The following is a 70,658-nucleotide window of genomic DNA, read 5'->3' on the forward strand; positions in this document are numbered from 1 at the left end:
TGAAAGGCAGAAAAACATGCCGCTTATTAAATCATCCTCCCCCCCCCCCCCCTTCATGCTTTTCATGGGTGGTCAACAGTAATCAGTTTACCGTCTGGCTCTTTCAGGGTGTTAAGACATCCACTTTTCATTTGCACAAACAGTATGATAGTTTCAAGCACCCATTTAAATTAATCCCCCTTAAAGTTTTGTACAGTCCCTCTAGAAAAAAACAAACCACCCACTTTTAATCTGAAACCTATGGTGAGTTTTTTTGTGAAAAAGGATTTACCCATAATTCTTATTGCCTGCATCCCTTCCCCCCACTTGCAGAAAACACATCAACCTTTTTGCGCACATGCATGCAGACACACACGCACACACACACACACACACACACACATGCTGAAGCACACACAAACACACACTGTATAATTTATAAAGCCTAAGCTCTTTCAATACTCCAAAATGCCAGATAAACTTTTCTCATTTGCTCCTAATTTGGTCACGCAAGATAATGCCAACATCTGAAGGCTTTTTAAACTGCTTTTTAAAATGCATTCCTGAAAGGAGCTGGCACTGGCACCTCTGCACCTTGTCAGCTCCAATAATTATTTCCAATCCGGAGCTAGCCCTTAATGTGCTGATTAATCCAGCCCTCTCCTTGCTGTGAGATGCATTCAGCTCTATTAATTTTTCAAAAAGGCCTCACTCTCTTTTGCTGGGAGCCCTGCAGATGTCAGGGCTGTGGCAGAGAAAGCCATTAGAAGTTAACACCTCCCACTCCCCAGAGACTGGCATGGACGTTCCCCTCCCTCATTCTAATGCCAAGCAGCCGTATTAAGGATGTCAGCTGCCAAGCCTGGCATTCCCTGAACTTGGACATCACCATTGAAGCACCATCCCCCCAAAAAGAAAACAGCCTTAATAAGAGTGGTTTCAAGAAACCAACATAATGAGAAACAAGGCTATACGGCGCGCTCAGTCTCTCACAAGCCGTGTCAACATCTTCACTTTTGTTTCTTTGGAATATTTAGGATTGGTGGAGATTCTCATGTCGTGTGTCACTGTTCTTGTTCAAACTCTCAGCTCAGAGATTCTCAGCCAGGTTGCAGATCAGCCTCTGTGAAAATGTCCTTTAGAACAACTCGCTCACCAGTGTGTTCGAATTCAAAGCAATTTGAAATCTGTGCTCCAGCCTCCTCTCACTCCAGAGCTTTGTATGACTCCCCCCTTATGCAGACTGGTTACAAGCTGTCTCAATTGAGGAAATCCCCCCCTTCAAGCAGCTTTTATCTGCCGATAGGTAGGTGAATGGTGGAAATTAGGATTCCTGGAGAGACTTGGGATGGAGAGAATAGAAACAAAGACTTCCCCATGTCGGGAACCGATGTCTCTTTTTCCACTGCTTTTCCCTTTCATCCCAAGGGCTCCTGTCAGACAGAGGGAAGGAGAACGAGAGCACATATAATACCTTTTAAGAGGCTGCCAGTTCTCTCCCATGCGATAAGCTCTGCTCGAATCACAATGGAGTTTCAGGACCCTGCAGTCACCCCACTGTAGGCCTGAGAACACACTCTAGCATACACATCAACACCGATACTGTATTCAAGCCGCACTGAAATATAGCACTGTAGCTAATTAGACATACAATGTTGGATCCACCTTACACTAAAAGCTCAGTTTTCTAGTGATCTTTTCTTCCAAAACATATTTAGAGTCTGACTGTAGCCTTTTAAGTCATGATAGCAGCAAAGAAACATTTTAAAGTGTTTAAAGTATTAGTGGGACAATCATCTATTTACACCACAATGCTTAGGTTGCCAATATGGAAGTGTATAACTCCACTCAACGGTGAAGATACTATGTATACAGTATTTTGTATACAATCCCCACTGCAAAGTATTCAAAAATCTGTATAAACAGAGGCAGTGTCAAAATCCCAGCCCTTTTGAATGTTAATGAAACGGAGGTGTTAGGATGTCAGAAATCTGTCCAATAATGATAACAGTACAACTCCTGTTTACACTGAGCACGCTTCAGCTCCCAAAACCCAAAGTGCAGCCTCATTTACGTGCTAATGTGGGGAGGCAGATAAAGGACGGAGGAGCGATCACATGCCCTGTCAGAGAGTCACCCTTTGAACCATCCCTCATGCCTGTGAAGAGGGGGGAAATTAAAGAGCCTCAGCAGGTTTACCACCTTTCAAACACAACTCACACTCCACTCAAGTCCTCACATTTGTGACAGAGGGAAAAATAACCGTGGGTTACTGCCGTAATACACACACACACGCACACACACACACATACACAAGCTTTCAGGGCAGGAGTTCACAGTCGTGTTTCTGTACGGGAGATTTTCTTTGACAATTAATCCAAATGATTGTTTGGATGGAACAGAATTAGGTTGAGTTTGATGTAATGTATATGACAGAGCCAAACACAGCTATACTTTGTACGAGGAATATACCACTATACTAAATGCTTTTTCGTGACAAAAAGGCAGAGTGCTCCCAGATTGTTGGACAGTTTGATTTGCTATTAGGCTAATTTAACTTTCTGCTTACCTAAAAGTGACTGAAATGACTGGTTAGACAGATAAGGAAACCTGCATCCAGTCACATTTCCTTAAAGCGGCTCAAATAAACATTTTTACATTAACAATAGGTCAAATGACTACACCTAATGTGACAGGTCAACAGTCAACCCACAGACGATTATGTTATTAGCTCACTGTTTTGGTTTTACGGTTTGCAACTTTTTGACTGAGTCTCACCATCATCATCCCGCCCAACACCAAACACCAGACAAAGTTAGCCGCTAGCTGGTGAACATAGTGGAGCATTCAGCTGCTGAGTTAGTAGAGAGTAAAACAGAACGATGAGGAGATTAAATATTAGACAAAACACAACTCCACATAAATGCTAATGTTGCTCTGTATCTACTAGATGTGTAAATATGCAACTGCTAACACGGTCGCCAAAAAAATCAGTTATTACAGGTTTAAAACTCAACGTGGACATACCGATGCCTAAGCTCCAAATCTGTTTATTTGGTATTTTCCAAACAAATGAAGCAAAGTGGTGTGAAATTTTACATAGCCTACTGTTTTTTAGAAGTGAAAAACGTAGTTTAATCAAGAGCGGATTCTGTAAAAGGTCTCCAAAATTATTCACCACAGAGAACAATACAATTACTGAAGAGGGGGAAACAACACGCACACTCCCAAGACTTTCTTAGTTGTGGTGCAAGAAGTAATGTAGCCTCTAAAATTAAAAATTTACTGCTGCACACATATAATTGTAGACTATTCTAGTGTCAATGTTTCATCTTCTGACCTTTATGATGACATTTCTCTTTTGAGGTCAGAGAGATGGAACATTAACAATATAATACCAAAATGTTTGGACTATTACATGAAAGCACTGTGAATTAAACACTTTGTGACACTGTCTGGATTGTTCCAGTTGAGTAAACCCCACCCATCTGGTGCTCCAAGATGGTTAAAACAAATGAACCACTTGCCAACACTTTATGACCTTTGTCTGTGGAGGGTTAAAATGAGGTAACAGAGGACTGATGGAGCATGTGCGTGATGCCAGCTGCGCTGCCTTTTGTAGGAGTGGCTCCCTCAGAGCAGGAAGTGAATTCACAAAATCCTCATGTAGCGTTTAGGTGTGCTGAAGTCTTGAACAAATAGGTCTGAATGTTCTTCATCACCCTGTGCTCCAGCCCCCCTGCCTCAGCCATCTTGCTAATGAGAGCAGCCAGCTAGGCCACATTAGTGGTGCTGCATTAACTGTTCCCACATGCTGCTGAAATCCAAAGTAATGCACCTGTAATTTTTCCTCTGTTGGTTAATATTTTACACGGGGGTTTAAGGTCGGTGTTACTGAGTCTAAAAGGTTTGGGTGGGCCCGCGGTCACAGTTTGATACTTCTGTTCAGTTTTCATTTGCACCTGCTTACAGTTTTACAGACACTGACTGCTCTACTTATAGGTGGTTGTGTAATATGTTCACATGATTCATAATAACACCCACATAAAAGCACACAGTCAAACCCAGAGGTCATTTCATGGTGTAATCATTTTCAATCTATCCGACTGTATTCATGTAAAAAAAATACTTAAAATACACGACTAATTGAACATGTCTGTTACAGTCACGGCATTTTTATTTCCATCCAACTATGCATGTTTGCTGTGATTGCCGTAACATGAAACAATGTGGTTTTGGTAACATGGTGACTTTCTTGTCTCAAAAAGAAACTGCCCACATGGTAAGATGGATGTAATGTAAGATATTAGTTCCTTTTCCTATAATTCCTGGAAAAGGATCAGTCTCAAAGAGGCATACATGTTGAATAAAATTTCAGTGTAATTATTCAGGGGAGATTTGGAACAGTGGAACATTTAGGCCTTTATCCAAAGTATTATGCAGGGAATTAACAGCTAGAGAGCTATCTGCATTTGGCAAGAGGAACTAAGTAAACACCCCAAATGGATGAACCAGGCAACCTAGAATCACAGTTAATGCAATCATTAAACTTCCCTGCATTTTCAATAACTTTTGGGAGTTCTGCTCAGGTTCAGTGCTGTTCCTCTGGGTTCTAATAAATGGTCATGTGAATCCAGTACACATTGTACTGATGTTATGATGCAACAAACAATAACTATACTGTGAGAAAAAAGCAAAGGTACCATGACTTAGCTTTTCCTTTTTCTTTCTTTTATTTGGAGATATTTTGGCAGCGACAACAAAAAAATGAACCCCCAATGGCTGGAGTTCAGAGAGGGGGCAGGACAGATTGCGAAAGAATTGCTTTGAGTGGTGGATCGGCATTGCAGGAATTTTTTAATTTCCTGTTACTCAATAATTCTGCTCTAGTTAGGTCCTTGGACAACATCCTGCACTGTACCTTGTCTGATCAGCTCAATCCATTGGACAGATGCAGGGGAAACATGCTTTAATCCTTTATCATTGGTCCACGACATGGTGGCCCTGTGTGACTGGCCTGGCAGGTAGGAGACTGGGTGTTGATACATTGGAGGCAGTCGGACAGTGTGGTCAGGCTCAGTGATGTCACACACTGGGGACATACCTCAACACCCCCTCACCCGCCGTACAAGTGATTATTTTATCCTTCGGGCTTTTTATGAGCTCATGGTGATAAACGGGAAAGATTCTGCTGTCTTTTACTGGGGAAATAAAGAAAACAGTTAGATGAGAAGCAGAACCAAGTGAGCAGTAAATGCTTTACAGTGGGGGCGTCGACTTCCAGGCCTCCGGGGCTGTGGAGCTGGTTTTCTGCTGAGGATCCTTCCCTCCTTAACCTCCACCCTGCCGCCCTCCCCACTGCAGGCTCGTCATGCCTGTTCAGGGTCAAATAAATCACCTGCCATCGCAGGTGCTGACCTGTTGTTTATTAGTAATTGTCTAAAGGACCAGCTTTGAGAAGGGGAGGAGTTGGAGAGAGGTAGTGAAGGGGCTAAAGCACTAGTCTTAGGTCTTAAGGTTGATTTAGCAGCCCCTCTGGGAGGCTGCTGTACTACCCTGAAGAAATGAATACCAATAAAGCCTGCTGTGACTGATGTTTCAGATTGCCTTAATTGTCTTGTTAAAAAGAAACACCACGGTATGAGGAAGAACATGTGCTTTTAGTGCTGTGAGTTTTCATAGCAAAAACAAACTGTTATCACAGCTGAAAAATAGCAGAATAAAACCAATGTTGTTGTACGGTATTTAAATTTTAATTGAATATATGGATAGCACTCTAAAGGTTGAGAAATCTCTCCTTCTAGGGTTTATGATCACTTATAAAACCCAGCAGATAAACTCAAACCTCTGTCTTTTAAGAAAAACTAAAAACGATCCGTTGGTTTTCTACCAGCAGCAATATTTTGTGTAAGAAACTATTCTACACCATTTATTCACATGTCATGTGTTTAGATGGTGGAGGATTTTAAAGGCATTATTAGATGAGAACGCTGACTGTCAGAAATGACAGACACAAATGAGAATGTGCAAAATTACTTCCTTCATTGCTTCACAACTGAAACAATAAAGGAGTATATACTATAACCTTTGAGAAAAGCCAGGACTGACAGCAAAGCCCGATCTTCAGCTATCTAATAAATGACACTATTGTCTCTTCATTCTTGACTTAGCCTCCTGAAGCATGTGAGCTTGAAAGAGACCAAAGCACTGGAGGCCTTAGCATAACACTCGCGCAGCCACAATCCAACAATGACTGGCACCTTGCACCAAAGGTAAGTCAACCTTAAAATTTTTAAATTAAAATAATGATTGTCTAAACATTTATACATTCGATTTCTGTGTACATACGCCTTTGTCTAGACAGTGCGTTGCCATAAAGCTGGCAAAACAACATTAGCCTGCGAGAGCGGCGCAAAATATTGGTATCAAATGATGTCATCTGCCCATGTAATGTAAAGCTAAGATTGAGCTCGATCAATTAGGATTGGCAGTGGAGCAGAAAATAGCTTATGACAGAGCTAAGGTGGAGGAATGTATGAGGAAAAATAAACTTTTCCTCTGACACACTCACTACCTACCTTTGCAGATTTACAATGTGGCCAGACTTTACGCATTCATGTACTTATTATGGAAACTGTATACAGTTTCTTGCAAATAATAATTTCAAAGGATTGACAGCACATGTACATTTTGCAGTGATGACTGCAGATCTGACTGAATCAATTGACAACCTCCCTGTGGCATGTGAAGCACCTTTGGAAAAGGTTTGAGCCTCACATGCAGAAGCAATTTGATTTGATGTCTTCCATAACAGTGTAACACAATACAAGCTCCCTTAGACTGTCTGTCTTCTGGATTTTAATTTAGGATAATTGTTCTACTAAGGTGTTACAGCACTCCTGGTCACATCATATCTGCTCGAGGTGCTATAAGTCCTTGCTCATCATCACGATGTTGGTCTTCCATTCCTCTCAACACCGGTCAAGCTTGCAACTCTGCAGAATATGCATTTGCAAAACCCATTTACCTACAAACCTGTAGACACTGGCTTTCTGACTTCAAACAGGATGCATTCATAACAAAAGCACAACTAGAAACTACAAAAGCACGTACAGTTAAAGTGCAAATGTAAATGGCCAGCTATTTTTGGCAACCTCGTAATTGCTGTGATTACTAAGTTATTCAGTTTACCCCAAACACACCACAACTGCTACTGCAGGAAATATATTATTTTTTGTGAAATAAACTGTGTATAGCCTACTGTAAGCTGAACTGTAGATGTGTGCTCTATCAACTGAGAGTGTGAAAAAATAAATACATTTATTTGAAAAGCAGTCCCATATGTAGAATTTATTTGGGTGGCCCCTCATGTATATTTAACCTGTTTCTTCCATGCTGTGCACAAATGCAGTTGAAAGTGTGGATTGGTTCATTGGCTAGTCAGAAGTTACCCTGCTATTCTTAGTTGGATACCTGAGTCTGAAATATAATATTAAGTCCCCATCTTACAACATAGAAAAGGTGAAAAACAAGTGTGTTACAGAGTCACTCTTTGTCTTGTGTCAGACCTAAGCTCACAATGACACAGCGGGGAGTACATAAGTTTACTACTTATAGAAAGGGAACACTGGCTGAAAAATATGTAAATTATGACCTCCTGTGAGCTGAGGTTGAGGCAGAGGCACAGTTGAGGCCTCATAATCTACAGGCAAAATCTTTAACTGTCACATCAGTGAGCCTGTAAAGTTGATCTTTGCATAGCCTATAATTTGTAGCAGATATTATCAGTATGGTTATCAGTACGTCAGAATGAGTTAAATGATGATTCAGTTAAAATAACTTATTACCTGCTCAATCTGCTTTATCACCTTAATCTGCTTTCAAAAGCGCCATCTTTAACAGAAAACTTCCTCTCTATGAGCAAGTCTATACAGCAGGTCATTCCCAGTGACAGCTCAAATCATGTTTCTTATTGAGCAAGAGGTTGAGTTTGACGGGCAGGTGTAATAAGCCAGGGAGTTGAGATGTCACCCATGGGTGCAGCCTAGGGCAAATAAGGCCTAGTGAGCGTCTAAGGATTCCTGGGCTATAATGTAACTCTTTGTTCAAAATGTACAGCAGAAATGGGGAATATGTTCATGCTTGATGTGTTCTTGTAATATTGGGGTAATGAGTGTCAAAAAGCAGTGGCCATTCCAAATGCCTTTTGGCATCATGCATCACTTTGGTGTCAAAACCACAATCCAAACGCAGGTGTAGCTGCAGTTATTTCACTTAATATGTGTGATTTATGTCAGCTGTGAGCTTTGAAGTGCAGGAAACATAAATATTACTTATTAGTCATTTCCACTTTCATTTTTTTTAAATCACTGGTTGTTATATGTAGAGCTGTCTGTCAGGAGAACTGGATAAACTTTGGTTGAAATTGACTGTACTGTGTCTACAATTTATTGCATGTATAGTACAGAACTACTACACACAGCAGTTAATGGCAGCCTGCTTCTCTCAATGTCACAAACAACGCAGTATGAGTGAACGATCACTTAATGACTGACTAATTTTTAAACAATTACATAAACATGTCAAACAGCATTTTTTGTCTGTGTATATGTTACCAGGGCACAAACTCATCTTTCCATGTTTTTTATCTACCCTATTTAAGGGGGGCGGGGCACACTCTACAATGCTAAATGCTGTTAATCCTGGCCTGAGGCCTCAGACAACAGAAATACAAATTTGCAGCTCCCTTAATTACCAGATTTCAAAAACAAACAATAAATCTGCCTTAGATAGAGATGCTGGTGGAAAACAAACAACCTCTGGGCTTACAGACGGTTATCACCATATTCTGATGTCTTAGAGAGATTAGCATAAAAACCCCATATATGGTGGAAAAGGACATATGCAGGGGTTGTGACACTTAAAAAATGTGAGAATCGTAATTTCTTAAAGTGAATAAATTCTCGCTTTTGGGAGCAGAAACACAAAAACGTTTTTTCCGTGTGGATTGAGAGATACATCTCAGCCATTGGAACAAGGTGTGTCTGTTTCACGCATGAGCAATACCTCAGGACAAAGATGTGCTCTGTTCTGTCCTGACCACCCGAGTACTGCAGCCCAGCTTTTGAGGTTTTGATTATAGTTTATGAGTCCTAATTGTGACTGACCTGGCCTGCTGGTGGCTTCATTTCATCTGAGGGAAGAAGGGTCCGCTCCTTCCTGGTGACTGGGGCATCTCGGCCGATCAGCGTGGCTGTCTGCTGACCTCCACCTTCACAGGACGGTGAGGGACACGTCTCAAGTTCATCCTCCCCTTGGGTGGTATGGCTCTCAGCTTACCTCCACCTGTCCGCTGGGGCCAGCTTCTCCCTTCACCCCTCGCCCTCTAACTTCTCTGTGAGACTACTTAACATACCCCGCTCAGCTCCTTTTACAGCTCTTAAACAAAACTCTGCCTTTGTTTACCAACACTAGTTGGGGGAAAACACTGCTTTCAAGTCTAAACCACATATGCCGTGACATATGTGGTTTAGTTTTAATAACAGGATGTGAATGAAGCTACGAATTAGCTTCAACCTCATATGATAATAAAATATTTGTTCAAAAACGAGGCAACACTGAGGATTTTTTTCACTCTGCAGTCCAGTGGCTGGTGCTCTCTTTAGGTAGTAACATAAGAATGTGAGTCTAACCCTTTATTAAACTGCAGATTCCACATTGTTTGTATAACCCCAAAGTGACTCCACAGTCACATTTGTTCTCTAGGCCCCGGTACAGCAGAAAATGGCCGCTGCATGACCAGATCCTCTTTGATGCAATAATGAAAACAAATGAGTGTAACATGATAATATATTGAGGAGTGCCGCAGTTTCAAAGCTGACATCGCGGGGAATTGAGGTGCAACCAGGGAAGCACTAAGCTATGTTTGTCATCACTCTCGACATTGTCTCTTCGCACAAATTATTTCCTCCAGTTCACTTCAGAGTATTAGTCTTCTTAGGGGTTCAATTAATCAAAGGAAGCACAGTTCCATATGCCTCTGCAGGGCGACTTTGACCGACCCCGGCATCGCTGCAGACTCAAAGCCATACTTCATTATACTCTTCCTGGATGTTTTCAATGCTACAACTCCCTTCTTTATACTCTAAGTAAATAAGAAAACTGCAAATCATGTTGGAAAAATACCATTTGAAAAATAAAACATTTTAGCAATCCCAATTGCTGCTTAAATACGACGCCCTAGAAATTATGTCTAGTATGGTGCTCTAAATATGGTATTAGGACATGACCCAATTCATCATGTGTGAATTGAGTAATTGAGCCTTATCCTCTTTATTTACATAAACATAATTTTATCTTTATAGACATGCTATTACCTGCTATTTAGGCAGACTCTGAGTTATTTTCTACAAGCTCACCTGTTGTTCTCGTAAGGAAATCAATGCCTCTCTCTGGCGGTATAATAACATTCCCGCTGGAGAGTAACAGCTTAATTCACTCTTATCACTTTTGGTTGTCTGGCTTCCAGTCAAGCTGGGGTCCAAGAGGTGAAATGAGTTTGGCAACCTCAACTCCAGGCGCGACAAGAGAACACACATCATGGTACAGTTAGTGGAAAAAGAGAGGGAAAATTGCCTGCATAAGCAGGAAAGATAGAGTTTCATCGTCATCCCACTAAAAACGCACACTCGTCTTTGGCAGACTTCAAACACTTAATCGGCAATCATTTTTCAATGAGCCCCAGAGGAGCACATTTTAGTGCTCCACCAAACAGTCTGCTGCTTTGTGCTCTCTAATCCCTCACGGTTATGCATCATGGGGAGCTAGTGGTCGTTCTTTAGGCAGAGGTTAACCCCCACCTCCAGACACACAACAAGCAGACAGACAGACCCGCAGTAGTGCTCCAGTCCTCTCCTCTACTGCCTCTGCTTTGCCTTACCCGCAACATCTGTATCCATCAGGAAACACTCACTTTCTATTGGTGCAGCCCTCAAATTAAGATTGTCTTTTGATCTGGAGGCTGGACAAAATGCAAATGAAACGTGATCCCATAAATGGTCTTCTCATCTCCCTTGTTAGGCTCTGTGAAAAGGTTTCACCAGTGCCTCAGATTGAGCCCTGCCTCTTCTGGACTTGTATCACACATGTGACTGCCTCACTTCAGAGACACCCCCCCTCCCCGAGCAATCACACACACACACACACACACACACACACACACACACACACACACACACAAACACAACTGTCTTCCCTTAACCCCTGATTCACTAACATCTCATCTTTAGCTTGTGTTCACAATTGGAGACATAGTGCTCGGGAAAAATCATATGCAAGGAAGCCACTTAACCTGGCCGGTGGAGGGGAGTATTTGTGTGATGAGAAAATCTCCAGGCCCTGGCTCCGTCTCATTAATGAGAAAAGATGAGCGTTCCCCACTGCAATTAAGAGTCAATCTCCTGCATTAACTCACCGCCCCGCGGCCACACACACGGCACAAAGACAACAGGCCATTCTCTGTCACTCATTTTCCTGGGGTGAGCAGTGCAGAGAGCACTCCCAAAATAGATTAAATTAGATGCTCTGTCCTTCTGAGCTCACCTGCTGAAACCTAAACTTGGAGAATGTAAGTAAGGCTCTAAGGAAATGCAATGAATGCAGCTCCAGCTCTGTCACACTAAAATTATCAGTGACATTTGATCATGTCACCAATGATAATGTTAGTGTAGCATCCCAAAGGATTAGATGCATTACAATCCTACACTAAACAAAATGTATTACTTCCACATGTTGAGTGCATTCCCTTAAAACAACAGTCATGTTTACTTGCAAGCAGTCTTCTTCTCCCTTGCCTTAAATTTCTGCGTTACTGCTACCTGTAGATCAATGGTATAGTGCGAAACTGTGGGTAGTAATGCGTAATACGTTGTTTGCGTGTATGGGTCCTCATGCTAGAAGTCCTCTTCGTCACTGAATTTGTTGGCACATTGCTGCCTGCCTTGTTGCCGTGGTGCTGCCACCAACAGTTGAGCAGCGTAATAGCTCGAAAGCAAGATTTGGATTGCACCGCTCGCACATGTTCACATGGGTCCAGATGCACCCTGCTCCACAGGGCTACTAGAGGTCCAAAACTATTTGAAAATTCACTCCTTGCTTTTATTTTAAACACATGTTTGCCGAAAAAAAAGCAGTCCACAGCATATGACACTATTTTAGACTGTGTAACACTCAGTGGAAAAGCAGGTTTGGACCACTCAGCATTGTAATTTGAACAGCAAACATCATTAAGCACCCTAAGCGCAATATTCATCAAACAAGATTACTGCAGCACTCAAAAGGAGCGCAGTGGCAGGAGACAACAAACAGACATTCATTTCAAAGAAGAACACACTGTAGGCGTGGTGGGAGGAAATCTCAGCAGAAATAGCGAGGATAAACACGGCACTTGAAAACCATTATTCTGTTTATTATGTTACATCATCACTTCTTTGCAGGACTAGCAGCCCAAGCAGGGCCTATGAATGTCTAGTGTGTGTGTGTGTGTGTGTGTGTGTGTGAGTGTGGTGGTCATGGGGGTATTCAAGAGTATGACAGAAAATAAAAGACAAGTGGAGGGATAGGAGATTGAGTTGGGGTGGGCTGGCATAATGAGTGACATATTGCGAAATCTTTACCTACAAAGCAGAGTCTTCTTCCATGCAAATGAGACTCACTCGATAAGGATCTGTTTGATGGGACACATGCAGAATATGAGGCAGTTAATTCCCTCATTAGTATTCCACAGAGCTGATTGGCAAAGACCAGAGAGAGCCAGCCGGAGAGCATGTCTGCAAAACCCAATATTGATTTGTTTAATGGTGTCAGGGAGTCAAAAATCACAAATCTCCTGTCAGTTGTTTATGAGGCTGTTTAGCGGGCCAATAGATGCCCCTCGCTTAATTAATACCTCATTACCGAGATGTGATTATATGCTTGAACTGTTAATGGGGCCCCTGATTTTCAAAGACCACCATAAAAGGTGTTTTGACAAACAGAGCTGGGGAAAACACGATATCTGATAAGTCTCAGTGTGTTTGTTGATTTGGGACTCTTTGTTTGTTTTCTTCCCTTTTTATGCTTCCATTATTCACAGGGCGCCTGTGCTGGAAAGCTCAACATTTTCCTCTGATTATGTCCGATTTTGCTTTTTATCATTTGACAGCGTATATTGTTATTTAACTGGTGTTAAAACTGGCTTTTCCATACATCAGGTAAATAAATGTAATAAATAGGAAGGAGTAATAAAGAGTCAGTGCTGAGTGTAGACAAAAATGGTAAATGAAAATGATGAAAAACCTATTGTATAAAATGTTTATTACACATATGCAAATACACACACCTTTGCAGGGTAGTGTACACAATGTCTACAAGAAAGAAAAATATTTTAAAAATTGGCTTTGTCAATAATATATATATTATTGACAAAGCCAATTATTTAGAAGCCAATTCAAAAAAAGCATTAAATGTCTTGTTACAAATGGCAGAAAAGTGCAGGGGCTCACCTATGCGAGCACACATGGTTGATCTGAAGGGCTCTCTATTTAAAGGCCCATAAAGGGAGTGATAATGGCATAGGTTTATGAGGACTCAGCCCAGTGAGACAGGCTGTTACTGCCGCGGTTGCTGTTGTTGTTATTCCCACTGTTCCTCGATGGCCACTAAAGCGGAAAAATGGATCCCCACTTTGGGTTGAAATATGAAGCTAGGCTTATTCTCCCTCTCTTTCTCTTTTTGTGTGAAAGGCGCCCAGGCATTTGCCTGCATGGTTATGGAGTTAAATGCTCAGCTCCATGGCTGGGCTTCTGCACGGTTCCCCCCTCCATTTCATTCCCCCTGACAGGATTAGCAGGTCTCCAGTGTTAAAAATACATTAAGTGGACCTTTGCAGTCACTTATTATGGCTGATTATGCAGCTGGAATGAGGAAGGTAGGCTCTGTTTGTAGTTAAATAACTTCTCAGATGCTTTTTTTTTTACAGCAGCAATCTTCAAAGCATGAACGGGTCAGTGGCTCAGGCACAAAGCTGAGATTGATTTCCACCCTCCTACTCTTTGTTCCCGTGGTTTAAAGAGGACAGGTTCTACTAAATTAGCTTGCCCGTGTTATTAATGGAATAGCCAATTAAACTCCCATACTGTGGTGTCATGGCAAAACAATGCCGCCGCACAGCCTTCCCACAGCAGTGGTTTGTACAGCAGGGTTAATGAAATGGTTAACTTATGCTGATGTATAGATAGGATTAGGCTCCATCTGGGCAGCGCGCCACAGAGTCCCAACAGCTGCCCATCCGCAGAGTGATGCATTCTAGGATCTTCTCAGGTCCAGGCGATATATACGAAGGAGAATCGACATCACCCGGGACTGCAAACGTGCCGAATGTTGACTCCTCTTATTTTGACAGGTGGGACAAAACAATCTGAGAGTTTTGAGCTAAAACAAGTGGACAATTCAGCGGGGTCTGAGAATAGTTTCCACAAAATCAGCAGAGAAAGTGAGATTGACAGGGAGGGAAAGGGAAAAAGAAACATCATCAGGAAAGTCTACCAAACAGTGAGAAGATATGTGTGCATGAGGAAACTGGAGGTTGGGTGTTTAGGTGGGTACAGAGGCTGGCTTACTGTCAGCTGCATCAGTGCTCACATTGTCACAAAATTAGAGAAAATTCATTGTGGCTCCAACAATTAAACCCAATCCCATGTTCTTCCTACTGACTTAGTTATTTTCTGTAACACAGCAACATTTGCCGTTTTGTTATTCATTCATTATCTCTGACAATGTAAATGACTCATCACATTTAAAATGGCTCCCTAAGGTGAACAGAAATCATGGGCATTTAGGTTACAGCCCAGTTTCGTTGGCTTGAAAATCCCAGTTAGCGTATAAGGAGCAGAGGGAAAATTAGTCTTCCTAGCTTGATGGCTGTTATACTTGGCCATTTCCTGACCCACTGTGAATAAACTCCAATTTATGGCAATTATCCATATTAAAGACAGCACCCATACAAATTAGCAATAATGCCAGAGGTGATGAGAATGTGCGAGCTGAAGTTGCTATTATCATATCCTTCAGCTCGAATACCTCACGTGCACAGCAGATCGCTAAAAATGACTACACGTGTTATCTATAAGGCAAGTAATGCTAAAGCTAAATTGATAATACTTCTATTTATGCCCTCCAGAGAAGCAGGGTATTTGTGGCAACAGTGAGGGTAAGAGAGGGCCTTTCCCCCCAGAACAGCTGACACAAGTGATCCGTTATTTCTTGGAGGGGAGGTCAGGCATATGGGGCCTCCACACATCACACACCTCAGGCCATGACCACTCAGCAACGCCCTCCCCATCCCTGGCCTCGGCCCTGTCACATCTGGCCCCAAAGACCCGGGACGTTTTCTTTCCCCTGTTCAAAATGCACCAGTGGTTCCCATTTAACACCTGTTCGCCCTAATTTCCATTTTCGGGGACGTTGTGGATTTCAAATCATTTATCACTTCCCAAAGTGCTTCCACATGTGCGCTGCCTTTCCCAGCGCGCGGGGTTCCTGCCTCCGGCCAACCTTTTCCAAATGTATTAAAATTCAGTTTGGTCCAAAGAAGTTCAGACACTGATGTTTCATTGTGGTGATGTCTGGTAATTATTAGTCTAAATTACGGCTCTGGCATGTGACTTGACAGGGTGGACTCCATGTTTAAAAGGGGAGATGGGGCAAGGAGGTAGGGCCAAGGTGGTCTGTCACGCTTTGTGCACTTTTATAACTGTGTTCCCCAACACTAGGATGTCAGTCAGACTGAAACAGTTTCGCCACCGTGGAAACACTTGTGTGGTTAGGGACCTGAGAGGGTCCACCGGGGCCCAGTGTGGGGCAGCTGGGTGAAGGCTGTGTCAAAAGCACTCCACTGTGAGGGGAAGACTCCCACATTGAGCTCTGATGAACACTGAATACGAACTGCAGTCCAGTTGATATTCAAGGTCAGAGTTCATATTGTGAAACCAGGATTAGATCTCAAAGTGGAAAACGATTTGAATGAAAGTGAAATCAGATTATGTCTCGGGGCTCTTTGGTCAACAGTCCCCAAGCCTCAGCAGCAGACCAACAGTGTGTGATTGGCTTTGACAAAATGGGAAATATTGATTTAAATCTGTAACATATAGATATGTTTTTCATTGTCAAGTTGACACTTTAAAACAACAAATTTAAAGTTTGGGAATGCATTCACATCCCAACATATGTAATGAGTTTAAGCTCAGACAAAAAAGTTTTTTAAAAAAGGGGAAAAAGAAAAATCACAATTGCAGAAAAAACTGTAGCCAACTTATTGTGTTGTCATCATATTAAATAATAACCCAAACTCGTGGTAGGTAATGAGAACCTTATCATCACCACATTTTTCATGTTCAAGGGCATGTTCTACAGAAGTGGGTAAAAAAAAGATATTTCCACAAACACACACAGAAAGAAATTTCTTCAAATTTAATCTAATTAAAAAAGGAATTTGCAACATTTGTGTTTACAAAGTAAGTTATTTGACGTGCTAAGCTCCATCTTCAAGTGGCAAATGTTTGAAACTGTACTGTAAGTGTGCTTAATTAAAGTGGGCTGTGAAAATGTGCACTAATCAGATATGGTTGGTAACAAAGTCCATGAAATTACTAATTAGAATTTCATTAAAAGGTACTGCTTTATCATCTGAGGAAATCGTAACCTTTAAAACGCTTTCAGGAAGGCAGTATGCCTCTTTAAATGGGCTAAAAGAGAGAAACGGCTGGCTTTTGATGTAATATCTCATTTAGGATTTGAGCTAAATTGGACCATTTAAACATGTCATTGTTTTGGACGTAATTTATCAGACTAATTAATGACAGTTATTGCCTGGGTTGGGTGGCTGACAGAACACCAGGCTCCTGCAGGAAGAGATCACAAAGAAAGACGTTTAGCTTGGATGAAAACACGCCATTAGGAAGCATCTGCCAAGAATGAGAGCCACCCCTTTTTGATTTCTCGTTCTGTTAGACTACCTCAGATGATTAACAATCGCATTTCAAAGTGTCGTGGAGAATACATAAGACATACAGTTTATTTTAATCCATGTGTGTGATTTTTTTTCATGTCTAAGAGGCGAAAATTCCAGCTCATAAACATTCAAAGCTTAATGCAACAAATACTACATTTTGCATCCCATCCTGTTAAGTAGTTTAAAGTTGGCATCCTATGGACAGTATAGTGTGTCGTCCATGTGACTGACTGCCTGATTACTATTCCTCCCATCAGCTGGTCAGGATGGGCTGTGTTAGTTGAAGGGATCATATGTCAGCACTCAGGCCTGTTTATCTGAGGGACAGAGGCACTGGAAGAAAAGACAATCTGTTCTTTTACTAATGACTGCCTGATTTAAGCACCACAGAGTTTCTTTTCTACACTGGCTCACAAGAACGGAGAATATCAGGCAAACTGTCGACATTGAATAGATATGTGTAGAAAGCTGATTAGTTGATAGTTCACTCCGGTAACAGCCATGAGTCAGAGGTGAGTATGGGTGAAAAGTGAAAAGTAATACTGTAGGTTTCCCTTGTGTCATGCCCTCTGCAGAGGTGCTGGCCTGCGGCAGATGTTGCAGAAGGAAAGCTGCTAGAGCAGAGAGGTGCATTATGGGGCCAACATTGTCAGTAACTGGATGAAGCTTCAGTCTGATTTTACATTCTAACCAAGTTAAAATGAATTCAGGAAACTAATCGAGCCCTACTAAAAACTGGGGACTCAATCAAATGCAAGGCTCCCATTAACTTAACTGCCAGTGTGGTGCAACACAAGGCATGTCGGGAATGCAGCTGTTTAATTTGCCCCGCAGGCTTCATAAACCTTTGCCTTTGAAATACCAACCATGGTGGCAACATTCTGTCCTACCGTCTACATGTGTAAACATGAAAAGTGTTTCTCATGCAATACAAATTCTCACATGATGAGCAATGGGATGGAAATGCAAAGGTTTGAGAATGGAAATGGCAAGAAAAATACACATTTTATTTTTTACTTATGGAATCATGTTTACAATAAATATTAATCAAATTGGCTTCTAAAATTAAAATGAGCGGAACACTCAATTGATTAGCACAGACACTTTAGCTGATTGTGGTCGATGCCTGAGGCCGATTGATGTCGTTAGTTTGATTTGTGGCACACACTTGATCCTCAAGTGGAAACTAATTTGCACCTTTGCACGGGTGACACTTAGGCATTAGCTTGTGAGTGTGTCAGTACCTGTAATTAAAGCAGATGGTCAAATAACCCTGTCAGGCCTGTTAACAAACCAGGGCCTCCACATGATCTTAATTCCCTGCCCGTTTGCAGAGACACGCTGTGCCTCGGCCAATTCCCCCTGCACATTGTTACAGAGGAACTGTTTTTTCACTCGGTTTGGACTTTATTAAAGCTGTGGTTACAATTAAGGCATACAACAAATAGACTTGGTTAAGGACATCAAAGAGGATGTTTAGGCGACAGTCTCTGTGACATGCCAGATATGACCTCAAATGACTTGAAATGAAGACTCTTAATACCAAGCCGTTTAATCTCCACAGCACAGGTACTCGTGTTTGAATGACCTTCAATCAGCCCTCGAAAAGTAAGGACTATTTCCTCAATAATTATTTTTTTTTATCCTGAAAGCAAAAAAAGTAAGAAAAATAATAATAATAAATAAAAAGAACAAATACACTATGGGAGGTCACTAAATTAAAGCTGTGACAGATCTGTAAGTTTGGGCTTATACTTGAAAATAACCCGGTGAGATTCCTATTAAGCCATTTTCTCTAAACTAGTTCCAAATTTTTGTTCCTTCACCCTTAAATTGTGAGATGTGTTTAAAAGCACCACACTGAGATATGTGCTAAATACCAGCTGAGCAAAAAAAAAAAGAAATAAATAAAAAATCCCCATATCTGTCATTAAACGGATCATAGAGTATAATCATCGTTTTACAATTGGAACAACTGCTGTAATAGCGCATTCAGCAGTCCTGTGCAGTCACTATACTTTCTGACATGATACTACAGCACATAATGCAGCCTGTAATTATCTGTTTCCTGAAGGTGGAGGGCGTAAAACTGCCATGAGCTCCTCTGTGCCTTTCATAAAACGCTTTTCTCCTCTTTGGCAATCACTCACCCAGACTGACTCACTGGGCTTCGACAAGGAACTTAAGCAGGTTCACACCAGGAGGGGCAGTAGTACAGCAGCCATCTGGTTGGGAGAACAAAGACCAGTTAAATATAGTTCACACCTACACACGACTTACTGTACTAACCTGTATTTCTTAACTTCATTTAAGCTTCCTGCCATGATTTTAATTCTGTCTGACTGGACTGCCATCAGGCTCCAATCGAGCAATCGTAATTTAGTTTAGCCCAGGCTTCTATATCAGGCCTTAACATGGCCCTCCGTCATGAAAATCCACTGTGAACAGCCAGGAATACATGATACTCATATCTTTTAACAGCGTGAGATTAAAGAAGCTAAATAAACATAATCAACACAGGCGATAGGGTTGTTGGCCACTGCCTTATCTAAAAATAGTCTCTTGTGAGACGTCATCAGCCTGTTACTCAGATTGGTGGAGGTATTGAAGAGCTTTCTTAATGATACAGCAAACGGAGGCAGGGAGGGAGGGAGTGTGTGAATGTGTGTGTGTGTGTGTGTGTGTGTGTGCGGGTGCTAGTGGTGGTGGAGGTAGAGCAGGAGGAAGAGAAGGAGAGGGTAAAAAACATTAATTATTAGCCCCAGTGGGATCTCTTATATTCTGTCTAGCCTGGACAACACCAATTAATACAGCAATTATTATCCTGGCCCGTAGCACAGGGTTGACTAAGCTGGCTTGCCTTCTGACGATTATGGCGTGAGGGGAAGCAGCAGAAGAGAGGCATGCTGGAGCGAGATTATTCATCTCACACTAAACCCCTGCTTTTATGATGCATGGGTGATGGGGGAGATAGCCAAAAGAGCCAAAGAGTAATTTAGTCTGCACATTTCAACTCGGCATTACTGTAACACAATCTGCCTATAGATTAATTTCTGTTGGGTGTCATCTTTAGGAGTGTAGGGGAGCACCAATTCGATAAAGAATGAACCGTGCAGACATTTCCTCATATTTTGCCCTGCTCTGGAGTAACAAGCAGGCCTGAAGCTGTACTTTAAGTCTGAGACCCTCTAGATCCAGTGTGACAGTTGCACAGTTTACAGTATTACTCCTGTTCTTATAGCCCAGAGGTCTTATTCTAGGCCGTGACCCAGCCCTGCACTGCATTCATTTCTTAAACATTGTCTTCTCCCCTCCCCTCTCTTGGCCCTGATTCCTAAGCAGTGGACGCAGATGTAAGCAATAGCTCCACCTAGTTTCTGCAGCGCTGCTCTCCCCCATGCACTCCTTTTGAGAGCAGCACAGATGTCTGAATGGGGCTCGGATGAGAGAAGATCTGCCGTTTCAAATAAAATACTGCTCCCATATTATCCCCCTACTCCAGTCAAATTATCCACTGTGCTGTATTCTTCCTCATCATTTTTTTGGACAGGAGAGCTCTCTGTCTCTCTTGTTCTATTTTTGCGCTTCCCCATCCTCGTCCATGCTCTCCTGCAGTGACAGCCCTTGCAGGAGCGTCTTAAGCACATATGCCCCCTTTTCCCCGCAGCCACTGTAAAATCTGTGCTGACAGCCAATGAAAACAACACGGATGCTTGCATGTTATCTTGACATGGCCATGTTAAGCTTCGCTCTCGTGATGCTAAATGGTCGTCATAAACCTTTTAAGATCTGCGCGGCCTAATATGGACTTTTATAAAAGCATTATGCTGCGTAATATGTTTAGGTTCAGCTGGGACATACATTAGGCAGCCACCGCTTGCTGTCACAGAGCTCAAAAGTCAGGCACTTTATCAAAACAATGTGTAAGCTGTATTCACAAAGAAGCAGCAAGGTGTTCACATAGATGCATATTCTATCCCCTGAATGTACCATTTTTCATGTTATAGCAGATTTTAATTTGGAAGACTTTTATATATTTAAAAATAATAGTGTTGATGTGGATTTTTTTATGTTCCAAAATAATGTGCCTCTGTCTCCTGCTCTCTAATCTATCTCCGCTTTTCAATGACATCGATTGACAAAACAATTACAGTCTGCAGGATCTAGCCTAACAAGCCCTTGGAGTACTAAGAATGATTAGATGGCGGGTATTACATGAGGAACCCATCTTTGGATTAGTGATGAACACAATAAATTCTGAAATAAGTGGAGGAATATGTACATCCCTTTCATGGAAGACGCTTAGGTGATTGCTGCCACGAGAGGATTTGTCAGCATAACACAGGATCTCAAACAATAATGTGTGTGTGATAGGACACCATGAACACACTATGAACACATTCATAGCCGAATTCCCTGCCTGTTGTGTAAATGGATTTCTCCTCCATGAAACCGAGCGAAGGGCCAGAAAGAATTCTGCTCGGTTTCATCATCATTTAGCTGAAATACATCAAACATCCTTACCATCGTCGTCATCAAAAAGAGAAAGGAGCATTCATTTCTAAGTAAAATCCAGGCAAATGTTTGCATCCAACAGATCACAGGTTTTAGTTAGTAATTGGTACATGTTCTTTTCAGCAGGACCGTCATTTATTTACAGGGGTGTTGTGTTGCGCCTCAGTACAGAAAACCGGCCAGGCCTCAAAGAGGAGGCGCTGTCATTGTCACTGCGAGGTGTAGGATAACAGCTCTTGAGCAGGTTGTAATTAGAGTGGCTGAGGTGTAATGAGGGTGCAAGATTCCTGCTCCTGCAGCCGATGCCAAACTGGATCGGGGTGCCAATGGCACACCGTTGAGTGGCATCCCAGCCAGAGTGGGGTTGCCACCTCGCTGTCTCTACCTGTGACTTGGAACAGCACAGTGGACACCTGACAGGAAGCTGCATCATATCAGAGGGGGCTTGGATTCAAGTTGCTGAATATTTTCACAACAGTTTATCAGCTGGACTGGGGAGGTTCCCAACAGGTGGTAATGATAATAATAATAATAATAATGATCCAGAGGAATAGGAATATAGTTATTAAAGTGATTCTCAAGCGGTGAAGAGAGGCAGTGCTTTGGCTCAAAAGCTGTGTAAAACGTGAAAGAATTTGTGGTTTACTGATTGACTAGTAAATGAAAATATTTGTTCATCCTGGGTGTTGTTTGAAAACACAACATTTTCTGGCCAACTCCTCTTTTCCTATGGTCACACTTTAACTTGTTCACAAGACGTGTACAGTACTACTCCCAACACACACACACACACACACACACACACACACACACACACACACACACACGCCTCGTTTTGCACTCTTGGCAAAATGAAAACTTCTGTCAGAGTCAGATTGAAATTTATATCAGTTTGTCAGGCGCAAGCCAAAAATGATCTTACTGCACATTATTTTGATAAGTTTGGTGCCAGAGATAGAGAAGAAACGGAGGAACGAGGGAGGAAAGTACCCCACACTCCACACACCAGATAAGTGCAGAAGCCAAGATTCCCCTCACTGCTCCATCCAGTAAATGCTCAACCTGACCCTAAAAAAAAAACTTTAGGTAGAGATGCCTCTTTGCATAATATTCAACCCCCAACTATACTCTCTAAACTGCACACAATCTCCACAGGGAAGAAACAGCATCAATCACTCCCAACATTTTCAAAAACAAGCCAGCTGCACAGTTGGGTGTGTTTATTCACCACTTAAACAGGGAAGCACTTTTCTTTTTTTTTTTTCATCATCATGTGTTGGTTCTGTACACTACTATATATGTGTTTGTGTGTGTGTCTCCTTATATCACTAGCTGTGATGTGCCAGGAGTTTGTCAAAGTACAAACTAACTGCTACAACCGTACGTGATTGAACTTTTAAATTAGTTTGTGAGCAGTTCTCCATCTGACACTTTGGAGACAACACATCTGAGGAATCGTAATGAGACGGGGGGGGGGGGACTGTTATGTCAATAAAGTGTTGACATATAATTTTCTTTCCTTGTTCATTTATTTTCTTACTGAAGAAAAATCCTTTATCTGTGGCTGAACCACCACCATGAAATTCTTTTCTTGACTGTGTGTGGAGTCAACCACAGAGTAACACAGTTACACCATGTCAGAGCTGCAGCATAGAGCAATGCGACTCATTACCGTTCTGCTAGAGAACATAACCACAATAAAACCACCCCTTACCACCAGGGCAGGCGGCGGGGGCAGCCACTGTATGTGTGTCCGGCCCCAAGGGTGAAAGGAGTGGGTGAGCTGTGGTTACGCGACTGGGTCAAGTCAGGGTTGACTTTTAGTGTTCTCCATGTTGTAGAATATGAAATACTGTTACAATGAAAATGATGATAATTCATAATGTATTTATTCCTTACTGTACTTTTACTGGGTGAGACCCTTTTTTAAATAGCTAATTATATTCATGGATGTAGCTACAACAACAGTTTATTCCAGCATCTGTCTGGAATAAACTAGAGCTGAGGAGTCTGCAATTTGGTGAGCCAGTCAGGGACCGGCATTTTCCCGAAGTCCTGTCGGGCTAGTGGGAGCAGACCCCCACAGGCCATAAACTCCATAATGTAGGCCATCACAGCAGCTAGCCCGTGTAAGTCCGACTTCTGAGGGGCTTCCAAAATACCATGGCAGCGCTTTCATTTCCCCACCACTTGCCAGGCAGCCACAAGAATGTCAATATCAATGAAAGAATGTCTCGGGAAAATGTCGAGAGGATTAATCAACACCTGTACTCCTTGGATATGGATTTACAAATGGCAATGGCTCTAGACTAAAAGACAAAGCAAGACCCCTGCATTCATCATTCTTTGCATTCATGGTATTGTGAGTTTGTTCTAACAGGCAGACTAAAACCTGAAAAATTTATTTGTTGTTTCTCTGGAGATCCGTCCTTATACAGTAAGGTTGACACATTGAGTGGACACTGTGACAAGGTCTGTGAATGATGGTAAATGCATAAACACAAGTTTGTGATTACTATAAGAATCGATTAAAATACTTACATATCGGTGTTGCCACGTGCCGGTTGCAAATGTGCAGCGGTGAAAGTATTTGGATCCTTAAGTAAAATACCACAGTGTAAAAATGATTACAGGTGAAGTTCCTGCATTCAAAATATTATGTTGTTTATGTAAAAACAAGCATTATCAATAAAATGTACTTAATATATCCCAAGTAAAATACCTCATTATGCAGAATGCTCCCAGCTTGTGTTATACTATTACATTACTGGAACATTATTTTTGATGTTGATTGAACTGCTTCATATTGTGTTGGTTTTACACATAAAAATGCTTCATATTTTATAAAATGACTATATGGTTGTATGTACATACATAACCTGTAACTAGTAACTATAGCTGTTAAATGTTGAAAAATTAATTTATCTCTTAAATTTAGTGGGCTTAGAAGTATAAAAAAATCTGAGTAATCCAAACTGTATTTAAATACAGTACTGGAGTACATTTACTTCCACCACTGCAAATGTGTACAACATTATCAAAATGACCAGTGATTATGGCTCTGCAATAATTTAAATCATTTACTGTGTAATCATTATTCTATTTACTACATTATTAATTTATTATTAAAAGCAAATACTAATTTGAATCTCTCAGAAATTGAGATCTCGAACTAATGAAGGACTGTTCATTCTAAAATATCAATTTCATCTAGCCTTTACCATTCCTTTTGTGTGATGGTCAATAGATTTTGCATAGTTATATCTAAACATTTCCTTTCGTGATTTGAATTAAATTTGCTCAGAACCCTCAGCAGCTGTTTCTCTCTTCTTCGTGTGAACCTTCAGCAGCAATCTGTTCTGTGCAATCTCGTCATCCAAATGTCTGCACCCAAACACATGTAAGAATAACAGGCCTCACAAATGTGCTTATCAGCGCTTATTACATTCACACTTATTATAATGAACAAATTACACTGCATTAGTGCGGCAGGATCGCTTTGTGACCCAACACTGAATAATATACAGCTATGTTGTCTGTGCTGATATGTAGAGTGCAGGTGATGTTATGAGTTGATAATGACCGGGGTAATTGCTCTGCCAGTAGGAGACCTGTAATCACTGCGCTGTTATTATGTAATGGACCTAGCTGATATTGAACAGGTGAGCCGTGAGCGAGTTGATTCATTAGGAGCATCCACAACAGGGATTTCATTTACATGCACACAAGAAAATCAGGACTACACTGATAGTATAACAGGACCTATGTGAACACCATACTGATTATGTTGGTATGGCCTTAATGTGAGCACATGTGATCACAGTAGTGTATATGGAGTATGATGCTGTTAATTACTATCATGAGACATCCTTAGATTAGATGTATTTACATTAATCACAAGTCTCACCAAGGTGTGTTTAATATGTTCAACTGGTGATGAAACTTAAGTTACTTAATCACAGGTGGCAACTTCACTGAATTATTAGGAGAGGTGTGTTTTATTGAGTCTTTTTAAGCTTACTAACAATATTGTCTTAGTCAGGGTATTGGTAATCAATACAGTATTGTTTGCATGTGAACAAAGCCACTGCAAGGCTTATCCAACTTAAAGGACAAGGCTGGTGATATTCTATATTTTTGAGTCAGTCTGACACACTCTATCATGCTGCTTTAAATACTCAATAAAACACCAAATGTGTATTAATCTGTGGGTGAAAATAGTCCCCTACAAATGCACTATTTACTCCTGTTTGAGTAACATTTGGTAAAACCTATATTCCCCAGCAGTTTCAGGAAATTGCTGAGCTTTAAAAAAAAAAAAAGTGTGAGTAAATTTGAAAGATTTATTTTGAAATTTTAATGTATTTAGAGATCTCTATCTCCAACGCCCCAGCTACATCACTTGCACCCAATTGCCTTTTCACCTGTGTGTCAGATGAAAGTCAGAGTGGTGAGAACGTTGAGCAGAGCTCGACCTCCCTCATACTGGCAGACCCGCCTCACCCTTCACTGGTTGGACACTATCTGTCTCGCTAAACAGGGGGATTCACGATTCCCAAGCAAGGTGCAGCACATTGCTGTCACTGCCCACCTCTTCATTGCTTGCACCTGCTAAAACATTTAAGGTATTTGAGCAGCAGGGCAACACATTTGCTTTTCATTTAACCTGCCTTTGGAGACCTTTGAAGTACATAATAGCAGTGCAGCATAGGTCCCCCTCCCACCCCTCTTAATCATTTACCTAGTAAAGGCAAATTCTCTGCAGCTAACCCATCAAGCGGAAAACGAGTTTGGCCTGCTATTTCTCTCTCCCTCCCCCTTTTTTCCCTCCCACCTTTCCTCCCTTGCTCTCTCTCTCTGCCTGTTCTGCTCTGTGCGCGTCACTCCCTCCCCTTCTAGTTGTGAAACCCTCATGCAGTTGCTCACCAGCTCTACTGTATGTGAATGAGGGAGGCATGGAGCCAATTGTTGGCCACGTCTGGGCGCGAAAGGTTTCAAGAGATGGTGTGGCTGGCAGCCCATTGATACAACATGGCTAATTATCTTTTGCGTCCAATCTTGAAGAAATTTATTGGCATAGGGAATATAGCCTTTGTATTTTGGGCAGGATAATGAGACTTGTGTGCTTCAACAAGGAACATGAAAAAGATCTGGTTATAAATTTGAGTTGGGAATGAAGCCAGATTCAGGCCTAAATGTTTAATCATCCTCAGTGATAATAGCATATGCTTTAATTTTTGCTTGTGAATGTCCTTATTAGACAGATGGGACTATCTGTGTGTGTCCAAGGGGGAGAGAAGACAAGCAATTAGAGTAATTCTCCCACGTAATTTGATTATTATGTGTTAGATAAAACCACAGGCTTTTTATTTCTTATCTGAGTTATGTGAACTTTCTTGAAAATATAAGAATATATTATATTATATATATTATAAGAAATCTTTCCTAAAAATGAAACAGCTGTTTATGTTTTAAATTTTCCTTTTAATATCCTAATTAGGTCCGTTGTGGTAAATGTCTGGTTCAGATGATTTGGGCAACTCACATGGCAGCTCAGAAGCAACAGCCAAATATATATGTATACGAAATGCTCCACAGTGGAGGCTTTAATGAATGAATCCCTGGCAGTCACACGCTAACTACCCTCACCTGTGAATGCTCACCTGGACCTGGGAACTTTTAACCGACATTATTACACACATTAAAGACACAGCCAAGAATCGGAAGATGCTTCGCTGGGAAATGTGCTTAGGAAATGCCGCAGGGCAATTTTCCCCACCAGCTAAGGCAATTTGTACATTTGCAATCCTTGTGAGTATGTGCAACAACAGCAGACTGAGGATGTTCCTCTTACAGCTGGGGTTACAGATCCAGGTTTACATCATGTTTGCAACAATACACTAAAAATGTTGCTCTCTTAAACGTCTAATACATACTTGTGGATAATTACGTGAATGCATACTGCATCTATTTATATGTAAACAGAGTGATTAAAAATGTGGACCAAGCAGGCAGGCATCATTGATAGAGCTCCTTAGAGTCCAGCAAAATGAGGAACCATGTAAATATGAACATAAATATTGATCCTGTCACGTCTCTGCTCTAGTCGAGTATCTTGTGGAGTACCGTAGCCTTCTTCATGTCCCTTTTACAATGCAGCTTGGAGTCATAGCACGTACTGTACATAGGGAGCTAATTTTGAGATTCCAGGTGCAGAGTGCAGAGTGCAGTCAAGTGCACTGTGCTGTGTAGATAGATGAGAGATTTACTTACTTTATTGTCAGTATATAAATTAGTGCTGGGCACATTAACACGTTATTATCGCGTTATCGCATTAATTGATAAGCGACAACGATTTTTAGGGCTGGGCATGTTAACGTGTTATTGTCGCATTAACGCATTAATTGATTAATGGTGACAATATCAGACGTAAACGCAGTTTTTATTATTATTATTTTGAAAGTCTGTTGCTCACTGGCTCTGAATACACATACAGTCAAATCATGGGTCACAGGATGTTGATCAGCCTGCAAATTTTAGTAGTAGTTCAAGACAATTCAACTTCGGCGGCGGGCGTGTGCGTGAGGCGAGCACAACTGCAACAGTTTCAAGGGAACGCACCCGCTTGTCGCTACACCTTGTGCACGAACACTTCACCTCACTCTGACAGGGACACTTGCTGCTGAACAATGACTGTTCATGCTGCTTCCTGATAAAAGAAAAACATTTCTGCTGATATCTGTTCAGAAAAAAACCCCAAACCACATGTTAATGCACTTTTATGTATATAGCAGTACATTTAAAAGTGCACAATACACTACTTCATTATTCAATTTTGCAATTGAACAATAACAAACAATAACAATAAAGCAAGAAAATCATGCGATTAATCTCTAAATTTTAATCATTGCCCAGCGCTAACAGATTTTAAATTGCGTATATACATAAGCAATAAAAGGATAGCATTAAAGAATAAAAAGAAGCAATAAAACAGACATTAAAATGTACAAGCCATAATAGAATTATAAAGAAAAAAGAGGCAATAACATAAATAGTGAATGCATGTATGCATTTCATATTGAAACCAACTGGTCTAGCTTAAATAAAGTGCTATCAGTGTGTCTTGTGTGTATATGATATAGAGTACACTTGAACTGATATTGATTTTCTTCTGTGGGCCTTCTTTTAAGTGGCTAAAACAAGTTTTGCTGCTGACCCCGTCCACAGCAGTACATTGCTTAACTCTTTGCTTCTTCAAACTGTCAACGGTCAGATTGCCATTTACTGCAGGTAATACACTGACTATAGAGAAGTACCTCATACAGCCAACCACCAAAGAACATGCTGCATTGGTGGTTTACACATTATTACAGAACACAGAATGACGAAAAGACTTGAATTTTATACTTGGTCAAGTGTGAAATTCAGAGCTCACCGATCTTAATGAAAACACAACTTAACTAGTGAGCTTTTCTCTACATTGAGTTGCTGAATTGGTCTTCTTTGGTGGTTGCAACGTCAAAGAAGACGCAGGTTGAACTGAAATCAGCAGCAGCTCTCTTTGTTACACGGTAGAGGCCTTCTGAGCCATCAAGGCATATTTGCACCATCACTCCATTGTTCAAGACTCAAATCCACATTTAAATCCTCTTGCCATTGTCTTCTTCCAAGTCACATGGCTGCCTCCCACTCTGTAAACTGTTAGCCTTTCCAACCAACCAGGCTTAAAGACACAGACTACAAGCAACTACAATGATCTGAAATGTAAAATCTCATAACTGGTGTAGGTTCAAAGCTCAATGTTAAATGATCCTAAATTTGAATAGCTTTTCAGCACTTCAAACAAACAATTTCTAACCAATAAATTTATCTGGAAAAAGCTAAAAGTAGCAAGTGGTTCATTAAAACCCACACATCAATAAAAACTTACAATATAAAATAAGGCAGGGTTTCTCTATACATCACTGAATATCAGCACACTCAGTCCATCTGGTGCTATCAATGTCAGGCACATCTCCTCACCTGCATTTTACGAGGGCCCTTGAGTGGTTCTCTTTAATGCTCAATTTAACACAATCACCGTATGAAAGGATCACCTTCGCCACATGGCTCTTTCCTTCGGGAGAAAACCAGGCTGAGGATCAAACTCTTGACCCAGGTAACTAAAATTGTTATGCCCAGTTACAAATGAATCTGATATGCATGCTTACTTAACATAGCTCCTGGTTCATTTGGGTATTTTGGCAGGGTATAGCTAACTTGCTAGCAATGCTGGAGCTCCTTCTGCCCATTACGTTTGATGTACAAAAGCATGAATTCTTATGACTACAGTCTACTGCAAATACAGGTGAGTCGATATGGCTGAGCATGAAACAGTTTTGATTTACCAGTGAACTAAAAATGAACAGTGACTGGATACTAGTCTTTACCTCACTACCATCCTCAATTAGCATCTAGGGTTTTTCATTAAACTGGATGTCATAGTCACTTAAAGACCACTTCAATGAGGCCAAGAAGAGTTGTCCCAGAGAGAAAAAAACAGAAAAACAGATATTTCCCCTTTGGTATTTGTTTGTGTTCATATGCATGACTCCCTATTTAACGGTTATGTCAACCAGAACTAAAGGTCTTGTTAAAAAGGGCCAATCTTCAAGTTATCTATAAATCCTAAATAATAGGCATGGGGTACAAAAAAAGATGAAAAAGGGGCAAGGAGCTTAGAATCAAATAAATCACACCTGGATCCTTGGTAAAAACTGGCAGAGCGCTCCTTATATTGCACTCAAATTACTCCATTTGTTCTCTAAGATATTTTAATCCCAACTGACCTCAAACTTCCCATGAACCAGGGCCTGAACAAAAGGCCGCCCACTGTCCTTGCAGTAAATCTGTTGTCTCCCTTCTGGGCCCTCAACAGGGGATCATAGATCAGCACTGCTCTGCAGCTTGCTTCAATTTACTCAATTAACTCTGGTAAAGCACTTGTAAGTTCTGCAGATGTTGCTTTATTATCAAGGCCTAAAATGTACAAGCGGGTTCAGGAGCCCGGGGTTGTGGCAAGGTTCACAAAGGGGGGGAAGGGCAAACTAATTCCAACCCTTGGTTTCAGTGAAGAACACAGATTATGATAAGTAAGGTTGTGTGTGCATCTGCAAAGCTTGATGTGACTGTTAACCACCTGCATATTGTTACTTACTTATTTACATATTCAGTTGTGGAGTTGTTTAAAAAATCTCAAACCGAAGCGGCAGCAAAGCAGCTTTACGGAAAAACAATTAAATTCTTTACATTCAGAGGCGATTAACAGGTTTAACTGAGCCACTGGAATGACACAGAAGTCCACTAAAGATGAGCATACACAATGTAAATGATTTCCGCTGCTGCAGCTGACTTCCAACCGGCCTCTCTGAATCAAGTTCCCTGAAGATCTTAGCCACATGAAATGACTCAGTCCCTTTGCCTGAATCATATGCAGATGACAAACCTCAAGAGGCTAGATGTAAATCATGATCACAATATTACTGCGATGCTTACAGTTATGTCAGAAATGACCTCGCACCTAAATCATTTTTAAAAATGTTTTACTTATTTATCTCCTTCCAGTTATCAGAACATCTCTGAATTGCTAAAACATACAATCTATTTTTTATCTACTGCTAACCTCTCTTGGATAAATCAAACTAAAACTGACATGAGGAATGTAAAGTATACAGTAAGGAGGATGCTAATATTAACCAGGTGCGTGAACCATCACAATAAAACATACTGCCTACACAATCCATGTGTGCCAATATATTTCCTTGCTTGGCCAGCTACATGTCAATTAAGGGCGGCAACACAGGATGACATTCATAGTGCTTTAAAATAAGGTTTTGACAAATTATTTTCCTCTGTCAAGCTAATATGCTAACTGCAGGCTTGGTTCTATTGAACGAGGGCTTATCTTTGTGCAGTTGGTGATTCACAGGCCAAGTCAAAGTTGGGAGGCTCCGCAGCAGTTTAATGGATTGCCAGTTGATTTTAATGTGAAAAGTCATGCTCGTACACAGGTACAGCAGCTTCAGCCACAGCGCATATTTCTAATAACCTCACTCCTCTTAAACACATCAAACCTAAACATTGGCTGAGATATTGCTCATCAGCAGTTTTGACTTCTCTTTTAAGATTTAGCCGTTTTATCAACTTGGCAAAGCTGATAAAGGAATCTTTAGCTGACAATTAATTTAGCTGAAAATGTTGTTATGATTACATGAATAATAAGCATACTGTTGTTCAATGTGTGGTGGAGTTTTATGTAGAACTGACACTGATACAATTCATTGAACGCTACTCATTCAGCCACAGCTTGCCAGCTATTATCAGATCACAGTGTACTATATATATCACTGGTGCCTGTTACTCATCATTAACAATTTAATCAAAACATCGCTCAGCCCAACAATTTAATGATCTTTGTTAGGTTCTTGATTTATACAAATGTTCAGCCAGAATGTATGTCCCATCCAAAATGTATTTTCTGCTGTAAGAAGACACTCATTACTGCAGTTTACAGTATTTTTTACAGCATTATAATAAAAAAAAAACATCATCAGTAAGTGATATCCAATAAGCCTTTAAATTCACAAAAATGTAATTTAAAAAAAATCTAGATTTAATTATAGCCATGAAAGCTATTTGAGTGACCTTTGTAATATTTTATTAGGATGTAGCTCCCGCAAAACAAGAGGTTACAGCGCCAGAGCATTTCCTGTAAAACAGATTAGCGCTATGCAAATACAAACTACGGCATGCAAGGCATCATGAAAGAGATGAGTCTTACTGTCGACATTTCCCCCCATTTAAAAGATGAAAAGTAAGACAAAGTCTTTTGGGAGGCTATAAGAAGGAATTCCCCGCTAATGATATTCCCTGTGGGAAGAATGTAATTTATTCAAGTTAATGCGTCTTATTTTCTGTTCAAGGTGTATTCCACGGAATTACCAAACAAATTTAATTGTTAATCCATCTGCTTTGAAACAACCAAGATCTTGTTCAATAAGCTCTGAGTCAGCCTGATCCAATTATGCTACAACGAAGACATTTGTAATCATTTGCCATCACACCACCCCTGCAACCTACACAGATACATGCACAAAACCGGATTATGCTATTTGGGAGAAAGCATGAAACTTGTGCTTGGTGAGCACCGGGGTGATACAAACTGTTTGAAATGAAGTAGTGACCCCAGAGAGTTTGAGGTCAAGGGTCTCAGGGTAAAAATTGTAAATGACATGTTCACCCTAGGGCTTCTTCTAATAACTTTTTGAGGAGAGGATGAGGCCCGCTCATCTCTCCGCTGTCTTCATTGACAGGTCTTTGGGGAGTGATATGCAAGTATGGAAGTGTAATGAACTTGTTTTCCTTCTCTAAACCCCATTGCTGTCTCCTAAATCACTTGTGCAGCACATGAGCCACCATCCTCTCTCCCACAGCTGCACTTGCTCTGACGCTCTGAAAGTGGTGTTGATAATACGCACATACATACTTTCTGTCCAGTCCAGTGCTGAATCATGGACCATGTGGAGGTTTTACTTTTATTGTGAGCTTATTATTATAAACTCAAAATATTAATCATGACAGAATTTGTCCACCTGTTTATGTTTTACCGCTCAATACATAACAGACGTAGCTTGTCATAAACTATTTTCTTTCAAGTGTTGTAGAACTTTATGATGTTTGACATTCCCCGTTGACAGAAGACTCAACTGTCTCATCCTGTATCTGTTTACTTCTATTGAATAAATATTGTTTATACACACTATTATATAATATGACACTAATTGTGGCATCATTCTGCTTTTCTTCCTAAGGTAGTAAATCCTTTCTGTCATTTGGTTCCGTAAGTTGCTGTTTTCATGTCTTACGTTGCTATGAGGCTGAAAGATAAACCGTACATCACTTCCAGTTTAATTTAGAAGCAAAAGCAGTGAAGCAGAAATTTGCCACATCACTGGTCTCAATTTCTGATCTCAGAGTAAATGAAGCACCAAGCTGTTCACCACCTTTATAAGTTCTGCTTGTTTTTTTTTGATTTCAGGTGTTATGAGTGATAAAAAACAAAACAAGGTGCCATTTTGCTGCGGCACTATTTTTACAATTTCAGCATTCTTTCAGCAAGCGTATCCAGTTACGGACGTCATGCTTACTTACTCTTGTTGCCATCATGCCTTTAATTTATCTTCGAAATTACAATATTGGCAATAAAAACTAATGTTATCAGATGTTCAGAAATTATTACTTACTAAAAAAAGACACAATGCTGTTGTGGTTAATGAGATGTGATTACCAAACACCCCAGCTAGGCCTATGTAAGATGTGAGATTGCTGTGTCCATGTCATATCCCGCACAGGGTGAAGCTGTGGATAAGACCCAGGTCTGCTCCTGGTTAACTGAACAGATCTTAATCTTCTGGGTAGACCTGAGCCCAGCATATGTGGTATTCAAAGAGGATTGATGGGCAGCATTCCTTGATTTTTTACTCCTGCCCTTCCCCGTGCCCCTCCTGTGATGTAATGACATTATCAATTAGCCCCCATTAATTTAGCAAAAACAAATAAGCGCCTCAGTACACCTCCCTTCAAGCATGTGGTTCTGATTTCCTGAATGTTTGTCAGTGGCCGCTGTTTGGTTAATCTTTTGGCCAAGGTGGTGTGGCCAAGAGAGGTCATGCCTTTCTCCTCCCTTCAACTCGTTTCCTCCCTGTCTTCTGAAGTATTTCTTCAAGTTTGCGGCACACTGTTAACTGTTAACTTTCCTAAATCCGTCTTGCTTGCTCTGCTTTCTCTGCAGTCGTCTATAAGCCACAATTATGTTCAAATTTGACAGTTACTGAGGTTTTAGAATGCTATCTAGACATGAATCAAAGCAATATAATTTTAGCCATATTTGAATTTAGTTAAAAAGGTCAAGTATTTGTCAAGGCCAGAGCTGTCCAGAATAGAGACATATTTTTTACCAATAATCTACTTGGTTAAGTTAGGTTAAACCTCAGTTGGTGGGGTCAAAAGCCCACAGCTGTTATGTTGACGGTTCATTATCGTGATTATAACAACAAATAACAAATTAGACATAATTTGACATTACCAGTGTCACAATTTTTATTTTGGAATGGGAGTTATAAATTTAGAAGGGCTTTTTATGAAGTGCAGCACATGAATAATGTATTATGGACAACCCCATCCTGGATCTCATGAGACTCCTCTACAAAGAGGAATTATTCTCTGTAAGATTTCACATGCAAGCCCCTCTACCTGTTACCTATTCAGTCTTCCATATTTTAGAAACATTAAATTCTTACTTATTAGTCTGTTAGTCACAAACAGCCAACTTACAGAAAGGAAACACCTTCAGAAACACTACTGATTAGGTAAACAGTGATGTCTCTGATTAGTGGGGGGATATTTTTAGTTTCATGAGCTACGACTGAACTTACACTACAAAGTTTCTTGTCTCTAACACCTCAGTAATTTGTCCTAAATTGGCTTTGAGGATAAGCATTATTTACTGCTAGAACAAAACTCTGCCTTAGATTTTATTTAGACTCCTTTTAAGAGCAGTGTGGCACTTCAAATGAAGGCCCTATCCATGTCTCTTATTGCTGTGGAGGGAGAAGGTAAAGCTCTGAGGTGTAAACATAACATACATAAGGTAAATATTAGTTTCTGAGTCATTTTAATCAGACCCCAAATAGGTTACACAGCCAAGAGAGGCACTTGTCCACATGTACACTCTGTACACACTCTACACCAGCAAACTTCAATAAGTTAGTATTTTTTTAGGCAGTGGCAACAGTTTTTAGTGAGAAAAATTGTGATTTTGCTCCACCCATTGTGGTTCAACTAAAATATGAAATCTGCCCACAGAAACCAATGTAGGCTATAACTAAAAGGCTATTGTACTATTTGGAAGTGAAATCAGTGGATAATGTTCTCTGTAAATAACTATTGTCAAAATTAGGATGGTACAAACACACACAGACTGCCACTCACACAAATATACAAACAAACAATTAAGGACATATTAACGTACACCATACAATATCAATATGCATAATATGGATTTTATGTTATTTACAGGGAATTAAAGCTAAGTGGAGACACATCAAAATTAGCCAGAGGAAAGGCTGACAACCTCCACTGTGAGCCCCTGCGTCCCATAGGAGCAGTTTGTACATAATACTCGACCCCTGCAGGAAATTGGGGCCCCCCCCCGTATCTCTGTACAACATATTCCACTGCAACAAAGGCTATGGAAAGTAGCCCACTTTTTTATATTAATAATGAGGATAAGACTGACGCTCTTAGATTACACCTCAACGTCTGGCTGTATGGCTGCACAAAGACAGGAAGTTGACCCCCTTCTCTTCCTAACTGTGAAGTGGCAGAGGGGAAAAAAGAAAGGTACAGATCAGTACAGTTTGGCTGCTGCTGAAATAACTCATGCCTTTGGAGTGTTTGACCACGTTTTAAAGACTTTCATCGCCAAATAGAAACAATTTTTAATTAAAGAAACAATATGTATAGCAGTCGTAATGATTGGGTTTGTCTGACTGTGATCACTGAAGACGAGCTGACTTGTTTATTTAGGAGTCTTTACTGTTTAATATCTTCTTCCTGTACACTGTTTAATTCTATGTATCTATATTTAGACTAATAAAATGAAACATGCATATAATAATAATGAAAGTAACTTAATTAACGATGGGTGGTTAAAGTTGAACATTAAGATGACTCAAAAGATTTACTGAGGGTCTGTATCAAATACTAAACCAACTGCCACTGGGTCAGTGAATCTGGATTAGTTGTAGGGGTCTTTTCTCTTTTCATTCAGTAAATCTTTCTGAATGGTGTCACACTGATTTTATTCAGGGCACTTTGATACATTTCTGTGCCACTTCAATACTCTTGGCTCATTTGTTAACACGGACAGAGTTTATTGTTTCCAAGGACCACTTTTCAAAAGTGGTGACAACGCTCAATGCACCGTGATTCAACTTGAACCTGAACTTATCATTCCAAAACCATCAGGGGACAGAAAATGGTTAAAGAGTTTATCTGCTTGCCGATTAAATGAAACAGCAATGATTTTAGTTATGACAAAATCTTAATCTAGACTCCTGTGTTTTCTTGATAGCGGAGCACGTGTTGGTTATGTGATTGCTTTCCCGGCCCATCCTATTTACTTTAGACTGAAGGGAACAAATCTCCAGCTTCTCCTCCTGGTTGCCACACAGTAATTCCTGAAGAGAAATCAAGGACCCTGAAGCGTGTTAATGCTCACATATTGAAGTCTTACAGCATGGTTAAGATACAGTACCTATGAGGGAGCACAGATAAGAAGGTGTGGACAGTGATGCGAAGTTTCTGTGCAGCATGTTTGTGTAATATTGCATCTAAACACCACAAAGGTGGTGTGACTCGTCTCTGGACTTTGCACCTGACTTGTGCTTAGCCAATCAGCAATGTACATATTTATCCCTGAATCAACTCTGGATTAGGAGCTTTCTAGAGAGCACTTTAGAGGAGATTTCAGCATGAGGTTTTGGATGCTCTCGGTTAAAAATGCAGCGGAATAATATTTTAGAAAGCAGATAATCTTGTGAAGTTATTCATGTCTGTTGTGTGCATTGTTTTGAGAAAAACCATATCCCGAGGCTCGCTTAGATGTGCCTTATATCACTTAGTTGTACTATCCAGGTATGACATCACCGGGGGGTGTGCTGATACCTTGTTTCAGTACTGTAGACACATTTCTCAGTGTCACTTTGTTTTGAATCACACAGGGAAGTGGAAAACATTTTGATAAATCTGCAGCTTTAGTCCTTTGACTTTAGACTACTTATTGCTACTGATTGGTCAGATAGACATTCCAACATGATTTATGAGGCCTTAAATCAAGCCAAGTCATGTTTAATTCATTAGCTGTCAGGCTAACTTTTGGTTTAAGCTTTTAAGATATGTTCAAGTTTGTCTTCCTTAAGCTATTGTTTTTAAACATACAAAGACAGCACATGTGTGCTGGGAGCTATTATAAAAGCTATGATACGTGTAATAATATTCTACGCAATTTGGGTATGTTGGTGATGCTAACAGCGCTCCGAACACCATCATCTTCATCTGACCCATAATCACAGTGAGGGTTACTCTCTCAGGAATTATTGCTATAATAAAGCAACAGCTTCCTTTTTTCTTCCTCTCACATATCCACAGCTGCGTGTATGTATTGGCTGGGGGATAAGAGAGAATGGAATTTCTCCTTTGATTTATATGATGGACCTGCTTTTGACCCAGTCTTACTGCTGGAAGCTTGCCATCACCCCATTCAGCTATCAGTAAGCACTTGAAAGTGACCAGACAACGTTTTACGCCACGTTTGGGTCATTCTGGGAAGCCTGGGCATTAAGGAGTGGAGTTTCTTGTCAGGTGTGTGAGTAAATATGTCATGCATGCGTGTTATTGCAGCTTAATTAATTAAGTCTTTATGAATGACCAGAAAGCTGAATTTATGAAAAGCTATTTCAAAATTGATAATTATGTTTACAAAGTTTACAAACTGTATGATTATAAAAAGTCCACAGAAGGCTTCCCTACTGTGTATGTTGTCAGTAAAGTTACAATGTCCTGTGTTAGATTCAAATGTAAGGCAAGCTGATGAGGACTCACGGAAAAGAGTGGAATACAGTATCTCCTTCTTCTTTTATCTCTGGAAGAGTTGTGTTAAAACCTTCCAATGAGCACTTGCAAAATGCCTGGTGGTAAGCTGTGTAGTAGTTGGATGAGCAGAAAGGAAATCTAGAAATAAATAAAGTGGATTACATCCTCTGAAAGCTCCATCTTTGCCCTACAGCCGACTGGTACCTCTCCTGTCTGCATGATAATGCTTTTGTCAAGGCTTGTGACCCAGTTGGTACAAAGCGGGAAATTACGTCATTTGCAAATATGCTTTTATTCCATGATAGTGTATAATTGTACAAATGAAATGAGATTATCTCTCTAGTCCTCCACAAACAGCCATGCAGCTTTATAGGGGGGATTGGAAAAGACTGATAATTTGCCAAAAAAACCCGTGGCATGGAAGCATGTACTCAACCTTGGGCCCAGGTTATTTTAAGGAAAGCCAATCTTTGATCAGCCAAGCTGAAATGGCTAAGATAAGTGGGAGCTACATCTCGCGGCAGGACCGCGCACCAGTCTGATATTGCTATTTCCTCCCTGGTTTCTCAAGAGCGGTAAATAGCTGCTGCCCCCACCACTACCCCCACTGCACCTCCTCCCCTCCCCCTTATCTACTCCCCACTTTCTTCTGGAGATCTCTGTCACTTTAATCCACAGAGTCTGCCGCTGGTTAACAAGGAAATCCTGTGTCAATTATCACCAACCACTTCCTGCTGGGAGAGCAGCGGGGAATCAAAGGGGCCTGAGAGTCTTTCACACCAGAGAGGAGCAGTAGGCCTAATTAAATGGCCCTTGTGTCCCGCTGACTGCCGGTGGCCGGGTGACAGATAGCCCAGCCCAACGATAACCTCCTTCAGCTGATGATTGTTTTGATAGGGGAGCTAGTAGGCACTTTGGGTGCCCTAAGGTTGGCAGATTGCGATCCAGGAGTCCAAATTAACTCACATCCAGGACACAAAGGTGTATGGAGAGAAATGATGGATAAATTCTTTGAAATGTATGTAATCATAATGTAATGTGGGTATAACAGATTCCTGTTGAAATGAGATCCAAGCTGTTAAAGCCTTACAGTACAACATGCCATAAGCTTCCACAAAACATTCAGACTCCTAAACTACAAGTCATTAAAATTCTGGTTTCATAAATCTGGGAATGTGAACCCGCGATGCATCATTTGCACACTAGTGGGTGAAGCGTGCATATTAAGATTTGATATGCCATATTTTATCTCAATTCTCAAAACCCTGCATTTGGGTAAAAAGGGAAGCCATTTGAAGTCCAAATGTGCAACGCTCAAAATGAGAATTCCCAGACCACTTTCAGGTGGGGGTCTGTGAAAGCACAACTTAAGGTTCAAACTGCTTTATATCAACTTTAAGCATCATATGGGGTCAGCAAATCACCAGCCTGCCTGCCTTGTAGTTCTCATTTCACTCTTAACTGTCACTTACAGGTATCTTGTGTCGCCTGCATAATGTCAGATTAAGCTATCACCCACAGTCACTGCCAAAAGTAGCTCTTTCTGTTCATTAAAAAAGTTAGCTTCTAAAAACTCACCGGAATTATCATTTCAAATAGGGCCTATATGAAATGTGCTTCCCAGGGATAGGCTATGGATTGTGCGTGATTGATAGAATAGGTAATTTAAGGGTTAGGGTGACGTGAATGTGAATAAATGTGTGCAGAAGCTGCACACAGTCAAACTTTGTAGGACATTTTACATTCAAACAGACTAAATATCGTGCTGAAATTTTACATTGTAGCCAAACATTAAGAACAAAAAAACCTGCCACTGGATGAAGTTCATCACAATGTCCTCCCCGCTGCTTCTCCCAGTCTCCACTCCTGTTGGAGACAGCTTCAACCCCCAGTGCCTTGTCCACCTTTAAATTTTCATATGGAGGAAAAGGGCTGCAGAAAAACCAATTTACTAACAGAGCGACATCATCTGTTTGGCCGTTTATCTCTGACACACCACCCCTCAGTCCACTGTTGACAGTACATGATATTCCATTAATCTGCCTAATGAAAATTTAACCAGTGTTATAAACAAATAATTGGCCATTATCCTCTCAAAGATCCCGAATAAATTACTTGGGCGTTTTTCATGGCTTCTGAAAGAAGAAGAAGCCGGCCCCTCCTGATTGATGTTGGAATAAATGCGGGGCCGGCTCCGATGCTGCGAGTGGGTCTCGGCTAAGCCTGTGATTGACTTAATGAGAGTCTTTGGGGTGAGTAAATGTTCCAAATTGCTCAGTCATTAGCTTTTGCTCGGCTGTCTGAAGATACCCCCGGATCTGCAGCGCGGGTCTCTCCTCTTGTACCATTCCGCCTGCAATTACATTTTCATTTAGAGCAAACCTCTGAAGTCCGATAGGCAGGCCCCTTTTCATTATGCTGGCCTCCTTTTTCTTTTTTATCTAAATGGTGTGAAATGTCTCTTCATTTAGACCAATTAAAGTTGAAAAAGACTGCGCTGTAATGAATTATCATACAAATTATTTACTTAATGCCACAATCTCTCTCCCTCTCCTCCTCTCTCATCCTCCTCTCTCTGGCACCAGGGATGCACAGAGTCAGACAGACGGGGAATACGGCATGAGAGAAGACGTGGTGGGAGTCCACAACGGATCTGCTTTGAAAACGAAACTTCCTTCGAAACGATGCGCATTTTGCTGAGGTTATGTCTCTCTTTGGCATTTATCTATGTCATGCATGAACCATGCTCTGCATATGGACAATCTTGACTAATGGGAGGAGGATGGGGAGCCCAACATCTGAACAAAGGGAACAGTATGTCGTCAATATAGCTCATTTCAGATATTTCATTTCAGGAGATGTCTAAGCTCTTCTTAATTAAGGACAAGCTTATGGTTTCAAATTAACTCATTTAATTGAGGGGACCAGTTCTTGTCTGCAAGACGGTGTGGAGAATGTCTCCAGTCTCCTTCCGGAGGCTGTTGGCTGACACATAAACACTGGGAGAGTTCACAACTATCACAGCAGCCCCATCCGTACCTCTGGGACCGCCTCTCTCGCTCTCCCTCCTCAATGAGACACACACTGCCAAAGACTCCCTCCATTAGCTTTTCACCAGCAGAACAGCTATTCAGAGCATATTCTCCAGCCATTATTCATGTTAGCAGCCAATGCACCATATTAGGGCTGTTTTTCACCAGCCGACATAATGGAGAGAGGCATGAAACGGTATATTTTCTCTCAATGTTTTTTTTTTGTAAAGCTAGTCAATTCACAGTCTGATCGTGCTGGGTAAAGCTGGTGGAGCCGAATTGACTTGTCACCATGGAGACGGCAGCTTCTACTTCATGCCAGAGCAGTTCTGCTAAAGCCCCGAGATGAGGGGGCAGCAAAAAGGGGCTGTTAGTTTGTCCCCAGCCCAGCCACCCCTTCCCTTACAACAAATGAGGGGGACCAGCCTGACCTTAGATGGAAGCCAGATTTGTCACCGGAGGCCATATTTAAAAAACCTCAAGCTGGTGAAATGAAAAGTTCCAGGCGGGATAAATTACTTCTACATCCCGCAAAGAAGTCTGAAATCTATGGGGAAAAATAAACTCAAGAGGGGTCAGTTTCAGAGGAGGTGTCAAAGTGTTGTTAAACTCACTGGGCAATAATCTTAAGTACTCCATGATTTGCACTAATTGGTATGAAATCACCCACAGTGCTTAAGTGCAGCTACTGCTTCGGTTTGCTGCATCTGCTCTATGTCAGGGCCGATTCTTTGTGACAGCCTGGAAATACAAATACAAAATTGCCATATGGATCGCCCACCTTTGAGCTTAAGTCACAGGTACAAAGAGGGAATGGATTTTCACCAGAAAATCTTCCCCATTGCCTTTTGCTTTCTTATCAGCAATAAAGAATACTAGTGCTATTTGCTGTCATTATCAGGGAACACATAAAAGCTGCAGATATTCTCTTGTGCAAAGGAAGTTATTCTAAATATTATGACATGAAATGATTTAAGCACAATGACAGGATTGCTTCCTGGCAACTTGGAAAAGCTGTTAAAAGTGGAGGGGCGACAGAATGTCACAATATTTCCACATATGTTTGTAAATACAAAGAAATATGTTGCCTTTTTGCAGGAGACAAGTGATTATGGCAGTAATAGACGACTGCTGTGAGAGGAGAAGTTTTATGTCAAAACCACCTCACTTAAAACCACCTCACTTAGATCTGTCATAGCAAGTGTCCCATATCCACATATGGCTCGATGAGGCTATTTGCTCTCTCAAACATCAAACTGTCAGAGGAATCATACCCAAGTACTCATTATGTGTGGCATGCACCCCAATGCATGCTAATTGCTGCTTATTAACCTAATACTTCCATTAACAGAGGTAACTCCTTTTGAAGCAACATGTAAACAAAATGGAAGCCATTTATAATTGTTGAGAACATTAAAGGAAGGTTGCACTAATATGAATCTGTGCAAGGGCATTCAACAAAAAAATCCCACTGATGCAGATTTGAAACCAGTATGATTGATGTCTGCTTTCATATTCTATAAGCATTGCTTGTGCCTCTAGTTTACTTGAACATAAAATCAGGACAGGTTAATCCTAAGTGCTTATGTAAGTAGCTGCAGTATCTTCAGGCCCACCACAGGTCATTGAACAAATGTGCAAGTGATGACTTAAAGTGAAAGAAACAGCCACCTGTCATGAAATGTTTCAGTCTCGGAGCAGAGTCATGAGTTGTGTTAAGCAGTTAGGTGACATGAGTGGAAATTCTTTATAGACCTGCAGGCTAACATTACCTCCCTGATACTTTAACACAAAAGGGGTTGTTTCTTCAGTATTAATAACCAAGTCTCACCTAAAAAAATTAATTTGAAACTATGCATACACTCCTGAATAGGAGAGGGTAAAACTATTAATTAAAAGTGGAACAGGTTCTTATTTTAGTGGAAAGTGGAAAAATTATGAGCCTTTGTTAAGGGAGGCCCAGGAGCAAAGCTTTCATTAGCCTACATGCATGGCAAAAGCAATTCATCAACTGTAATTTTGCCTCAATGGGCAAAAAAGAGGGATCAACCTCAGCATGCTATTTATGGAGATTTACGGAAGTCTGGGAAATGCTAATGTGATTAACATTTATCTACAACATGTTTCGAAATGGCCCTCATGTCCACGTTTTGCCTTTAAGATTAAGTTATTGCACTTGCTCGATAAAAAAGGAAAAATATAGAGTGATACAGAATCTGCTTTGCAGTGCAAGAGCACACAATGATGATTTTTTTTTTGGAGAATTCTCTGTCACATTAGTGGAGGATTTCTCCCCCCCAACATCCCCTCCCTTCTCTCTAAATATCTCTCTTTATGTATGTCTGTCCCTAGATGAAGGCGCGGCGAGCAGAGCTGCGCTTTTGTCCTACCGGAGTGTCTCTCTCGAAAATGTGAACTGTTCCACGGATTAGCTGAGCAGAGATTTATTTAATGCATCCTCATAGAGTATTGTTGAAATCTATTTTGGGATACGGAGCTTGCCAAGCTCTAAGCCTGGTAATATATGCCTGCTACAGTTTAAGAGAGAGGGTTCACAGACCCTCTTTATGTTGGGATCATAAGGATCATACAGAGTCATTGAATATGAAAATATTGAGGGCTGGTAGCACATTTATTGTTTTCACACAGGGCCCACAAAGGCTTGTTTTGTGCCCTCCCACCTGTCTCTTGTTTGTATGGCCTGTTTAAATATTTGATGTCCTAGAGAATGATTGTGATATTCACCAGATAAGATACTGCACATGCATATGCCATGAGAGGCCCCTGTTTAAGATACCGGCTTAAGGTTTCTGAGAGGCCAACAAAGCCAAGGACGGAAAAGACTGCAGTGCATTTGCATTTAAGCTGTGGATTTAGGAACAGCTAGAGTAGAATGAATACTAATAATGTATCTAATTTAAAATGCTAAGTATTTACCTTAGAATTTATTCAACCATAAAACCTTATAAATAAAACCAAGACACAGTTTTATTTGCAGCAAATAATGGTCTATGTAAATTTCATGAAGCATTTACTATAAAATACATAACAAATGTAATTTTTTAACTTTCAGTCGAAATGTAAACTGCATTAGACCATTGATCAGTTTCAAGTTGCTGATATCAGCAAAGCGCCAAAAACAGAATCAACAATCAGACTGTGACTACACTTCCCAGCATGCCTCGGGGGGATAAGGTTTGGACCATTTCTCCTCACAGTGAACGGGTAGCAATGTGACAGAGAGTGACACAAAAGAGGAAAGCCAGGGGGTGTGCAGGAGTGGGGGAGAGGGAGCCGGACAAAAGAGAAGACATGGGCTTTGCACGGAGGACACGATAAAGCCAGGAGCATTATCGTCAGTGTGAAAGACGGGGGCCATACTTCAAACGGGATTTTCTCTCCATGACAGGATACTCCGCTGACGCAGAGCAAATAGCTCTCTGTAGCAGTATATAGCTTCAGGGCTTCTAGGCTTCTTTGTAAATTCAACAAACTACAATGAAATGATATGATCTCCTACAGAAAATAACAGAATGCACAATATCAAAATGATAGATAAGTAAATATAATGGTAGTGAGGAGAGACTGAAAATTCACATGTCAAGAATGAAAAAAAATACATTAGATTTTATTTTTTGATTGAGAAAAAGTGGTTGTTGAATAAATAAATGAGACTCACTTGAAAGCAATACTGGCAACTGATGCATTATTTTAGCTGCTATAGTGGAGGTATTAAGCTTTACAAATATGACTCTTGCAAGGAAGCCACAGGGTTCAATCAATTAGTCTGTGATTATTATTACTTCTGTTGTTATTACTAGTCCCAGCAGCCAGGCTGTTATGGTAACCCTAGACGCGGTCCATACTACTAATCCTTGGCCCTTCCCTAACCTTAACCTTTACTCTCTTAATCAACATCATATTCTGAGCAAATGGGCAAAATATTTACATGTTATCTCTCGCAGCGTTCAGTGAGAATTTGCTTTTACTCTGGGAATTCTCAGCTGAAGTTGTTTGCATACATTGCTGTGCATGTAAGTGTGCACCCGCGCGTGTGAACCTGTGTACAGTATGTACATTTGTGAGTGTGTGTGTGTGTGTGTACGTGTGGTATTCTGTCCAGGCTCCATTGTTGGTTTTTCATCTTTTGTCTGAGTTAAAAGTCACAAGGACATTAGGGTCCCAATAAATTAGAGGAAGAAAGGCTCCCATTGTGGATGGGCTGTTGTGGGTGGTGTAGTTCTGTCTTTATATAGATCTGTCTTGCACATTATGGCATTACTGACAAATAAGAGTTTAGGCTCAGCCTTAGAAGATGTGGTAAAATATAAAAATACAAGACATTTTGAGTTAATAAAGGCAAAAAGACAGTAGTACAGCAACCACAGCTAGACAAGTTTATATCCCAGACTGGTGGAAAAGCTCAACTTTTATTTTGTTCAATATTCAACCCATCTGTCCTCAATTCTGAAAATTACTATTGAGAAGTTTGATCCAACAGCAAATATAAACTGGACAGCAAGATAAAGGAAAAGCACGAAAACATTGAAGCAAGCAAACATCACACTGAGACAAAGATATTTCCTATGCAAAGCTCGCACACAATGTCATGTGTGATAGCGACGAATCCTGTCCAAGTCACACGCAGGGGGGTTGGTGGGGAGACAGAAACGAGGTCGGCTGCCTGCATCTTCCAATGATTCCCCCTCTTAGCTTTGATTCCGCTGATCCAGTATCTCACCATATAGCAAGGGACACAAAGCAGATTTCAGCTTTGGGCTAATCTCATTAAGAAACTCTAACCACCCCTATGAGTAGTGGGGGGAAAAGCAACTCATTCTACACTATGCCAGAGCCAAGGCTCAGGGAGGCAGGTGTAATGTTACATAATTAGCCTCTAAACGGTAAAAAGGAGATTATTGCAAATGGCCTACCAGCCAGCACATGCAGTGGACCTGGTCCCTGAAGACTCACAAGTCTAGTGAAGCTGAAAACATCCCCGGGGAATTGATGTGTGAAAAAGGAAAAACAGGTTATTTGCAGCAAGTGTGTGGTATAGGGTGGTCAAGGCCCTCTGTAACAAATTTGATTCACTTTAACAAACGAACATTTGAGTTTGATTAGGTGTAAGTAGGGGAATTTAAAACAAAGTAGTGGATAGCCAGTATGGGGAAATACTGCAGGAACACAGCAGGAATCTGAATTGACATGTAGCTTAGCCTTCGTCTGTCTTTCTTCTCTTTCTCTTAATAAGTGAAAATGTTACTTTTAAATACATAAAAACTGTGATTTAGTGTGGCCCGAGTTCGTGCTCCTGCTGAGATGTCCTGTCAACCACCAGTAGGGGCTCTACTGCTGACTCCTGCACAGAAATGGCTAACGGAGGAATTGATGAAGCCGGCCTGATCCGGGGAGCCCACACCTAGTCACTCATAACCTCAAGACTGGATTACCATGTCAGATTGCTGCCATATGTGGCACGGCGCACCACTCTGGCAATGACAGTGATCAACTACTACCGTTCAGCATAACCATCCAGAAAACATTACTGTCAGAGTTCAAACACTGAAAGGACTCAAATAAAGGATTTGTGCACCATGTCGAAGTACAATACCCCATATTGTCCAGCAAACATGCTAATTAGAGAAACAGATGATCTGAAAGTCTCTCTGGGCAGAGCCAGTTAGGACAAAGAAAGAATGGCGGCATTCCTTTGTTGCCTCTTCAGACACGCTGAAGCATCGGCTCGTTGTTACATAAAGTTGTATAACAAATGAGCCTGGGCTCTTTGAACTGGCTGACCACACAAGCCTGGAAGAGTCACTAGGAGCTCAACATGTGGCAGCAATAAGATGGCCCCGCCCTCCACAAAACATGTGGGAGACAATGCATTCCAGTGGAGCTCATTAAAGCTAAAAAACAAATCCAACAAACACTGCCCCAGTCTCAAAGGAGGACCGTGGACTATGTAGGCCAGGCCATGGCAAAGGATGCCTGCCATTACTTCTAGGCCTATTTATTTATCTAAATAAATTAATCATTTGATTATCTCCATTGTCACACAACACTGAAAACAGAGAGAACCCAAAATTCCCATAATCCTTAATTCCATTTGCTCATCATCTCTGTAACTTTATTGAGTCAGTGTGACTGACAGCTGAATTTTCAGACATGTTTTAAAGACAGTGACATTTACCATGCACAGATGTGGTTTAGCGTTTAAACCTGTCATTGAATTTGGCTTATTTATAATGCTGTTTGTTCCAGCAGTCTGCCCAGTTAAGCTACGCGTTGTCTGTTTAAGTTGGCTATAAACAGACTGTTGCTGACTGTTTGAACTCCTCTTCATACATTCACATGAGCAAAGGGTGTGTTTGTTGTTTTGTTTTACTGTTATTGTAAAATGTGACATGATATTCAGTTTGTGTACATGAGTTCACAACATGAGGCTGTGCATTATGAGGATCCCAGAGTGTATTCACTTAAGATTGATAAAAACTCACTAAAATCAAATGCCCACCGGGGAGGCAGTTTCCTCGCTGTAGCAGACATCTGGCATGATTATTTTCAGCTCTTCAGCTAATCCTCTCTAAATGTAAACTGAAGAGAAATGTGCCAAATGGCTTTAGAGCAAGACTGAATTTTGGACTTGTGGAAGATTTAAATGAGTTTTATAGAAATGTTAGAGGCATTATTGGAAAACACAGTGAGACAATTGTAATTACTTTTCAGCCTGTCACATTTATAATCATTATCCCACTTTTTAGACATGCCAATTTTTGACTCCTGTTAACCATTGCAGCTGTGGAGAAGCCACATAACATACAGCAGGTTTTTTTTTTTCATGTTTTGATGTGCTTTCATCTGTGTTGCTGGGCGTTAGATGTTTGATATGTAGCGTTGTGACTGGAAACGCTTGAGTCGTGTGCATGCCATTCAGAGGTGGCCCAGTAAGAGCTAATCTACTTGTCAGGGTTGACTGCCAAGCATATCAGCCCACACACTTCACAATATGACTTTATTCATACTGTAGATCTGGGACATTAACTGTCTCTGCCCACCAGAACACAACACTTACGCCCACCGCTCCCAATGAAAGAAACCTACATTATAAGCCTGTGCGAGTGATGGATCCACATCCTTTACACCTCACATCTACAACCCCCGTCACCTTAAGACTATAACCTGAACCCTGTTGAGACACGTGCCTTACTCAAATATGCACACTAACAGCACCGTTTTCGTTTTTATGTGAGGAATCTACAGTCATTCTGTACATTTTGACTTACTCAGTGGACTTCAGGAAAACTGCCAGCAGGATGTTTGGACAACGCTCTACTTTACAATGATCCAGTTATTATGCAGCAACATTTTGAATAAAAAGGCTTAAGGGGCTCTGTGGTTTGCAGCAGCTGTATCATTAGGGACTTCTCAGAAGGCTAGCACCATAGTCAGAACAACAGATTCAGAAACATAAATGCCTTGTGATTAAATGAGTCAAAGCAAAAATGAATTTCATGATGACTCTGCTCTGACAAATGTGTTGATAGCTTCCAAGCAGATCACCTGGAATCATCTTAAACAGTTAAAACTGACTTGGAACCAAGGGATGCATTTGATCAGACTGGTGGCACATTGTACTATAACAAAAGTGGTTGGCATGATTTATTGAGCTTGAATAATGGTGCCTCACGGGCATTTCATAAATCTCTAATTGGGCAGTGACCTCAGTCGCCAACACTTCATAAATCTATATCAACAAAATTGGAACTTCAAAACACACATAACATAGCAAATATGTCTAATATGTTTGCTTCAATTAAAGAAATTGAACACAGGTCAAACAGGCAGGGTTCACATATACATTAAGAGCAAACCATTCAGCAATTATTTAGAAAGTAATAACTCCTTGATAAAGAAGAAAGGACACACAGACATCTGCAGTCGATTAAAGCCTCACAAATTTGCAATGAGGCGGAAGAGGGATGTCAAGTTTTCACACTAATTTAATACAGGGTCTTCTTGACCTAGCTATTATGAGAAGGATTCTTTTGCATAACATATTGTAATGATAATTTTAACTCTAAACCGTAACGCGTAAAAGCTGTCACAGAAAAGAGCCGTTGCCAGATGGAAGAAATATCACTCTGGACTGTATTATAGTAAGACAAAATGAAAATAAAAACGTATCCAAAGTTCACAAAAGCAAAGCTATTCAAATAAACCAATAAATAAATGAGAGTACAAATGTGTAAGCCTCAGGGCAAAGAGAGGATCTTGCTGCCAAGTCACAATCTCGATCTCAGTTTGTAGCACGCCACAAGGGGCAGTGTGCAGTACATGACAAACAAGGGCTGCAGTGTTGTTACACATTTGATTCACAGCGGGGAGGGGGGGGGTCACAGAAGTCACTTAAGGTTATCAAATGTTTATGGTGCTGTTTTTCCATAACTACTCATGCTGGTGTCATCTACAACAGGAACAAGTGAAACAAATGAAGCCACTCAAACAAAAATGTACAACTGATTCTTAATGTGATACGGACATTTCCAATGTTCCCTGTCGCAAAACATGCAGCAGGATGCCTAATGTGTGTCTTAAAAATCATCTGACCTAAATTGCTGTTGATCTTTAGCCTGCACTGTTAATATAATGTTCCTAGGGCAATATACTGTACTAATATTAACAAGAAACCTGAGCAATAGTCCAATTAAATCCAAAATGGCAAACTATTAATTTTCTATATGTCATTAAAATGGGCTGAGAGGAATGCTGAATATTTTATATGACCAATTAATAGCTTCTTAGTGGACGGATTTTATTTGAATTAACGGACCGTCTCGCTTTCCCTTTTTAATTTCCCAGATTAGATTGTTTCAAAGGAAAGGAAATAAGTTTTTGTAGGTATAGTACTGACAATGGCAATGTGTGTGTGGTGGCATGTGTATGCTTATGGTGTGTACACATATTTTTGCACCTTGCGCTTTGCATTTCATATTTTAAAGACAAAAACACAACAAATGTCTTTTATGTTGCGTAAAATATAATATATGATTACAAATACAGTATTTTGAAAAAATTTTGGAATTAGTTTTTGTGTTTTAAGCATCTGTATGTTTTAAGCAACTGGTTTTTATTTTTGCATATTTTCTAATTTAGGTAAATGTTGTATTGGATTTAATGTGGGAGTAGGGGATGTAAGGTTAGTTTTTCAATCTGTATTTACAATAAAAACAAACCTGCCAACTGCCACTAAGGGGTCTGCAGGTTGAGGACAGGATGGGGAAGAAGCTGGGGGGCTGTGAGGGTGTGGAACTTGAGAGCACAACCTGAATCACTTTCAATCTATGTACTAAATTGGTGGTGATGAAAATAAGACTCAGAGACACAAAAAAACACTTGTTTGCCGATTACTGTCTTGAATGGAGGATTGTGAGGGTGCTCCTTGTTGTAGGCCTCACACTGTGACCTGGCCCTCACCTGAGACAAATGCTCAAAGATCCTAAAACCACACTGAGCTGAGCAGCACGGGACAAAAAAACCCCAAATAAAACAACCAAAGTTTACTTCACAAGCAAGCTTCCTATATACTGTAGATATTTAGTAATAAACAAGTAAGCCAGCTCATTGGGGGGGATCATTGCTACTGCAACACAGTTTGTGTTTTTCCACAATGTCACATTTAGCCTCTAATATTCTCCGGGAGAATGAATATATTTGTTGACTAACAGCATGGATAAAACTCTTAAATATTCTGAATTTTTAATCTGGTTTAACATTTCCACCCGTTTTATGCAAATTACACTCTATTAGCATAATCTCATTTGAGAATACATCCTTTTAAAGTAAAAGATTATAACCTATTTTTTTAAACACATATAAATCAAATGTTATATTGAAATGGTAATGTTTTAAAGTCTGTGTGCTTTGCAGAAAAGAAGTGCATTTACATATATACTTTTTTTTTTGCATTAGTGGCTCAACACTACATGAAAAGATACAAAACAAAGCTAAAACCTCCATGAGGGAAAACATCCAACAGCTTAAATGTCTTGGCAAACATGAAACATTCATTTACAGCTACAATAAACAACTACAAATATTCCCTTTGTGTTATTTTGCCCAACACATATGTGTGTATATATATATATATATATATACATAATACCCTGTTTCTTATACTTTCCTGATAACAATACTCTTGTTGACTAGATTAAATACATTTTCTTGGAAAGGATAGGAGAGGAAAAGGTAGGACATTACCTCCAGGCATTTAAGTGGAAACAGGGTCTGTAAAAGCTTCAGCGAGATATTGAGGTGGATAAAGATGTAAGAAAGGGCCATTATGCTGCTGAGGTGGGGGGACTCTATCTCTCCCCGTCCCCTCCTCCTTTCCCTCTTTACGTCTGCCTTGAACTTGTAAGGAGTTCAGCAGGTCTGAGCCTACGGTCCAGACAGGCCTCTGGAATGCGAGTGCGGGCACTCAAGCCCGTCTGACCTGCCACCATACCAGCTCCATTTCACTGGGCTAACTTACCTATTCATTTACAATGGGACTTCAACTTTATCTTCCCTTGTAACACAACATTAACTGCCAAAGAGCTGGAAATGCATTATCAGCCCGCCCCAAAGCTTGGATTGCTTCCCTCATAAATAAGATCATTATACGAGTGGTAATCCCATTAAATAGATCATTTTGCAAATATCTAAATCCAATTAATAAAGTGTTTTCAGAGGGGGTGCAGCAAACACTGCCTTTTAGAGAGCTGACATGCTATGACTCCAGTTCTTTGTTCCTCACTCCCTTAGTAGGAAGGGTGATATTAATAAATACAACCCTGAGCCTGAAAGAAAGCTGGGATTCAGTTTTTGTTTGTTCTGGTAGAATAAAAACTAAGTGAAAAGTCTATGTTTATCAAAGTACATCATTATTTAAAGCAAGGATTGTGAGAATTTTACAGCAAAAATAACTTCTTTTCTTACCTTTCACTCTGGCATGTATTGCAATTGCTTGCATAATGTGCTTATAGGATGTCCTTATGCTGTAATCCTATGAAAATCCCTAGCTGGACTGGGCCGCATGAGCTAAAGGCTTTTAAATGATTGCCAGATGGTTTAACAAATTAGCCATTTATTGAATTAATCCAAACTAGTTTCCTAAATCATTACCATAACTCATCAGTGGAAGTGCCCTCCAAGTGCCCTTTAACTTTTGGACTGGTGCTCCTGCATTGACCATGTCACTTTCTCTGGCCCATTAGCCAGAATATTAGAAAGACAGAAAACTGCTTTACTAATTAATTGCCCTTTTATAAACTAACCATCTGTGAGCAAAGAAGGCATTCTATTCCTAAAGAAGATGCCCCTGAAGTGCTTGTGTTTGTTCCACTGAACTAATAAAGTGCATAATCCGATAAAGGATGATATCCTAAGCTTTGATTGCGCCTGAAGTGGTTGTTTTACCTTTGTGGAAAGTGCGTCTGGCATGGTAAGAATGTTTTCGTATCTTTTCATGGTTTTTAATTGCCAGCTGAAGCTGTTAGGAAAACACTGCTGTGGTTAAATGAATTAGAAAACAGTGCCCCTGGGTGATGTTAACACGTTGCACTCGCTCATCCAAAGCGCATGTAAGGCAGCTGCCAGTGAATGATCTATGTGTCATTTATATGGCTGTTTATGGTACAAAGTAAAGGAGACCACAGCTCTAATTATGGTTTTGAATGTGCCTTTCACTATCTAGATAATTCCTTTGTCTTGGTGGTTCATTTGAATAACTCTGAGATGATTTAAGTCACACTGACGACAGTTTCTATTGCACTTCAACAAGTCAAGGAAATCACAAAGCCAAACACATGTCTGTATCTATACATGTGACACCATGAGAGTGAAAAAGCTTTTTAAAATTCTGGGAAGCTACATGTGTTCAGAGGAGGGAGGGAGCAGCTTTTAGCACTGCAGCCGACCACAACTCAGCATCCTAATGACAGCATCATTAGAAGTATCATAGCAGTAATTATTCTCTTCAGCCTACAAAGAGGGGCTGGTGAAAAAACGAAGGCTGAGGTTGAGACCAGTCGCTCCCTCTTCCAGTCTGCTTTCGCCTGTCTAATCTGTCTCTTTCTAATGAAGAGAAGGAAAGCGAGAACAGTGGAAAGAAAGAGATGTCAAGATTGAGGTCGGCCGCCCCCCTCGCAGGGTCAAACTCGAGGGGTTAATACCTGGTGTCCGACACTGCACATAAACTCCGCTGAGCTCATCACACTAATTAAACAGACACACATCCTCTCGGAGCTCCGATGGCCAATCGCTGCCAGCTAAAAAAGCAGTCCATTCATGGAGGTTGGCAGGGTGTGCATGTGGGGTGGGCTAAGGAAATGCTACCTGCCCTTCCTCAGTTTGATTAATGTGAAGAACAATGGCGCTCTTGTGGCCCGCCAGCCTCACTCCACTTGGTTCTGGTTCACCGCTCGAGGAGAGGGGACTGCATGTTCCAAACTTGTACCCCCAGACGAACCACCACCTAGCCTAACTACTTGTCGACGACTTCTGTCTCCTCAACACCCATCTCCTCGTCCTCAGGCTAGTCATGTCAAAATACCGGACAAAAGCACAATTTATCAGAATATCTTGCAGTAAATTAAGGCAAACAAGATATTTCTTCAATAACCATTTATCTCAGTAATACAAATAACTTTTTACCATGCTAAAAAAGCCACAATTCACGATTGTGTTAAAGCAGTCGTGTCAGAGAGCAACAAAACGGACATTTATTTATATGAAAATGTCATGGATTATTACTTTAATGTCTCATATGTTTGTCTCTCCACAGACTTAACAACCCTTCAGTGGATGCTTCACTCGCAGAAGTCAAGCCATTTGTTTGATGTTTCCACAGTCTATGAAACTACTGTTTTGCAGATGCCTGATCTAAGTTTTATCAAATGTATCTGACCATGTTTCTTTCTTGCTGCTGGCATGAAGACTTACAGACAGCCGGCATGGAATAAAGACATCAACGTCATCTCTCTGAGGGAGAGACAGCATAATGTTATGTGTGTCAAAACTTGGGCGACATAATTAATTGCAGCACTCCCTGAACTCACAAAGACTTGTGGAGTTTTACCAATACTTTGCTTCAGCTATATCAAAACAGGGAGACAAATTGAGCCACCTGCATGTCTCCGAAGCTTGACAACTCATCTCACTTGCAAATTGCAAGAAGTATTTTACCCCCCTACAAAGAGGTCCGTAGAGGCTAGCAAGCTTCTCACCAGCCAAGTCTTGATAGGTCTTCATGCAGCTACGTGACACTTTGAAAACAGTGGAGACATTCCATAACACTGGAGGCTGGAAAAAGAACATGCAAAGTCCTAATGATGATAGTCCATATGGCCAAGAGCAGCGTGTTGATGCACACACTCTGAGGTGTTTGGAGAAGTGCTTCACAATTATTTGCAGTGAACTTAACATTTGAAAAACAAACCATGGCTAGTGTGCTTGAAGGCAGTGAGGATTATGAAGTCAGGGAAGTTGAATAGAATAGGATTTTTAGTGTGAAGGCAAAGCATGTTACAGATTACTGAGAAACCTTGAAACATTTGCCATTGACATGTATTTGCATTTATTTTATATATTCGCTCTTCAGTAAGTCAACTCATATATGAATAGATACATATTAATTGAGAATAAATTGTTAAAAGATAATGGATACATGTATGGTACATTCACATAACAAATGGTTATCTCCCTAATTGTGCTGATAGGACTGTAGATGACTTAAGTTAATGTGCAGGGAAAAAAAACAGAAAGACAGAGAGGGAACAACGCAAGAGAAGGATATTTCAATTCTTTTCATTAAAACTTATTACTTTGTATTTTATGGTATTGTAATCCTCTCTATGAGCAATTTTGTAATAGCATAAACCATTATTTATCTCAGATTAATTAGATTAAAGACCTTTTAAATCTCATCTAGTGCAGAATGCCCATGGAGCTTCTCTTTTCACAGCCAAGAAACACCAGATCTTTCCTGCCGATCACTTTTTGTAGATTAGAGGATTGTTATTAATTGGTCAATTGGCTAATTGTTCTTTTTCTTAATTAGTCACCGCAAAGGAATAATGGGCTTTGTTCTGTGACCCTCATTTACTGTATCATGCTTGTCATATTAGTCAGGATTCCCACACATGCAAGCCACATGTAAGCCACATGTAAGCCACATGTAAGCCAAAATCTAAATTACTGGTCAGAAATAATGTATTGTATATTTGGAGAATACCAAACTGAATGATGCAAATCAAGGACCACTTGACATGAATCGTATCACCCATTAGCTATTGCATCTATTCAAGCTGTGCCAAGGACCCATTTTATTTGCAGAGAAATGACTACTGTGGTATCTGCAGATAAGGAAAGGATGCACATGTTTACATTCCCACCTGGGAGCTGCCCGGTAATGACACATTTTCAAACTGGTAGGCTATGCATAGTAAGTAGATAATACAAGGTAGAAACTAGAAAGGCACTGACAGTGTCAGTGTTTCTGAAGCTGCAGTAACAGTTCTGCTAAATTAGTCGCATGCTACATGTCCGCAATGAACAACAAACAGACAAAAGGATATAAATCATAACTTCCTTGTTTTTTGTTTTTTCCCAACACTTATACTAATAATCAAAATAGCTTAAAAGCTCAAATTTTAAAGTCCCTCTCAGGTCTGCTGAGCTTCACTAGTGGTTCCTGGCATGATTTATACCCAATGTCCCTTCAGAAACCGAATATTCCCATCACCACAAGGACAGCAAATCTGAGGCAATTCCTCTCCCACAAACTACAAGTGGTCAGCAAATGGCTTGACTGGTAACCAAAATCTAATGCTTTCCAAATAACTACCATAGGAGATGGTGGCAGTGGCAGTTGACAACATTTGCCAAATGAGATAAGCGGGGAAAATGTTTAATAAAGTGGGTCTGGCCACTGGCTTCAATCCCTGGGCCCATCTAGATGAGTGTGGGCAAGGAAAGAGTCCCAAAACAACCTCCATCTAACTGCCTCTGTGTGCAGCGAGTTAACCAGGGTCAAAAAATGCTCTGCAACGCTCCCTGATAATGGTCATAAAAGACATGCAAAAGGCCGAATCAAAACCAGCAATTCGTATTCAAGTACAAGTATTCAGATGGAAAGTAACATTTACCATCTAAAAGGATTCCATGTCAGTGATAATTGAGAGAAAGAGATAGTTTCAGTACCATCCTACGCTTTTTTATGCCCTCAGCTAAGGAGACAACAACCATGTTCAATATCCAAAAAAAGCTAATCTATTACGCTGCCCCAGTTACAAGCGCGTCACTTTATGTTGAAAAGTGGTGAGGACATAAGGGTTCAGATTAGGGCCGTGATGAAACACTTGGGTCACGAGACATGATGATGCACGAGAACAAGACGAGAAGATTTTTAACACTATTCTGAAGAAATATTAAATGCTGAAATATATGAGCGGGGTGTCTGGATACCCTCCCAAGAAAATTGAACTTTTTTTTCTGCTCCAATTCAAGGTGGAAATTTATTTTTTTATATAAAGGGAAACAGAAAATTCAGTTAGCAGGTGACAATTTATAAATATAAAATAAACTATATTGCAGTAATCAGCAGCTTTTTTTTTCTCAAGTAACTTTTTTTGGACAGTCCTCATTTGTTTCTTCTCTATTTAAATTGCAATGCATGTTTTGTTATTGTGCAAATAAACCTTTCTCAAAGCATTTTGATTTGTTAGTTACCATCTCTTGGTACAAGCTATTTTCAGAGCATTTTTAACAAATGCTTTCAAAAAGTAATGGGGACAAAATCAGCCATTTCAAAATGTGGTGTGGACATGTCCCCAGCGTCCCCAGTGCAAATGACACCTATGCGCAGTTACCATTTTAACGTAAAAAATATGGTCATCTTATCAAACTTAATCACAAAATGGTTCTGTAAGAAGAGAGAAGCACCCCAACACCAAATGATTCAAATGAAAATCTAAAGTAAAATGCACACTGTTTGGTAGCACCAATATGCAAAGGTGCTTAATCGAACAACTCAATTCAACAATCCCTTTTGCCTGAAATGTCTATTCACTTATGTAAGGTTAATACTTTCTATTAGTACAGTGTTCAGATTAGGGCCGTGATGAAACACTTGGGTCACGAGACATGATGATGCACGAGAACAAGACGAGAAGATTTTTAACACTATTCTGAAGAAATATTAAATGCTGAAATATATGAGCGGGGTGTCTGGATACCCTCCCAAGAAAATTGAACTTTTTTTTCTGCTCCAATTCAAGGTGGAAATTTATTTTTTTATATAAAGGGAAACAGAAAATTCAGTTAGCAGGTGACAATTTATAAATATAAAAATAAACTATATTGCAGTAATCAGCAGCTTTTTTTTTTCTCAAGTAACTTTTTTTGGACAGTCCTCATTTGTTTCTTCTCTATTTAAATTGCAATGCATGTTTTGTTATTGTGCAAATAAACCTTTCTCAAAGCATTTTGATTTGTTAGTTACCATCTCTTGGTACAAGCTATTTTTCAGAGCATTTTTAACAAATGCTTTCAAAAAGTAATGGGGACAAAATCAGCCATTTCAAAATGTGGTGTGGACATGTCCCCAGCGTCCCCAGTGCAAATGACACCTATGCGCAGTTACCATTTTAACGTAAAAAATATGGTCATCTTATCAAACTTAATCACAAAATGGTTCTGTAAGAAGAGAGAAGCACCCCAACACCAAATGATTCAAATGAAAATCTAAAGTAAAATGCACACTGTTTGGTAGCACCAATATGCAAAGGTGCTTAATCGAACAACTCAATTCAACAATCCCTTTTGCCTGAAATGTCTATTCACTTATGTAAGGTTAATACTTTCTATTAGTACAGTGTGCAGTGACGTCACATCCTCCTGGCCATGCCTCCTACTGTTAACTGTCCATTGCCATCATCTGTAAGATGACCAGAGAACGCAGCTCAACAAGGAGCTCTGTATGAGAGACCATGTAGCCAGACACTCAAAGACATTGGCAGACTTCACTGAGCTCAGCCCAAATATACAACACGCTCCCCTCAAACCTGGGCTTGTTTAGCTGCTGGCACCCGAAGGCGTCAGTCAGATGTATGCCAGCTGAGCTGAAATGTGCCCACAGAGTACACACTGCAGCATCACTACCAGCACTCGTGCCCTCACCTTGTCTACCTTGGCACTTTTTGAGTTTGATGGAAAAAATGGCCCTTTGCAAACGACAAGTCAAGCGCCAGACCGCATATTTATACATCTTAATTAGCAATAATGAAGCCCAGTACATGCCAACGATCTGATGCCAGTGGTTACTGTGTCGTGTTGACTAGACTGTATGTCTGTTGTTTTCCTTCTACTTACATGAGAACTGCACAAATAAAATAGGTGAAAGGACCCTGTGTCTTGCTAATACCATTAGATCCGACAACAAACATGTAATGATGACGGATCTTAAAAGGCAGGTAACACTTGAGGATGAAAATGTTTAGTCTGAATGAGCATGTTAGATCACTTAATGATAACCTAAGCTTATATCTACACAAAGGTAAAAACCTGCAGGCTGCAACATGCCTTAGATTTACAGAGATTATGAATGAGCAAAAAGATAATTATTAGTTGCTCTCACAGTTTGTCAGGTCACAGATCATTCATTTTACAGGATCTGTCAGGACATGGTGAATGACTACAGCGGATTCTCATGATGTTTTGTTTAAAGGCCCCGTGATTTGAGGCTGTGTTTGGATGCATACATGTTTAGATCTGTCGTCAGTGATAGGTTTGAGCCCTGCACAGCGAGACATTCTCTATGAAGGTAATGGAAACAAGTCGCATGGATTTTTTTTTTTCACCGTGAAATAGGTTACAGCCATCCTCCTGACGTCTGGATTTATGGCCTGGTAATTCCCCACTGGAGTAATTTGGCTGGTACATCTGCAGCTTAGCAGCATTCCAGCAGAGCACTCCTGTGCTGTGAAGTCAGGAGATGACTGATTGATTGATTGTATTACTCTAGTTTTAGCATGGCTTTACTGAGCTATTGCAGTGAAGTTCTAATGTGATCTATCCACTACAAACTACAACTGTCCTTGACGTAAGCAGTGAGCGGCCTGCCTGCTGCTGGGTTATCCAGCAGTGATGATCACAAATCATAGTTTAAAAGTGAACTTTGCATTATAACCCACAAAAAGAACAATACACAGACCGACTGATGTTTTTTTTTTAGATTAGAGGAAATTGAACCTCCTTCCACACAGAAAAACATGTAGGTTACACAGTTCAATCCAGAACCAACACAGTGTCTGACTACAACATAGCTTTTACTATGTAATGGAAATTTTCTCATTGATTACATGTTGTTGTTCAGTTCAGTATTGTTCAGTAAGAGTTTCTCACTGCATTTACACAAGTGATCCCTCTACCAAGTTCTTTGTGCTGCCATTTACAGGCTAAAAATGACCAAATACAAACCTATGGTCTACTGACAGGGCATGTTTCCTAGCTTTTAGGTGTCCCAGGCACGTGCTGCTTAGACAGTGATAATGAGACCAGTCACTCACCAGCTTGAAGAAGAAACACTGTGATCCTACGAGGTCGACTTGTTCCTCAAAACAGCCAGGCCTGCAAAGAGCACAAAATATCCAAGGCTATAAGAGGGTCTAACACAGGTGAAATCTGACTTACAAGAAGTGAGCAAAATTAAAAGTAAAATTACTGGATACAAATCTGCTCTTCGTTAATGTCACTTAACATAGCCAAAATTAAAGGCAAAAATCTTCTACACTAAGTAATGAATGTGTCATTAATGTTAGTTGTGCAGTATTATGATAACTGTTGAATTAACATTATTATGTTATGTCATTTTGCCAACCATCACTTCATTTTAATTTGTTTTAATCACTCAACAAAAATTTGCAAACTCTTACCTTCTTTTTAACATAGAGTTCTCTGAGAACAAAGACAATTCACATTTTGCTGTGCTTGTTAGCTAGCATTTGTTATGTTAAATTCGTGAGATCAAGTAACCTTATTTGATGCCATTTCAAAAACTACGAACGTAACTGCACCCTAGACTGTATAAAACTGCACTGCCATTCAATCTGACAGCAAATTTTGCTAAATATAGTCCAGCTGCCATGCTAGCAACAACTATGCTAACAAACCCCTAAACAATAAGTTATAACACTAGCTTACAGCTAAATGACAGATAGATGACAGCCAGCTAGTTGCATTACTGTAACATTATCTTAATAGTACTTCCAGATATTTTGAGTTTGTATGCCATTTTGCAGAACAATAATGTTTTCAGTATCAGTAACTGGCTTAGTAACTTAGGTATTAGTATTTTTTTAAGTAAACTATCTAAGTTAGCTTTAAGTTAGCTAAATCACCAACTAGGATATGAATATCAGAATAAAATAACTGACACTATGAAACATTTTTAGTAAGAATAAAAACTTTTTTTGTAACCACTGTAACTCAAACAAAAACAAACTCTTAATACCTAAAGGAGTAACTGCAGCTATATCTTCATATTTCATGAACACAAACTGAGCTGAGGTCTAAGCTGATATCTGAGCTGTCAGGTTTGCCACAACACTATACCTGAATCCTGTGGCCTCTTTCTACTTCGTCTCCACTGTAAGAAATGTCACAGAAGTAGGCCTATGCTATTTTGTCCAGTGACAATATAAAATTCAAGTATGGGAAAATACATATGAAAAGCAAGATGTATTCCACAACATATTTGGGCTGGACTTTTTAAAGATTCTGTCAGCCAACACTATACTAAACCGGTTAAATTTGTTACTGTTTAAAAAAGACCAGCACCTCACTATTGAATTTAACAATGATTCACCGGCTTGACTGCTGAAATCATGTTATCTGTGCTTTTGATAAAAGCTCTGACAGTTTGTGTAAGCAAATAAAAGGTTTGTTTTGCTTTTAATGTTAGTGACAACAGGATTTGAGTACATTTATACCTTCAAAATGATCTTTTATTGTAGGCCTATGGTGTAAACTTTATATATTAATTTAACATTCACCCCTTCGTAGCTATATGAGTTCTAGTCTTCATCCTTCTCCCTCTGGTTGTCATCTGGCTTTGTTCACCTGATACCAGACGCGTGGCAGCTATCAGAAGACAATACCATCAATACAATGGACAACGCTGGGATCTGCACCACGTTCGACACCTGATTTATCAAGCACCTATTCAGATTGGTTGACTATCCAACAAAGAGTCCTGCGTTTAAGAGGAGCGGGTGGGGTCTGATACTCTGGGGAGTTTGAGGGGTTAACCTTGACATCTGGCCCCCGATCATCCAACAAGTTCAGGCCAGCTGCCCAAATAGGTCTGGTTTTTCCCCTGAAAACACCTCATCCATCTGCTGAATTTTCTCCTCATATAAGTTTCTCCATGATTGCCTGAGGCACTTCCATTCACAGACGCGTGCGGGTTGACACTGATCCCTGCTATGATGCCCATCCATATTTAAAGGGGAGTGCAGGTGACCTGTGGGTGGCCCTTTCTGGCACGCTTGGGCTCCCCTCCACCGACAGAATCTTGCATAACACGTTAGTTGGATATTTCCTCAAATTACAGAAATATGATATAAAGCACAATGAACTAATGATCTTTAATCTATCCAGGAGGCACACAGATGACGCGTGCCGCTGCCGTACAAAAGCTGCGATCTGTGAAATTCAATCTGTGGATGAAGGTGTAAGGATGACAATGAGAATGCCAATTAGCTTATGAATACAACAGGTGACACCTACATGAAGCCCAATTACACACTTATTTGTGTTCAGTGTCTCACAAGGCAGACTATAACTTAACACAGGAGGATAAAAAATTCATCAGGATGCACGCTGCCAATTCTTTCACCAGGCAGAAATATCTTAAAATGAACTTTGAGCATGGTTGCATGTAAGTGATAATGACACTTATATTTAGCCTCATAAACAAAAAAGTTTAACCTAACTATTCAATTAGCACAGCTGGTTCTGTCACCTGTAGCATTCAAAGATTTTTTCATTTAAGGAAGTACACTGTAAGCAATTTTGTATTTTCCTGGTGTCCATGGTTACCACTGCTATGCATCTCCCATCGTCAGACCTAACATGGTGCCGTGGTGTGCAGTGGCAGCTGCTGCAGTGTTTAGGTACACCTCTTCAGGGACTACTCGATTGAGGTGACCGAGGAGAGGTCACGTTTTAACCTGCTGCGTGGCGGGATGACAGAGAAGCAAGCCGACCCACAAAAGCATCAGCCGGTAAACAACTCAAGTTTCTTGTCCCAAAAGATTTCACACAGTCTTGTTGCACACATAGGCAAATTAGAGTGGAGTTTTAACAAGCAATCTTGCTACTCAGTTGTCAAACGATGCCACTTCTCTCTTTTAGCAGGAAGTCATGGGAATTTCTCCACAACAAAAGGAAGAGCTGCTTTGAGCAGGGAGAAAAAACAAAAGCTTGACACAAACCAGCACAATTAAAAACACTAATCACGGTTAAACTGCCAGTGAGATCAGTTAATGGAGAGTAGTTTTTAATTCATCCGTAAGAATGATAGGACAGGTGTTGAACGCAAGGAACAGCCGAAAAGTAACCCACTTCGTGGAAGATTTGCATCAGATTAACACTGCAGTGTTGGATTAACCAAATCTGGTGTATGTTCATACATATTATAAAATTGTAATTTCATTTGTGGTTCAAATGTCTTTTGATCTTTCTGCCTAAAAAAATCAAACAAAAACAATACAACAATTTAGAAGTTTTCATTTACAGTGAGTTTATTGAAAAGGAAAATACAATCTTGCTTGTGCCTTTCAAACTATATCCGGCAGAAAACTGGAATTTGATTATGTGATTGATGGTTTGAAAAGTTAATGTTTGAAACTGTACATGGAGAATAGGTGAAGATCAAGAAATGCATTACCAAATCGAATAAGAGATTGTGTTGCCACTTTACATATAGTCACCATTAACAGCATTGTACTGTTATCAAAATGGATGTTTCCAGAATTACAGTAATAATAATAAAGCCATACATTATTGTCCCCAAATATCCAGGTGTGAAAGTCTTGCATATTGGCTTAAACAAAAGCTCAACATTCTTCGATAAAAGGACGTTTGTAATCAAACTTACACACTGTGCAACTTTTGAGTTAAATACATTACAATAAGGTAGTGTGGTGAGGGTTGATGAAAATAAACATGTGATTGACATGCAGAAACAACAAAAATCCAAACACACCCACTTACTTTATCTTGTTACATCACAAAGCCTCTTGCTGCGAGGCCCAGTACACATCGACTACCTTCAGACATAGACCATGTTAGTATCAAAATGTCATTTTAGGTCTCCACCATGTTGGGGCACTAAACTCAACTCATATGTTTAATTGTGCTGGCTTCTGTGCACCAGCCTCCATACAATCCTGTAAACTCAAAGCTTTGCTAACTGGTGAGATCTTTTATAAACACAGTCATCATTTCCTTCAAAACTGTGTGCCACATTACAAGCACCGTCAGGGGATTTAGCGGGAGCTTAAGTCTTAGTGTCTGGCAGCTGTATGTGGCCTATGGCAAGCAGCATCATATTATCAGTAGAAGACTGCCAGAGGAGGATTGTGAGATCCGACTCTAGCTTTATGTCATCTTCGGCAAAAGGTTTTGATGCAATGCATGCTTCAAGAACATGGGGGGAAAATCCGCATATGTTTGCACTATTTTTTGGAATGGGGTGGACATTCATCTGCAACTCTTACAACGTACTTTAACGCATGTGCAAAACAATCTATATAAATTTTAATTATGACACAGGCCATGGCCAAATTTTATAGGGAATTGTGCCTCCAAGCATTTTGAGTGTTTTGCATATTCAAACACTGGCATTAATTGGATGACAAATATTATGCAAAGAAGCAAGGAAGAAGTATAATAATGATGCAGGGCTTTTTTGCAGTGTACCCCCGTACACTATTGTGAAAGAAAATGATTTGAAAATGCTTTTCATTTAGATTTGTGTTTTACTCTGACATCTACCAAAGCACCAAATTACATTAAAGCATAAAGCAAATGTAGCAATCAAGCTAAAAGAAAAAAGTGACAGGCAAAATTAATTAATTTTAACTACTCACCCCTCATTTTTCATTTGATCTAAATAACCTCAGGGTCCAAATGTGTTCAACATTTTTTTAAGACTTTATCTTTTGTTATTTCATCATTCAAGCAAAGCAATGGGGCTTCAGGGCACATTGTAGACCTAAGTGTATAATCACCTGTCCCATACCCTGTATGAGAATTACTCCATGATGCTCAATATGATCTACACAAAAATATCACTGCCAGGAAATTTATATATATATATATTTATTTATTAAATCACTATTTCCCAGTGTCAGTTTAGCTCAAATGAAAGATGGGTGGTGAATACCATTCAGTGTTATACTTTTATTCCCACTGACTGAACCTCAGACAAAAGAATCCCCATAAAGCACTTTTTTAAAAACATTGTACAGTACAACAAAATGTGCAGAAGGTCAAAAGGAGGTGAAGTGAAATTACAAAGTCACTATACAGTATGTACACTGGAAGTATTAAGAGCTTGGCAAAGTCTATGAACAACTGACTTACTACCAATACAGACTAGTTAAAGCCTGTAACACGAGAAGACATAGTTTACACTTCAGCACATGTAGAAAGGCAATCAGTGAGAAGTGTTTCCGTAATGGAAAACAGGTTCTTATCCACATATTGTCTTAATTAGTGTCACATAATACTCATCATTTTATGAACTGATTCCAACATTTTTGGCTTTAAAAAATATATGCAGATCAGCTTTTCCAATACAAAGGAATTTACCCAACATCTGTGTCACATCATCGCATATCCATAATGAAGATGTCTGAATTTTGTCAGACTACTACAAAGAAGTGTGTGTGTGTTTTTTTTTTTGGGGGGGGATCACCCACATGAAATTATCTCTTTGGATACACCAAATACTTTAAAGGCAAGAAAGGTTCGATGCCCTTGTTAGTGTACTGTATATTATTATACATTTCAGAATTATGTATTTCAAAGCCAACCACAATACATTCAGTTACAAGAAATTTTGTCTTGGTCCAAATAGTGATCCGTATGTTTGGCTGAAATAACTACTTTCACAGCAGCAGAAAGAAAATTAGTACATGACAAAAATGTGTTTCAAAGTGGTGTGAAATTCATGAAAAATAAAAACAGACTGAAAGTCTTTTTGATCGTTGACATTCCATAAACACATTGTAGCACTTTGTCTCAGCTGTGATTTGGTATCATACAGTGTAAAGGTCAAATATTATAAAGACATGAGACTGGAAAGTAATAATAAAAACAGATATACATACCAGAAGGACAAGGTGGATCGTCATCAATTATTAAAAACTGTGTGCAACTTTGATACTACAAAGTACGTTTAACACTGTACATGAAGCTGCTTTTCATAAATAGGAATAAACAATTGAAAATGTAAACCTAAACATCAGTAAGTGATCGTACTAATGTTGAACATCTAGCACAAGCTCAGGTATAGGTGAAAAAAAACTTGGCCTCTTTCAGAGACTTAAGTTGTCATTTAGTTCATTTTTGTACCAGCCGTGCAGCGCTGTAGCTCAATCAGTATTTGTTCAGCAGAAACTGATAAATTAACAGAATTGAAGTTGGGTATACGATTCTAATCCGATACACGTCTTTTTGTTAAATTCAGCGAGTATCTCCTCACGGTCCGCTGGGCTGTTATTTTTAACCTGAATGACACTGATTGGATGTTTACCTTGAACAATTAGGGAATCATTCTCATTAGTACTCAGTGAACTGGTAAGACACACTTAATCTTTTATGAATGTTAAAAATTGGAGTCTTTTGATAAAACAAAAAGAAAAACAATAGCTGAAATATACTGAGGAACAGAACACAATGCATTTGTGACTAGATTACCATTAAAGGTAAACAGATATTAATGCTAATAACATTTATATAAAAACCTTAATACATGGATATTTTATTAATTGAGCTCTGTTGGTGGACTTGTACTAACTGTACAGTGTTAATACAATAGAACAGGTGGTGAGGGGGCATTGGGATACAGTAGAGTTTTTATTATAAAGTACCTTAAAAATACCTTGAAATAATGTTCATATGTAAATAAGCTACAAAATACTTATAAATAAAGATTGTTCAGCAAATATCCACATGTGCAGCTCTGTACCATTAATACAATCTTCAGCAAAAAACTGTATTTAAAGGAGATGAAGGCTGGTCAATCTGTGGAGGCTGCATCAAAGAACTCCAAGCTTTTCCAGTGAATCAAATCAATATTAAGAGATGAGTTAAACTCAAGAGATGTGATTAAAATGTAAACAAGAACATTACCAGCAGAATATAAAGCAAGATACTCAAGTTATGATTATTGCACATAAAGTCAGTAAAATGTTCCCCTTGAGCCAGTGATCGAGACCCTTGGTACAAGAAACTTAAATGATAGTCATCACAAATACAGTAAAGAAAGAAAAGTCAATAACTGATAAGAATAAACGTTTGTTCCATTTCTTTTTTGTAAATATGCACGACTCTGTAAGCTAGAGTGAAACCAGACTCCCAGATACTGTCCAGCAAATTCTTACCGTAACTGTCTTCCAATCTTTCTAAGAATACCCATGAATCACTCAGGCTATTATGTGGAAGAGCAGAGTTCACTCTCAAAAAAAGGCTGATGCTCCCTCTGCTGAATGGTTTTGTAGTTTTTAGGTGCCAAGTTTAAGAGTCGTGCTTGAGTGTAAACAAAGTAACAGCTTCATCTCATCAACCACATTCAACAACCTCATACAACTGTGACTACAGCATCTGGTAAACATGAATTTGGCTGCATTTGCACTGTAGGAGCTTTTTGGGAGATGATGGCAGCTGTATGTGCAACAGACCTCAGAGTTCACAAGTTCATACAATATTGGTACTAAAACCCAATCTTTTTCAAAAACATGGATTTGATTTGACTTGAATCAACCGATGAATTTCTCGCATCCTGTTTAAGTACCTAAAATGCACCGCAAACAAGTAATCACAAGTAATTAATATTTCTGCCAAACAAAGAGTGCAAAAAACCTGCATCAACTAAAATAACCAAAACATGTGGGATGTTTTGGTTATTTTAGTTGATGGTGAATGAAAATGTTCTAAAGCAAAGACATAACTCAATCATAAAATTGGTTTTGATCAATCCCATTTGTTACCACTTATTTTACCACATGAAACTGACACGAGCTACTGTTAAACCTTCATCAGCAGCTTTTCATCTTGTGTCTTTTCTTTCTACTTTTTACTTAGTTTACCCGCCTTCTTTTTTGGCTCGTAGGGTGTCCGTAGAATGCTCGGCGTCTCCTCCATGACGCGCACAAGTAGGTTGTCGATGTAGTCTTCCAGCTCCCTGATGTGGGCGTCTTTCTTTTTCACCACTTCTTTCTGCTTGATAAGTTCCTGCACAACTTCCTCAAAGGACAAGTTGCTATAGGCGGCCGCTCTTTCCTTTGTCATCTCCTGAAAAAGGAAAATAAGTAAATGCTCAATTTAACCCCAGCACATTTTGAGGTTAACACTTAATATTCGCCATATTGTGCATATATTATTTGTGTAGAAGTAGACTAAAATGGTTGAATGATTTTCTATGAAATGTCAGCATCTGATAACAGAGGCAAGAGTAAAGATACCCTTTAAGTTCATTTACACTGCAACAGAGAAAATAGACTAATTAGACGTGTTGGCCTAACATGACATAAACTGTCACGTGTTTATCTCGTGTTCTCTGTTGCTAATAAAGGCTAATTGAGAGTTGTTAAGATGAGACTGTTCTCACGGGATTAAGCACTGGCATGTCAATGAATTCTACGACATATGTTATGATCTAATACTGTGTAACAGTGTTTAGAACGACTCGAGCAGTTTAACGACTCTAATGGGACTTAACTTTGACACTACAGTAAGCAGCCAACATCTTAAGACTGTTGTTCCCCTTTTTTCTTTAGTTTCAAGCATCTAAAAAGCATGAGCTCTCCAACTAGATAAGGTTCAGGCACAAACTCTAACAAGCCTGCCAGAACTTAATAATAAAGATTTCCCAAAAAATGGAAACTTTGTTTTGAGGGGGAAATGCCAGGCTGCATATTTCTGCAATTAAATGTCAGGCTAATAAATACCAAAATAAGGATGCAACCCAAGCCCAGCTTTGCTCTTTGAGGACAACCTATTTGGACAGAGCAGTGTGGTACAGTATGTGCAGATCATATTGCGCGGGTACGAGAGGAGCTGTAATCGTTTTTAATGAGGGACCACTTTATCGCTTCAGTGCTGGGCATCCTCCCCCGAACGGATAGAGCAGCAAAGCCTTCACCCTGTTTAAAATACCACACTTATCAGCTTCCACTCCCATGCACCATTCAAGCCTCTACTGCTGGGTAAAGACAATGCAGAAAGACCTGGAGCGGGACTGCTTACCAGGTATCTTATCGCTCCTAACAGCACAGAGGCTACTGTGGGGCAACACAAACCAAAATGAAATATTTGCCACCGAGATTAAATGTCCAATGTAAGGAGGGTTTCGAGAATGGAGCTCGGTAACCTATTCCTCGCACACAACACACACAAAAAAGGCATCTCACTGAAAGATACTGCACTTAAGCCATCTGACAGGGAATACGAGAACTGACAGCCATATGAAAGTGACTGTTGGTTTCACATACAAGCATGTGTTACGTGCAAATGCTTGCTCTCCCTCCCTCTCTCACACACACACACACACACACACCATTATAATCAGGAGCTTTAGTGGCTGGTGACAAAGGCCTGGAATTGACCATGAATTGGCAAAGTAATGATGACCATTTTTCTGCGATCAGTAGTGAGGAGAAGATTTGGCATTCTCCAGTTGTGTCATTACAGTTTCTAATGAGCTCAGCTTTGAGAATCTAAAAGCTCAGTCCTTTGAAATCTCTCACTGCCCTCCCTCCTCCCTGTGTGTGGTTAATTAGGGCCTTGAAGCAGAGGAAATGGGAGCTGCCATTTCTGCAAGGCACTGCGGCATGCACGGGGAACATGTGTGGATACCGACAGCCCTCAACACCCACAAAGAAAGGTGAGGAAAGCCATTATCAGCATTCTCTCTCTCATTTAGGCATCACTTAAGCAACTGCCCCCACCACTCCCTACAAATGCCACTTTTTTGTGCAACAGTCTTCAAATGTTTTTTTTTCCAAATTGGAAATGTAAAAGAACTTCATCTAAAAAAAAAAACTACAAAACAAAAAAAAAGGTAAAAACAAATAATGTAAGAATCATTAAAAAGAAAAATAAATGACAATTCTATGGCTTTTCTCAACAAAAAACTAATTACAGAATCAGTGCAACACACCACTGTGACTGACCTTACAGACCGAAATTTCACACCACTTCAAATTATGATCAGATCAGACATGATGACCGATGTGTGCAGCTGCTAATTAGCTGAACGGCACACACAAATTTTCAGAGGCCTCAGAGATCACTGGCACCAGCTGCTATGTCATATGAAACTTAAAAGTTCTCAATTAAAAAAATCTGCATGACACTACACAGGAAGTAAGGACACAGTTGCAACTGCTGCTTCTCTTCAGCGTTGCTGTCAGGTAACACTGACAACGTGCAACAATATAACCTGACGAATCATTTAGTTTGACATGGAAGTTTGTGCTGTCTTTCTTACGTCTTTCTTGCCATCGATGTCCTTCCTTTGGCCAAAGGTGATATCTACATTTCTTGACTTTTTATCACTGCAAAGAAATCAAAGAGGAAGTCAGTATTGATATTGGCAGTAATTACAGTAATATTTTTGGTATAATTCTCACCATTCTACTAATACAGAGGCTCAGATGACTATCCCCTGTGCTAATAAAACAAATTTGGATATTATTGGTGACTTTTTTTGCTCAAAATATGGGTAAGTTCATCAGTAAATAATATACTTTAAACCACCTTTGTATTCATGCACCACATTATAAATGACCACTGAGCTACTGCATGACAAAGGCAGCAGTAAAGATGATGGACTAGTGCCTACAGAGATAAGTGGTTAATTGGGTGGTCTATCTCTACAGAGGATCTCATTACTATAGCTCAGAGGGCTCTGTTATCAAGCCCAGGCTCTCTAAAGAGCCACTAATGACACCTTCCATTCTGATAAAACTAGAACTTAGCCACAGTGCTCACCAACTCTTTATGTAACACAGGAAATAGACATAAACGGCTTGGTGGAAATGTTTGTACAACAATTC

General features: G+C 40.1%; 1 protein-coding gene and 1 long non-coding RNA gene across 3 annotated transcripts in view; both read right to left on the reverse strand.

The window, feature by feature from the left end:
* Positions 1–18,412: 18,412 nt before the first annotated feature.
* On the reverse strand, positions 18,413–60,720 carry LOC119916914. Its single transcript, XR_005447187.1, has 4 exons — positions 60,243–60,720; positions 59,877–59,937; positions 59,169–59,287; positions 18,413–19,251 (listed from the first exon to the last, which is right to left on the reverse strand). It is a non-coding gene; the product is annotated as an uncharacterized LOC119916914 (long non-coding RNA).
* Positions 60,721–63,095: 2,375 nt separating this feature from the next.
* The window catches only part of LOC119917193 (rab11 family-interacting protein 2), a 16,190-nt gene continuing 8,627 nt past the window's right edge, over positions 63,096–70,658 (reverse strand). For both annotated transcript variants that reach the window (XM_038737350.1, XM_038737351.1), the window contains 2 exons: positions 70,091–70,157; positions 63,096–67,893 (listed from right to left, as the gene is read on the reverse strand). In XM_038737350.1, coding sequence (XP_038593278.1) covers positions 67,669–67,893; positions 70,091–70,157 — 292 coding nt within the window. In that variant the 3' untranslated portion in view covers positions 63,096–67,668. The remainder of the gene's footprint in view (positions 67,894–70,090; positions 70,158–70,658) is intronic.

This window comes from Micropterus salmoides, unplaced genomic scaffold (assembly GCF_014851395.1).
Source record: "Micropterus salmoides isolate LMB-PRFRI ecotype aquatic unplaced genomic scaffold, ASM1485139v1 Ms_hic_scaffold_22, whole genome shotgun sequence".
Classification (NCBI taxonomy): domain Eukaryota; kingdom Metazoa; phylum Chordata; class Actinopteri; order Centrarchiformes; family Centrarchidae; genus Micropterus; species Micropterus salmoides.